Source organism: Oncorhynchus clarkii, chromosome 30 (assembly GCF_045791955.1).
Source record: "Oncorhynchus clarkii lewisi isolate Uvic-CL-2024 chromosome 30, UVic_Ocla_1.0, whole genome shotgun sequence".
Taxonomy (NCBI): Eukaryota; Metazoa; Chordata; class Actinopteri; order Salmoniformes; family Salmonidae; genus Oncorhynchus; species Oncorhynchus clarkii.
Window position 1 is genome coordinate 39,524,252 of NC_092176.1, and position 72,089 is coordinate 39,596,340.

The 72,089-nt window shown below is 42.7% G+C and overlaps 1 protein-coding gene across 1 annotated transcript; it reads right to left on the reverse strand.

Annotated features, from left to right (window-relative positions):
• Nucleotides 1-15,148: 15,148 nt before the first annotated feature.
• On the reverse strand, nt 15,149-34,693 carry LOC139389616 (myosin heavy chain, fast skeletal muscle-like). The gene is made up of 39 exons (XM_071136466.1): nt 34,466-34,693; nt 33,944-34,090; nt 33,529-33,685; nt 30,636-30,663; nt 30,327-30,435; nt 30,067-30,159; nt 29,835-29,895; nt 29,496-29,594; nt 29,059-29,162; nt 28,549-28,687; nt 27,542-27,660; nt 27,228-27,377; nt 26,960-27,130; nt 26,427-26,730; nt 26,127-26,191; nt 25,946-26,033; nt 25,713-25,830; nt 25,444-25,567; nt 25,048-25,184; nt 24,423-24,678; nt 22,003-22,245; nt 21,519-21,695; nt 21,276-21,421; nt 21,003-21,093; nt 20,320-20,709; nt 20,071-20,197; nt 19,752-19,870; nt 19,452-19,648; nt 19,117-19,300; nt 18,815-18,980; nt 18,375-18,499; nt 17,889-18,197; nt 17,467-17,670; nt 17,205-17,330; nt 16,647-16,817; nt 16,255-16,359; nt 16,064-16,159; nt 15,546-15,677; nt 15,149-15,270 (listed from the first exon to the last, which is right to left on the reverse strand). The coding sequence occupies exons 1-39, from the start codon at nt 34,679-34,681 to the stop codon at nt 15,250-15,252; spliced, it is 5,814 nt and encodes a 1,937-aa protein (XP_070992567.1). The 5' UTR covers nt 34,682-34,693; the 3' UTR covers nt 15,149-15,249.
• Nucleotides 34,694-72,089: the final 37,396 nt, after the last annotated feature.

A 72,089-nucleotide genomic window follows, 5' to 3' on the forward strand; every position in this document is an offset into this window, starting at 1 on the left:
GTTGTATGTAATTGAGAAAGAGAGTATTGTTTATTGCGTATGCCGTAAAGTGCTTGAGAAAGAACCACGGGAGAGCTGATATGCTGGACGTATTTAGCCATGACCATGCCTATGGTCCCTACATGATGTTTTATATACGCGACGGTGCGTCCAACCAGCCACTTTCCCTGGGTTTCAGTCCTGAGAGGTCTCAGGTTATCTGCTGGGAAATATTTTTGAGGATAGGAGGCATTTTAGAAGAAAGCCCAATGCATTTAGTGGATTCAGATGTTTCAAATGTTGCCTTAGGTTCAGATTGAGCTGTACTGGTAAACTAGGTTCAGATTGAGCTGTACAGGTAAACTAGGTTCAGATTGAGCTGTACTGGTAAACTAGGTTCAGATTGAGCTGTACAGGTAAACTGGGTTCAGATTGAGCTGTACAGGTAAACTAGGTTCAGATTGAGCTGTACTGGTAAACTAGGTTCAGATTGAGCTGTACAGGTAAACTAGGTTCAGATTGAGCTGTACAGGTAAACTAGGTTCAGATTGAGCTGTACTGGTAAACTAGGTTCAGATTGAGCTGTACAGGTAAACTAGGTTCAGATTGAGCTGTACTGGTAAACTAGGTTCAGATTGAGCTGTACTGGTAAACTAGGTTCAGATTGAGCTGTACAGGTAAACTGGGTTCAGATTGAGCTGTACAGGTAAACTAGGTTCAGATTGAGCTGTACTGGTAAACTGGGTTCAGATTGAGCTGTACTGGTAAACTAGGTTCAGATTGAGCTGTACAGGTAAACTAGGTTCAGATTGAGCTGTACAGGTAAACTAGGTTCAGATTGAGCTGTACTGGTAAACTAGGTTCAGATTGAGCTGTACTGGTAAACTAGGTTCAGATTGAGCTGTACAGGTAAACTGGGTTCAGATTGAGCTGTACTGGTAAACTAGGTTCAGATTGAGCTGTACAGGTAAACTAGGTTCAGATTGAGCTGTACAGGTAAACTAGGTTCAGATTGAGCTGTACTGGTAAACTAGGTTCAGATTGAGCTGTACTGGTAAACTAGGTTCAGATTGAGCTGTACTGGTAAACTAGGTTCAGATTGAGCTGTACTGGTAAACTAGGTTCAGATTGAGCTGTACTGGTAAACTAGGTTTTTATTTAGCTGTACAGGTAAACTAGGTTCAGATTGAGCTGTACTGGTAAACTGGGTTCAGATTGAGCTGTACTGGTAAACTAGGTTCAGATTGAGCTGTACTGGTAAACTAGGTTCAGATTGAGCTGTACAGGTAAACTAGGTTCAGATTGAGCTGTACAGGTAAACTGGGTTCAGATTGAGCTGTACAGGTAAACTAGGTTCAGATTGAGCTGTACAGGTAAACTCGTTTCAGATTGAGCTGTACTGGTAAACTAGGTTCAGATTGAGCTGTACTGGTAAACTAGGTTCAGATTGAGCTGTACAGGTAAACTAGGTTCAGATTGAGCTGTACAGGTAAACTAGGTTCAGATTGAGCTGTACTGGTAAACTAGGTTCAGATTGAGCTGTACAGGTAAACTAGGTTCAGATTGAGCTGTACTGGTAAACTAGGTTCAGATTGAGCTGTACAGGTAAACTAGGTTCAGATTGAGCTGTACTGGTAAACTAGGTTCAGATTGAGCTGTACAGGTAAACTAGGTTCAGATTGAGCTGTACTGGTAAACTAGGTTTTTATTTAGCTGTACAGGTAAACTAGGTTTTTATTTAGCTGTACAGGTAAACTAGGTTTTTATTTAGCTGTACAGGTAAACTAGGTTCAGATTGAGCTCTACTGGTAAACTAGGTTCAGATTGAGCTGTACAGGTAAACTAGGTTTTTATTTAGCTGTACAGGTAAACTAGAGCTGGTAAAAAAGGATTAAACCCTAATATGATGTCAAGACATTGTGGTTTAAGCCCCAGATTAGGGTTTGTAAAGCCTAAATAATTCACAATGAAATTATGTAAATTAACATAAAAAATGATAGGTAAGAAAAACATAACATTGCCAGGACGAATCCACGAGGACAAGAGTTATGTTCAATCAGATAAGAGTTAACCTAGCTTGTAGATAAAGGTGGATTATTACTCTTAAAAATGTATTTGTAAAAATGTATTTCGTTCTTTTATTTTGTTGTACAGTTATATTTTTTTATATTTTTTTTTTCTTATTTTTATTTTATTTTACATAAATGATTTAAATATTTTGTTATCTCTAAATTAAATATATTTAAAATCTTCAATAATTAATTTTGAAAGATAGGGGTTGAAATATGGATGTTAACAGCTGTACTTTAAGACATTATTGCGTTAATAACAAGCATTTTAAAATGTGAATTAGTATCATGTTATGGGCAAAGGACATAACATATCATATTATGTTAAATGCCAGTTATGGGGATAAATACCTGCCCAAATTATTATGACTATAACCATATATTTGTTCTTGTGTTTTGGCACATATCTATCTTCATAACTTGAGGAAAGATGTCAGTTGTGCAGAAAATGTGCAGGAAATGTGCAGAAAATGCAGGATATGCAGATGAGGATGAGGGTTTTGTTAGTCTTCCAGGTACAGTTTGCTCTTCATTGACATCCTCCTGCAGGGTCATACTACGGGACAGACAGTATTGTACTGTAGTAGAGGTCTTAGTGATGGATAGAGCAGGGGGAGAGAGAAAGAGAGAAAAGATACAGAGAAATTTGTAAAACGGTGCAGATGGATTTTTCCCCTCCTTCATAATTAGAAGTGTTTCATTTATTGTTATATTATTTAATCTTTATAATAGCTAGCGACCCCCTGTGGCCAAAATACGGTACTGGTTCTGGTCTCTCTACTTGGAAGTGATAGGCAGAATTAGAAAGAAGCTAATGTATTCTCTCTCTCTCTCTCCGTCTCTCCTGTTCCTCTCGTCCATGTTCCGATAGAAGTAAACTGTTCCTCATTCTGTATTCCGTATCACTGTGGCACCACTACTGTTCTCCGTGCCCATATGACGTGTGTAACACGTCCGTGTCCATGCTATATCAACGTGCTCTGGATGTTAATAACAAAGTGCTCATGTGATCATACTTCAAATGTCTCCCTTGTCTTTTGTTTCCGTCACAAAATGATCTGCATTTATACAAATGACTTGTGCCCCTCATACGTGTTTGCGTCTCTATATGGCCACTAGATGGGGCCATTGTTCCACATTCCTAATTTGGATACACCAGGTTCAAGGGCTTTACTGAGCTGTGGTTTCGGAAGTTCACATGCTGTCGGGCTGGAATCTTCTGTGGGACTTTAGGTTTACATGACTGTTGATGGATTTGAAAGCTGCAACACAAGGAACTGGAAGGGAAGTGGTTGAAAACAGTATCCGCACTGTTTACTTGGTTCCACTTCTCTTCTTTAAACTCTGTAAACTCTCTTTGACTTGTGTCGAATGTATTCGTTTTTCATTTAACCTTTATTTATCCAGGTAGTCTCATTAACGACGTTTTCATCCACAGTTTTTATGCAAGGAAAGTCATACCATAATCACGACATCTGTGATTGAAACAGGAAGTTTCGGTATAATTTAATCAGTGGCGTGCCGTGGGCCGTGGGCCTGGGGCCTTCAGTGAGGACCTACACAGTCCCACCAGAACGAATCCACCTCTTCTTACCATCATTATGATGCCATGGCTCTAGACACTATACATTTAGACAGAAACGCAGTATAACCAGGCGTTGCGTCACCTTGAAATTGACATTTTTATTCAGAGAATTGCAGGGGAAGAGTACAATACCTTTTCATTGTGCAGCTTCGTTGCCCTGCGCGCTTGTTCGTTGAGCTGTAGATCCACTCGGGTGTCCCCAAAAGTTTTCAAAAGCACCATTGCTTGTAAGTGCCCAGCCGTACTTTGGTGTCTCGTTGCTGCCTTGGTTAGACAACTCAAGTTTGCAAAGCCAGTGTGGCTCCAAACATCAAATCGATCACTTGCAAATAATATTCCCAGCAGTACAGTTTGCAGTGCTTCTCGGAGCCTGTGAGCCATTGATAACGCTCGTAGTTGGAACTTTGAAAGTGGCGAACGAACCCTTTTTTTCCTGTGTAACACTGGAGCCAGCCAGCAGGCGTACAATCGCCAACTCTAAAGCTGATTGGTTGACACAAAATGTTCATTTCCATTCACTTTAAGCTACAAGCGCCCGCACTGTTGATTCTGAAGGCCTGAGGGCAGATTTTAGACGCCTGGCAACACCTGATGGCTGAATATGATTGGATAAAAGATCTAACATAAAGACCAGCCCTCCAAATCTCAACCTGGGGCTGGAAGCAGTACAACCAAGAGGAAAGCTATGAAATGAAGAGTATAACTCTTACTCTGGGGAATAATTTAATACATATTTGTGGGAAAATATATATATTTTTAAATTATATTCTGATGATGTTTAGACCAGCAGAGAAGGCCTTGCTGGCCCTGACGGCCCACCACTGAATTTTATAAATGTTTGTTTGACCAAGTGTGAGCTTTTAGTGTCAGTAAAATTAATTATGTGAGAAATGAGGGTGGACACGCCTTTATGTGCAAATATTGATATAATAACCATCCTATCAAAGTAAACTTGGAGTCACTCGATGCTATGGTGTGTGGTCCTCCCACTACGACTAAGGAAACCATGCAGTTTATTAGGCTACAGATCTGGTGTGTGGTCCTCCCACTACGACTAAGGAAACCATGCAGTTTATTAGGCTACAGATCTGGTGTGTGGTCCTCCCACTACGACTCAGGAAACCATGCAGTTTATTAGGCTACAGATCTGTTGTGTGGTCCTCCCACTACGACTCAGGAAACCATGCAGTTTATTAGGCTACAGATCTGGTGTGTGGTCCTCCCACTACGACTAAGGAAACCATGCAGTTTATTAGGCTACAGATCTGGTGTGTGGTCCTCCCACTACGACTCAGGAAACCATGCAGTTTATTAGGCTACAGATCTGGTGTGTGGTCCTCCCACTACGACTAAGGAAACCATGCAGTTTATTAGGCTACAGATCTGGTGTGTGGTCCTCCCACTACGACTAAGGAAACCATGCAGTTTATTAGGCTACAGATCTGGTGTGTGGTCCTCCCACTACGACTCAGGAAACCATGCAGTTTATTAGGCTACAGATCTGGTGTGTGGTCCTCCCACTACGACTCAGGAAACCATGCAGTTTATTAGGCTACAGATCTGGTGTGTGGTCCTCCCACTACGACTCAGGAAACCATGCAGTTTATTAGGCTACAGATCTGGTGTGTGGTCCTCCCACTACGACTCAGGAAACCATGCAGTTTATTAGGCTACAGATCTGGTGTGTGGTCCTCCCACTACGACTAAGGAAACCATGCAGTTTATTAGGCTACAGATCTGGTGTGTGGTCCTCCCACTACGACTCAGGAAACCATGCAGTTTATTAGGCTACAGATCTGGTGTGTGGTCCTCCCACTACGACTCAGGAAACCATGCAGTTTATTAGGCTACAGATCTGGTGTGTGGTCCTCCCACTACGACTCAGGAAACCATGCAGTTGATTAGGCTAGAAATCTGGTGTGTGGTCCTCCCACTACGACTCATGAAGCCATACAGTTTATTAAGCTACAGATCTGTTGTGTGGTCCTCCCACTACGACTCAGGAAACCATGCAGTTTATTAGGCTACAGATCTGTTGTGTGGTCCTCCCACTACGACTCAGGAAACCATGCAGTTTATTAGGCTACAGATCTGGTGTGTGGTCCTCCCACTACGACTCAGGAAACCATACAGTTTATTAGGCTACAGATCTGGTGTGTGGTCCTCCCACTACGACTCAGGAAACCATACAGTTTATTAGGCTACAGATCTGTTGTGTGGTCCTCCCACTACGACTCAGGAAACCATACAGTTTATTAGGCTACAGATCTGGTGTGTGGTCCTCCCACTACGACTCAGGAAACCATGCAGTTTATTAGGCTACAGATCTGTTGTGTGGTCCTCCCACTACGACTCAGGAAACCATGCAGTTTATTAGGCATCAAATAAATTTGTTTTTGATGAACTTCACACGGAGGTGAAAGTGCACAGTATGATCTTGATGCTCCTTTCCAATAAATGTCGAGGGACTTATTATGGTGAAATGATGATCGATGCTTGACTGCCGTTGACAAATAAAAATCATATTTTGTCCATAATAATATCATAATGTAGGCTATACTGCTAGCTGTTGGCTAGAGTGCAACAAGTCCGTTGGATGGAAAGACATCTCTGGTGGGAAAATGTGCCTTTTGTTTGCATGTGGATTTTTGCATATTCGCATGACAATCTGTCGCCAATTGGATGGGCACCTAAATAGTGAGAAAAAAATCACATTTTCAAGAGAGACCTGGTCCAACCAAGACAGCAGCAAGGGGGAACAATGTTTTAGACAAATATCAGGCCTAACAACTTACAGACAGAGACACACCATAAACAAATTATAGACATAGACACACATACATTAAAATTACATACAGAAACATACAAACATCATAGACCAAATCAATCATGCACCACCGCATGAAATCGTAATGACAATCACGTTACTCAGTAACATGTAAGTCAACCAATCTTTTCAACATATCTAAACAAACAAGATGCTGGAGTTTTCAAATTGGTCTGTAGAGCATTCCAAGACTATGGAGCTGAGTAACTGAAACACTATGGAGCTGAGTAACTGAAACACTATGGAGCTGAGTAACTGAAACACTATGGAGCTGAGTAACTGAAACACTATGGAGCTGAGTAACTGAAACACTATGGAGCTGAGTAACTGAAACACTATGGAGCTGAGTAACTGAAACACTATGGAGCTGAGTAACTGAAACACTATGGAGCTGAGTAACTGAAACGCTATGGAGCTGAGTAACTGAAACACTATGGAGCTGAGTAACTGAAACGCTATGGAGCTGAGTAACTGAAACACTATGGAGCTGAGTAACTGAAACGCTATGGAGCTGAGTAACTGAAACACTTCCTGATACGGTCCGATTTGTCAGGAACTGTTAAAAGTACGTCCCGACCCGTATAGCTGTTTTTTTGTTTGTTTTGTTTTTCTGACCTTATCACAGAAGAAGTTAAAGCGGCAGTTTTCCCAGAGCCAATGAGGAACAACCAACAGTGATGTGTCAGACGCTTTTGGTCGGTAATAAACCTAAGGGCTACTTGATACACATAATCAACTGAATTCAGTGTAATGCTCGATGTCTGCTTGTAAATTACAGCACCGTAGTCCAAGACAGGCAAGAATGTACACAAGTACACTAACTGTGAAGTTTCCTGGGGGAATAGAAATTGTAGTGTAACTGTTTATTCAGGAATAAATTGCGCTTGTGGGATGCTTAGATTATCTGTTTGTGTCAAATCAAATCAAACATGTGTACTTACGGCCGCTTCCCAACTGGATGGCAGGGAGCTCGGCCCCAGTGATGTACTGGGTCATACACACTACATTCTGTAGCGCCTTGCCGTCAGATGCCTGGCAGTTGCAATACCAAGCGACAGTGATGGAAAAAGTGCCCAATTGTCATAATTTATTAAAAGTAAAGATAAATGAATAGAAAATGACTCAAGTAAAAGTGAAAGTCACCCATTAAAATACTACTTGAGTAAAAGTAAAAGCCTAAAAGTAGCCTCACTCTCACAGAAATACGTAGGCCTGCTAGGTTTCACACAATGAAAAGTAACAAATAACTATATCTTTTTGTGTAAAGAACTGTGCAAATTATATATTTCTGACATCATTATTTAAGACATAAAAAAAACATGACTCAATACAGTCACATGAGATCTTTATGTAAAACATTTTATTTATTTAGCATATGCTCTTATCCAGAGAAACTTACAACCACATATCTCAGTCAAATATGCTGTACACTATTAGAAAAAAAGATGCTATCTAGAACCTAAAAGGATTTCTTGGCTGTCCCCATCGGAGAACCCTTTGAAGAACCCTTGTTGGTTCCAGGTAAAACCCTTTTTGGTTCAAAGTAGACCCGTTTTGGGTTCCCTGTAGAACCCTTTCCACAGAGGGTTCTACATGGAACCCAAAATGGTTTTTACCTGGAACCAAAAAAGGGTTCTCCTATGGGGTTCTCCCATTTTAACACCACCTAAAATCAATGAATAAAAAAAATCTGAGAACAGTAGTATTTTACACACACATGAAATTACTCATAAGCAATCATTTGTGGTGAAAAATTGGTGGATATAGCATTGTGGAAAAACTCTTCACTTATTTATTCGAGGAATGAAGGCCTCATCTCTAGATCTCAAGCCTTTAGCCATATTATTGGTGTGGTTCACTGGTGTCTGAGAAATCCCCCGGACTTTTTGAGATCTGATCATATCTGCCCATCTGTGAAACCCACTTGAAATAACGACGGCCTGGAATGTGCCCAGAAATGTGTGTGGACAGTGATCTCACGCAACAGTGACAGTAGAGGTTGACACACGGGTGTGAAAATTCATTCCAGTCCAATCATGTTCATGTTTTTCCTCTACTGTCCTGATAGCCCAACAGTTCTCTAACCCTCGGGAACTCTCCTGTCTTGATAAAAATCACTCCCTTCCTACGCAAAAATCTGAAATAACTTTCTTCATTAGATGCTCGTCTGTCCCCTGCTCTGCATGTGAGTAGCCCAATGACTGTATAGAGTAGCTATTTGGCTGCTGCTCAGCACTTATTACACAGTTGCCTGCCCTGCACCCAGCTGATAACAGCCACATTAGCTCGTTTCAGGAAACTAGGCTTTTGTCCTGCGTCAATACTTCAGAGGAGAGACATTTGAACTTAAACTTTTTTTTTAATCAAAATGCATTTTTGGGGGGCAGAAATGCCTTCTGGAACATGTATACTTTCATGTGCCTTAAAAAACTTCTTGCTCCTACTTGAGACGCAGATGTCTCAAGTAGACACCTGGAAATGCAAATGCTCTACGCTAAATGCTAAATGTACTCGTTAAAACTCAAACGTTCATCAAAATGCACATGCAGGGTATTGAAATAAAGCTACACTCGTTGTGAACCTAGCCAACAAGTCAGATTTTTAAAATGCTTTTCGGCGAAAGCATGAGAAGCTATTATCTGATAGCATGCAACACCTCAAAATGCCTGAATGCGAAGTAAACAAAGATTTAGCTTATCCGGCGCTACACAAAACGCAGAAATAAAATATAAAACATTCATTACCTTTGACGAGCTTCTTTCTTGGCACTCCTATATGCCCCATAAACATCACTATTGGGTCTTTTTTTCGTTTAAATCGGTCCATATATACCCAAAATAGCTTTCTATGGAAGCTGTGTCATTCAGAAAAAAACATAGTTTTTAAACGCTGCGTCATTTTTTAAAATTAAAAAAGTCGACGATAAACTTTCACAAAACACTTCGAAATACTTTTGTAATCCAACTTTAGGTATTAGTAAACGTTTATAATCTATCAAAATGATTACAGGGCGATGTGTATTCAATAGCTCCTCGTCTTCAAATCAATGGCTGCCAATGTGCACATTCAAAACATCCTGGTGGAGACCGGAAGAAATTGAATCCAGTTAGTTGGATTTACCAAGAAAAAACTCCCTGGAAAGTGACGACAATGGCGACATCGTGTGGAATATGTAGGAATTGCATGCAGATCCATAATTAATTTTGTGCCCTTTTAACAACTTATGCAAGTGACGCATGGAAATTATTTTTAGCTTTCAGAGAGCAGTTTTTCTTGCGTTTTTCGATGAAACACACGATCTGTTATAGTCACAGCCGTGATTTAACCAGTTTTAGAAACTTCAGAGTGTTTTCTATCCACACATACTAATCATATGCATATACTATATTCCTGGCATGAGTAGCAGGACGCTGAAAAGTTGCGCGATTTTTAATAGAATGTTCGAAAAAGGAAGGGGTAGACTTAATTAATAACAAGCTTATATGCCATCTGTAAATACGAATACAATTGTTAAATTACGAGCCTAGTTGGTTTAGCCACAGAAAAAGTGAGCAATCTTCCCGCTAGCCATGATTGGCTGAGATCATGAGTGGGCTGGACATGCCGAGAGATGAGTTCCCATTGGTCTGCCATGTAGCATGCTTCTGTCTATTTGAGCTGGTCAGTATGTGTAGTAGGTAATCCTGTCTAACGCAGCTTTAAAATATATATATATATATATTATAAAAACACCAATATAAAAATATAATATATATTATATATTGCGTAGTAGAACTGCATAAGTGTTGCTCTCCACTTTCTGGAGGACCGAGTTTAGAAATCAGTGGAATTAGAGTATGATAGGGAAGGAGATGGAGAAAACACCTGACACCTGAAAACACCTTACATCTTCAAACCTAAGAGCAACCGTGGCATCCGTGACAGAGAGGGAGAAGCGTCCTTCCATGTATATGGGTAAGATAGTCTAGCTAGCTACATTTTCAGATAAAACACATTTCAAATTTTGTTGTGTTGGATCTGTGTAGTAATATTATTTCATATCTCAGAGCCATTTGCTTTGCTAGTTATAGTCTAACATTGGCTAGCTAACATTGAACCTGGTTGGTTAGCTAACTGCAGATTCGTGCAGGATAGTAACGTCATTGATTGAGATTATGGATAATTGTTTAGCTAGCTAGCTACATGTCTTAACAAAAGACTCCAATATGCAAGTATCCATTTCAATAATGTTCATGATGTCACTGCGACAGCTGTTGATCGATGTAGCTGGTATATCTGAGCGCAGAATAACGGAGGACTTTACTAACGCTCAACAACCCGTTGAATATGGCCGGTGTCACTAAACGCTGGCGAATAAAAAGCGTGAATAAGTTGTTGCCAGTAGCACAGTTGCAGTCACTAATGCTTTCAAATGATCACACAAAAGGTATTTTAAGGAATTGCCTAGTTTGGCTAGGAGCAAACCGAATTGTGTATGTCTCTACTGAGGTAAAGTAGTGACTGGCTGCAACTGGAGAGAGACGCGAGAGTGAGCCGACGTAAGAGGGAGGCGTGAAATTACCATTTATTAAAATGTTATTTTGATTATGTAAACTATATTAGCTCTACAAACATTTATTTTTTTAAACTGGAACTATTGTTTACATCATTAGTTACAGAATTAGAGGAAAACCTGCTAAAGACAGTCAGCTACATTTTGGAGTGATGCATTTTGATTTGATTTGATTCGTTTTAAAAGGGAAACGCAAAACTCATTTGTCAATTACTCATCGATATCATGTTGAAATCAATAGAATGAGAAGGGGGAGTCAGGTTGCATGTCTTGTTCAAAGTAATGTTATATAACTTGAAGACAGCCAGGATTGTTGCATTTTGTAAAAATAAAAACTTTCATTGTCACATACACAGGATTGGTGCTGTTTTTTTTAACCTTTATTTTACAAGGCAAGTCAGTTAATAACAAATTCTTATGTTCAATGACAGCTGAGGAACAGCCTGTTCAGAGGCATTCTGTTCAGAGGCAGAATGACAGAGTTGTGATGGACCTTGTCAGCTCAGGGATTTGAACTTGCAACCTTTCAGTTACTAGTCCAAAGCTCTAACCACTAGGCTACCCTGCCACCCCTGGTGAAATGTGTTGTTTTACAGGCTCAGCCATAGTACTACGATAGCAGTACAGCACCCCTGGAGCAAATTATGCTTAAGTGCCTTGTTCAAGGGCACACAAACAGATGTTTCTCCTTGTCAGCTCGGGTTTTCAAACAAGCAACCTTTCGATTACTGGCCCAATGCTCTAACCGCAAGGTTATGCCAAAGAATGGCATTCCAAGAGGTGTTGAGTGTTCCTGAGGGGTTTAGTCTCAGTCCTCACCAGTGGCGATTTTAGCATGTAAATCTTGGTGGGGCAAACTCAATTTTTTTTTTTTTTATGCATGCCAGCATAGCCACTACGCAACACAACACAACACAACACAACACTAAACAATACATGAATTGCACTATAAAGGTGACAAATGGTGCCCACAAACTGTTAGGCCCTACATAAAGCTGTCCCAACAGCAGAGCTTTCTTTTCAGCACCATAGAGTGTATCCTTAACACTGCTACACCGGCCTATCAGTGGAGCCTTGTCTTGCAGCGAAACAGTTCATTCAGCCTAATTTACTGCCTTTTTAAAAAACATAGCTGATATGGCTGACTTACTTAAACAAATGTGGTTTCTACTGACAATTGAGATGTACAAACTATGGCATAAGGGAACAATGAGCAGATAAAAGTCAATCCATAATTTAGATGAAGACATTAATGAGTGAGCTAAAATGGACGTAGTCAATATAACTATTTGTTCAGCACTTCTGAAATGTACAGCAACATAATTCAGAACATGGGCCGTTCTTACAGTATTCTCCCTGTACACCAAGTCAGAACCGTAGGACAAATAAAGTGGGCATATAAGCAGACAATGAAAGCTCTTACAATATTTGACGATGACATTTATCTGAAACAGGCTCTAGGCTACGTGTGCACCACCAAGTCAAAACAGTAGGCTAAGTTATGAGGGGGAAAGGCAGCAAATTATTAGGGTGAGGCACATGGGCTACTAGCAGCTTACTACAGTGTACATATCTCCCTGGTATATTACATCATTTGTGCAGCAGCATACAATACATTTTTGGACTCACCTTGTTGTGCTGTGCTCACTTGAATAGGAAGGTGGCGCGGCGGTCCTTCTTGTGGGCAAATTTTATCATCAAACTGGCATTCTCTGGCTTTATGGTGCTTTCAAGACAACTGGGAATTCGGAAAAAATGAAGTCAGTTATCTTCAGGTCAGAGCTCTAGAAAGAGGCCAGAGTGTTCCCGACTTGGAATTCCGTTCAAAAGTATTTTCCCAGTCGGGGTTCCCAGTTGTCTAGTACTCACGGAAGTCTGAGGTTTCTCAGTTAGGAGTTTCCAGTTGTCTAGTACTCACGGAAGTCTGAGGTTTCTCAGTTAGGAGTTTCCAGTTGTCTAGTACTCACGGAAGTCTGAGGTTTCTCAGTTAGGAGTTTCCAGTTGTTTTTGAACGCAGCAGAGGTCTGAGGTTTCTCAGTTCGGAGTTTCCAGTTGTTTTGAACGCGGCAGAAGTCTGAGGTTTCTCAGTTAGGAGTTTCCAGTTATTTTGAACGCAGCAGAAGTCTGAGGTTTCTCAGTTAGGAGTTTCCAGTTGTTTTGAACGCGGCAGAAGTCTGAGGTTTCTCAGTTAGGAGTTTCCAGTTGTTTTGAACGCGGAAGAAGTCTGAGGTTTCTCAGTTAGGAGTTTCCAGTTGTTTTGAACGCGGCAGAAGTCTGAGGTTTCTCAGTTAGGAGTTTCCAGTTGTTTTGAACGCGGAAGAAGTCTGAGGTTTCTCAGTTAGGAGTTTCCAGTTGTTTTGAACGCGGCAGAAGTCTGAGGTTTCTCAGTTAGGAGTTTCCAGTTGTTTTGAACGCGGAAGAAGTCTGAGGTTTCTCAGTTAGGAGTTTCCAGTTGTTTTGAACGCGGCAGAAGTCTGAGGTTTCTCAGTTAGGAGTTTCCAGTTGTTTTGAACGCGGCAGAAGTCTGAGGTTTCTCAGTTAGGAGTTTCCAGTTGTTTTGAACGCGGCAGAAGTCTGAGGTTTCTCAGTTAGGAGTTTCCAGTTGTTTTGAACGCAGCAGAAGTCTGAGGTTTCTCAGTTAGGAGTTTCCAGTTGTTTTGAACGCGGCATAAGTCTGAGGTTTCTCAGTTAGGAGTTTCCAGTTGTTTTGAACGCGGCAGAAGTCTGAGGTTTCTCAGTTAGGAGTTTCCAGTTGTTTTGAACGCAGCAGAAGTCTGAGGTTTCTCAGTTAGGAGTTTCCAGTTGTTTTGAACGCGGCAGAAGTCTTGGTAGATTAACAGCATGGCCGATGTATTCAACCTTTTCTGGCCCATGGTGTTGAATGTGAGTGTTTATCCTTTTAAGCTTGGAAAAGAGACCCTTAAATCCAGACTTGGACCACACACCCTCTCCACCGAATAGCAGGCTAGTGATTGCTTTGCAACACTTGCTGTTAGCCACTGATTCCTTCCAAACCACTCATTGTTGAATTTGCGATTTCCAACTTGTTGTGTAATGTTGATGTCCAATGGCCAATGAGCACCGAGCACTGAGCCAATCACGGCGCAACTAGAGAACGTTACCAACCTTTACCTTCTGTATTGTCCGCTGACTACCCCGCCACCACAGAAACCACTGAGTTGGGCTGAAACACCTGCATTTTGGAGCTGCCTTACTCAAGAAAAGTGGCTTTATTCACGGCTTTATTAACTCAGTTATTTTTCTTTACATTGTTTGCGAACTGAAGTGTTTTTTTGGGGGGTGTTCTTCAATTAAATACATTATGATTAATGAGCTAGCTAATTGTTTAGTTTTTGTGATTTTGTAAAGACTAATCAGACTCTGCTGTTTTCCTCATGAACGGATAATTTATCCATCTGAACCTTGCAAAAGCCTGTTGTGTGTTTATAATGTGTATTGTCATAACTTCATAACTTCACCAATAGGTGGCAGGAATTTAATGCTAATCATTATGGAATGTATATCAGCCGGAAATCAATTGGAAATGCTAATTGGCTAATGATAAATCAATATCACATTTGTAATTTCTTTTCTCATTACTGTGTGCATAATATTGGTTTACCCAGAACTAAAATCTCATGGAATTTGGTCAGATGCTCGATTACCATTTATGTTTACGTAGTCTGTCTATGGGGGATTAATGTGTGCATAATCTGTGACAAAATTCAAATGCATAAATCCATCCTGTTGTTTCCTGAGAACTTAATTCTTAGAATTTCCCCACAATCTCCAGTGTTCCTTTTTCAATTGTTACCATGGTATGTATAGGCTTCTCTTATTTATGTATTTTTCGTTTAGAAACATTTCAATTTGGGCCTGTCCAGATAGGCCAATTCTCCCAAGTGTAAATGTTTGAAACTATGATTTTGATGTTATGGATGGTCAGTCCATTCATCTGTAGCTCAGTATGAATTTGAGAGTGGTCACATTTCTCCAGCCTCATTCCTCAGACGTTTACCCCCTAAAAAGTGATTGCTTTGGTGGGGTGAACACTTCTTTGTTTTTGGAATCCTATAATATTTTTATGGTATGAAAAAGCTGTTTGCTGAGTAATAAATCCAGAGTCACAAAGGAAGTGTACTTACGCCAACATGTTTTTAATCAATGCTAAAACCATGAAAATCCTATTTTATGCAAGACAGGAAAATGTTAAGACTTTGATCTTCAATACTTTGGTTTATTCAGCAGCTTCCTTGCCCTGTAAGAGGAAAGAACATAATAGATTAGTATTTAATAATGAACAAAATGTATGAACAATTGGAATGAATATAATGGATCAAGAATTTAATGCTCAGTGCTCAGCTTAAATTCTAGACTTTGAAGTACCACATTTTTTGCCCTACCTGAAATGTGCCTCTTAGAGATCTTAAATACATTTAAGTGGTCAGTATTGACCTCTGTGAAGGCTAATTCATAGGTGGTGTTGATGTGGTCATATCTGAACATGAGTCAGGTTCAGCAGCAGTTCTGTACCTTTCCACCTTCGCGGGTCTTGGCTCTGAGCTTGTTGACCTGAGTCTCAGCAATGTCAGCACGCTCCTCAGCCTCCTCCAGCTCATGCTGAACCTTCCGGAGCTTAGACATGTGGCTATTGGCTGCTTCCTCCTGGGTGAGGAAAAGAGAGGAGAGCAGAACATCAGCATTCAAAGTTTGAAAATTCAGGTAGCAAATTAATATATATTTTTTTTAAGTATTTGAAAGCTGTTTTTATTGACAGATGCCAATGATACAGCAGATAAAGTGAGTTGCAGAACTGGGGATCAAACTGCAATATATTAATATTCATATGAATATTCTACCCCCTCTCCTTTAAGTTGGTAACATATAACATATCAATTATTGCACTATCAATTGAGTCATTGTTGACTGATGCGCAGTTGCACTTACTTCAACTAAACGGTATGGACATGAAGTTTTGTAATGTCTACTAGGGGAAAAATATGTTTTATGAGTATTTGCTTTCAGAGTATTTGACAAAGTATGTGACTCACCGCTTCCTCGGCCTGCCTCTTGTAGGCCTTCACTTTCATCTGCAGCTTGCCTACCAGGTCCTGAAGTCTGCCAACGTTCTTCTTATCCTCCTCAGTCTGTGGGAGAAGATCAAATAATCATTGCCCCATAGCTTTATACACAAACCTGTCTGTGTTAGTGTCAAGTGTGTGAAGAAGGTACTTTCTCTTACCTGGTAGGTGAGCTCCTTGACTCTGCGCTCATACTTGCGGACTCCCTTGACCACGTCTACACCTCTTCTCTGCTCAGCCTCCACCTCAGTCTCGAGCTCACGCACCTTTATGGAAGAAATGAATGTAGGCATTTATTTGAGGTGTTGAAATCATACGTCACAAATCTTTGTAAAACAGAGGTATCTTCTACTAGTCAAGGAAGCACAATGTTGTCTGTTCCTATGTACATGTACATGTTCAATTGAAGCGGTCTGTAGTCATAACAACAGCTTTTCATTATCTAGGTGGGTTATTGAGAGAAAAAGTCATTACCCAATGCTCCTGTGTATTTTTATATGATTAAATACATTTCCAGCAATCTGTTTTTCAATCCAACCTGCTGTTAACTCACCCTGGACTCCAGTTTCTGGAGCTGCTTCTTGCCTCCCTTCATGGCCAGATTCTCAGCCTCATCCAGACGGTGCTGCAGGTCCTTGACTGTGACCTCCAGGTTCTTCTTCATCCTCTCCAGGTGAGAGCTGGTGTCCTGCTCCTTCTTCAGCTCCTCAGCCATCATGGCCGCCTGGAATGGTAGTGTGTTAAATGTATGCACCGATTGGCACCAACCATAGTCTCTCTCTTGACAGATGGGTTGCCTCCCACAATGTACCAATGTTCCAGTATAAACGTCAGTATTAAAACCAACGTCAATTTGGCAGAGGAAGGGAAGAGTTGGGTACAGTAAAATCCATCCAGAGTCTTGCAGTAAAGCTCTGCCTACCCAAATTTGTGAATTGTTTGGAGAGTTGTCTGTCAGAAACCTCTACAAATTGGCCAAGAAAATCCAACATGATTCCCAGACCTAGTGCTGTTGCCAATAGGTCTGGGATTTCCGACACCACCAATTAAAACGTCCCTCTTATGGGCAAAATCAAGTTGATGTAATTCAATAGAGATCATAAGGACTCACGTCAGTGATGGCCTTCTTGGCCTTCTCCTCTGCGTTCCTGGCCTCCTGGACGATGTCGTCCACCTCTCCCTGCACCTGCACTAGGTCAGTCTCCAGCTTCTTCTTAGTGTTCAGAAGGCTGGTGTTCTGGAGGAAACAAGACATTTATTTGACTCTCGAGTCACAGGTCAGAATGATGAAAATGTAAAAGCAAGCACTGTCAAATTTCAGGTGTATGTAAACAGTATGCTAGGTTTTATTAGAAATGGCTTTTGACCCGTACCTGGGAGTGCAGAAGTCCAACACGCTCGCTGGCGTCTACCAGCTCAGTCTCAGCCACTTTGCGGCCTCTCTCTGTCTGCTCCAGAGCAACTCTCAGCTCCTCGATCTCAGCCACCATCAGACCGTTTCTGCGCTCCACCATGGCTGCCTGCTCCTTCATGTCCTCTGAGGCACGGACGGCGTCATCAAGGTGCAATTGGGCATCCTGAGATTCACAATCATATAGGTTCATTAAGCAGGGGCAATAGGATCAGTGATAGACATTTTAATTGATAATAATTTCCCAAATGTCCATACATTTCGACAGTATATTAGTCCACTCTATTCATTTCCCCTGTTCTATTCTTTTTTACATATTAAAACAAATTAAAAAAATTCTCCCCATGTTCAGATTTTTGTTGCCTGATGTCCCAGTCCCTTTACCTTGAGCTGTCCCTGGGCGTTCCTCAGCTGTTTCTGGGACTCAGCGGCCTGCCTGTTGGCGTGGCTCAGCTGGACTTCCATCTCGTTCAGGTCTCCCTCCATCTTCTTCTTCACCCTCAGGGCGTCATTCCTGCTCCTGACCTCCGAGTCCAGGGTGCTCTGCATGGAGTCAACCACCCTCTGGCTGTTCCTCTTGATCTGCTCCATCTCCTCGTCCTTCTCAGCGATCTTCCTGTCCACCTCGCCCTTGATCTGGTTCAGCTCCAGCTGCAAACGCAGAATCTTGGATTCCTCGTGCTCCAGTGTTCCCTGGACAAGGAGAAGCAGTCAGGCCAATTGTGTTCAATACATTTGTATTTGGATGTGTATAACATAAGATATTAAATATATATGACTACAATAAACACCAACAAGGAAAGCATTGGACTGTAGCTGGTGTTGGATAGTGTAACACTGCTTTTCCCATCAAACAGCTGTAGTTTGTACCTCAGCCTCCTCCAGAGCGGTCTGGATCTCAGACTTCTCTGTCTCCACGGTCTTCTTGGCCTTCTCCAGCTCATGGATGCTCTTGCCAGTCTCTCCAATCTGCTCAGTCAGGTCAGAGATCTCCTCTGCACTCACAAACACAGCAGCTGTTTAGACTCAGGAGATGTTCAGTGGATATCACTGATGCACTGAAGTTGACATTGAATCATAATAACAGCTCATTAACAAAAGCACTTCATATCGTTTTGCAAATCAAATTGCCTCCTACTTCTTTGGGTTGTCTGAAAGAATACCAAATGCAAGTTCAAACAAGAATATTTTAAACTATACATAAAACAATTCTGAAATGGTGTAATGGTCATTTTGTTAATTACAGTTCCCTCCATTTTCAAAAACACTAGTCAAACATGAGCCAAATAGAACTGCTGTCAAATGCTCACGTTGCAGGTTCTTGTTCTCTCTCTTCAGAGTCTCCAGATGATCCAGAGCCTCCTCGTAGGAGTTCTTCATCTTGAAGAGTTCAGTGCTCATAGAGCGAGCCTCCTTCTGAGCTCCTTCCAGCTCAGCCTGACCTTCCTCAAACTTCTGCTTACACTCTGCCAGAACCTAGGGAAATCCATGGGATTTTCATTCCAACTCATTGATGGAGAGCTTTGAATCTGAAATATGTTACAATTATACTACAATTGATCAAATAACACACATAAAATATCCCGCTAGGATTAGGTTTATGCATTTTCACCTTGTCAAAGTTCCTCTGCTTCTTGTCGAGGTTGGCGGCCATCGCGTTGGCTCTCTCAACGTCAATCATGAGGTCCTCCACCTCTCCCTGCAGTCTCTGCTTGGTCTTCTCCAGGGAGGCACACTTGGAGTTGGTCGCCTCAATGGTCTCCTCAGCCTCCTGCAGACGCTGGGCCAGCTTCTTCCTGTTGGATGAGTGAGGGTGGTTTTATGGTGAACAATTTGTTGTGAAAACAAATGTTACAATACATATTGATGTAACATTTCCTCAGAGCCCACTACCACCCTCACCATCCACACCCTATATTTGTGTTTTTGCTGTTGTGTGCAACTCACTTGGCCTCCTCCAGCTCCTCTGTGCGTTGGATAGCATCAGTTTCATACTTAGTCCTCCACTGAGCCACCTCACTGTTGGCCTTGGACATGCCGCGCTGCAGCTCTGCCTTGGCCTCCTGCTCCTCCTCAAACTGCTCTCTTAGAAGGTCACAGTCATGGCGGGCAGACTGGACACTGTGGGACAGTGCGTTTTTAGCCTGTGAGAGAGAAAGACAAACGAAGACAAAGAGAGGAAAACAGTCTCTTTATGGAGATATGGCTCTAAACTGTGGCAGATGGAGTCTGTTTTGGGTCCCTTACCTTTACCTCCTCCTCAATCAGCCTCTTCATCTCCTCAACCTGCTGGGTGAAGGCCTGTTTGCCTCTGGTCAGCTGAGAGACCAGGGCTTCCTTCTCCTCCAGCTGGCGGCCAAACTCACCTGCAGGGATAGAGGCACATCTTGTAAATAAGGTCTCTGTTCCCGAAGATTTGAAATGTATTTTGAGGTATTGAATAGCTATGTTACATTGTGAATAGTACAGTGAACACTATGTAGACTGGACTTACAGCCCCTAACACATGTTATTGTGTACTACTGAAGTGTACTACTATTAGTTTGTTGTTCGTTGTTAATGGTACCATTTTCTGTCAGGAGTCTGGCCCTCTGTCCGCTGATGTCGTTGACCTGGCGAACATTCTCATCATTCTTAGTCTTGAGCTCGCTCAGCTGGTCCTCAAGAGTACGACACATCTTCTCCAGATTGCCCTGTTAGTGAAAACATGTTCCATTATTACTTTATATATGAGACTCCTGTCAACTTCAGTTCACTTGAATGGTAATGAAGTTGACCTTCCTCAACACTGCTTGACTAAAACATCATTACTCACCTTAGCCTTGGCGACGGCCTCCATGTTGCTGGAGAGGTCATCAATCTCCATCTTATACTCGCTCTTCTCCTTCTCCAGCTTCTGCTTGATGCGCTGCAGGTTGTCTATCTGCTGCCCGAGCTCAGCCACACTGTCAGCCTGCTTCTTGCGCAGACCGGCGGCTGTGGCCTCATGCTGCAGGGTGGACTCTTCAAGATCACGACGCAGCTTCTGGAACTCAACCTCACGCTTCTTGTTCATCTCAATCTGAGCAGCAGTGGCGCCTCCGGCCTCCTCCAGCCTCTCACTGATCTCCTCAAGTTCCCTGGAGAGATCGGCCCTCTGCTTCTCAACCTTGGCCCTGGCAGCACGCTCAGCCTCAATTTCCTCCTCCAGCTCCTCAATACGGGCCTATAACAGGGGGCAGGAGCAGGTGGGATGAACACTACAATATAGTTGAAATAAATAACCTCTATAAATAATAATAGTATGTATATTTTGCATACATTTGTAAATACAAAGCCAGTTACACTAATATATTCAGTGGACAGTGTCCAATGTGGCAACCAAAACCACAACGGTTAGAAGCACCATCTTTACAACAGATTAAAGCACCATCTTCCAACTTACTGAGCCATTAGAAGACACCAGAAATGTTTCAGGTGTGTTCTTTCCTGTACTGGAGCTGAGATCCTGTACTGTACCTGCAGTTCCTTGATCTTCTTCTGCAGCTGAGCTCCCAGAGACTGTTCATCCTCTATCTTGCTGAGGAGCTGGCTGGTCTCAAACTCCTTCCTAAGAAACACAAACACGTTGATTTCAGAGTTGGTTTTGGTTTGATAGTGTAAAGGGATAATATAATAGCATTCACTTTGCTTTTAAGAATCACATACAAATCCTAATTACAAGATTGAGTGAAGAACAACCATTATGTTGATCAATATGGCAGGTAATACTGTAGTAATTTGTTTGTTTACTTCTTGATTTTCTCATCAGACTGCTGCTTGTCATTCTCCAGGTCCATTATGGACTCCTGGGCCAGTTTCAGATCTCCCTCCAGCTTTCTCTTGGCTCTCTCAAGGTCCATACGGAGCTTCTTCTCTTGCTCCAGAGAACCCTCAAGCTATAAGATAAAAACACACATGTAATGTTCAAATCTAAACAACTGAAGATAATATCATCATCTCTTAACCATGGACAAAATGTAAAACTCCACTCACGTCATCCACTTGCTGTTCCAGCTTGGTCTTGGCCTTGGTCAGAGTGTTGACTTTGTCCTCCTCTGCCTGCAGGTCGTCCAGTGTCTGCTGGTGGGCCTCTTGGAGGGCTTTCTTCTCCTTGGTCAGCTTGGCAACACTCTCATCCATAGACGCCATCTCCTCTGTCAGGTTTTTAACCTGAAAATGTCCACAACAAATGTAAGTCTTTTGCCACTTCACCATGAAGGGGAGATGTAGTTTGATATATATTGCATTCATTTAATTCAGATTATAATTGTGTCAACAAGTACTATACTGTTGATTCAACACTAAATTGCACTGTACTAAATGGAAGTCATAAACGAGGGGGAGCAGAACAAGCAACTAAAATTAAACTATTTTGTGTCTTCATTTTCCCTGCGCCCACAAAACAATTTGAATTAAATTTCTGTTGAGCTATGTTTTGAGTAGATTTTTATTTGAATGGTTAGACTGTCTACGAGACCTTGTTTTCACTGGCGTGCTTCTCCTTCTCCACTTTGGCCAGGGTGAGCTCCAGGTCATCAATGTCCTTCTTCAGCTCAGAGCACTCATCCTCCAGCTTCCTCTTCTTGGCAGTCAACTCAGCATTCATTTCCTCCTCATCCTCCAGCCTCTCAGTCGTCTCTTTGAGTTTGGCCTCCAGCTGGATCTTGCTCTTGATGAGCCCCTCGCACCTTTCCTCAGCATCAGTCAGATTCTCTGAATCCTGGTTTCAGAACAGGAGAAAAAAATCTACGGCCTCACGTTGTGTATCAAAATATAGACTTCATTTAGTCAAACAGGTCAGAGCAAATCAATGTAAATGCATGATATATATATATATATATCATGCATTTATATGTAAATAACATGGGTAACACAAGTAAATGTATGAGTTAGCCACATACAATACTGCAGTGTTTACCCGATGTTCATTTAGTTGTTGCCACTCACAAAAAGTTTATTTTATAGTTTCTTTAACTTTTAGGGATAGTAAAACATTCTTCAGTTTAAACTTAAATGACTAAAGTATCTAAAAAATATATAATAGAGCTATATCTTTTTTTATAAGATCATCTTATATAACAATCACCAAAATAAAAACTAGACAGTGGAATCTAAAATTCCAAAAACGTCAAACATTTTTGCTACAGTGATTGAATCACTCAGTAACAACACGACATAAGCCATGGCAAAAATGTGTCGAATTGCAGGACATTGTCTTTAAAACTGTGATTTCCTGGACTTCCTGACGGGCCGCCCACAGGTGGTGAGGGTAGGTAACAACATCTCCACCCTGCTGATCCTCAACACTGGGGTCCCACAAGGGTGCGTTCTCAGCCCTCTCCTGTACTCCCTGTTCACCCATGACTGCGTGGCCATGCACGCCTCCAGCTCAATCATCAACTTTGCAGACGACACAACAGTGGTAGGCTTGATTACCAGCAATGATGAGACGGCCTACAGGGAGGAGGTGAGGGCCCTCGGAGTGTGGTGTCAGGAAAATAACCTCACACTCAATGTCAACAAAACAAAGGAAATGATCGTGGACTTCAGGAAACAGCAGAGGGAGCTGTCCCCTATCCACATTGACGGGATAGTAGTGGAGAGGGTGGAAAGTTTTAAGTTCCTATGCGTACACATCACGGACAAACTGAAATGGTCCACCCACACAGACAGAGTGGTGAAGAAGGCGCAGCAGCGCCTCTTCAACCTCAGGAGGCTGAAGAAATTTGGCTTGTCACCAAAAACACTCATAAACTTTTACACATGCACAATCGAGAGCATCATGTCAGGCTGTATCACCGTCTGGTAAGGCAACTGCTCCGCCCACAACCGTAAGGCTCTCCAGAGGGTAGTGAGGTCTGCACAACGCATCACCGGGGGCAAACTACCTGCCCTCCAGGACACCTACACCACCCGATGTCACAGGAAGGCCAAAAAGATCATCAAGGACAACAACCACCCGAGCCACTGCCTGTTCACCCCGCGATCATCCAGAAGGTGAGGTCAGTACAGGTGCATCAAAGCTGGGACCGAGAGACTGAAAAACAGCTTCTATCTCAAGGCCATCAGACAGTTAAACAGCCATAACTAACTTTGAGTGGCTGCTGTCAACATACTGAGTCAACTCTTGTCACTTTAATAATGGAAAAATTGATGTAATAAATGTATCACTAGCTACTTTCAACAATGCCACACTATATAATATTTACATACCCTACATTACTCATCTCATATGTATATACTGTACTCTATACCATCTACTCCATCTTGCCATCTTAATGTGTATAAGGTAGTTGTTGTGAAATTGTTAGGTTAGATTACTTGTTAGATATTACTGCATGGTTGGAACTAGAAGCACAAGCATTTCGCTACACTCGCATTAACATCTGCTAACCATGTGTATGTGACAAATAAACTTTGATTTGATTTGATTTGGATTTTTTTCTCTCAGCCGTCATCCCCATGAGAAAACATGTAGAAGGGCAGGAAATGTGCACCCCTATCGAGACACTGTGTACGTGTCTGTGTGTGTGTGTGTGTGTGTGTGTGTGTGTGTGTGTGTGTGTCACTGTCTGTGTGATTGTGTGTGTGTGTGTGTGTCACTGTCTGTGTGATTGTGTGTGTGTCTGTGTTTGTGTTCATGTGTGTGTAAATGTGCCGGGTCGGCAGGTAACCTAGTGGTTAGAGCGTTGGGCCAGTAACCAAAAGGTTGCTGGATTGAATCCTCTGAGCTGACAAGGTAAAAATCTGTAGTTTTGCCTCTGAACAAGGCAGTTAACCCACTGTTCCCCGGTAGGCCGTCATTGTAAATAAGAATTTGTTCTTAACTAACTTGCCTAGTTAAATAAAGGTTACATTTAAAAAATAAAATAATCATCAGGGTCGTTGTTCACTCACAGATGCTACTTGGAGCGCCAGGTCTGCTCTCTCCTGCACCATGGAGATCATCTTCTCCTCCAACTGCTTCTTGGTGGCCAGAGCCTTGGCCAGGTCCGACGTCATCTTCTCATAGTTCTCCTTCATGTTGGCCAGCTCCTTCTCCGTCTCCGCGCTCTTCAGCAGGGGCTTGATCTTGAAGTACACCTTCATCCATGGCCAGGTTTTCACATTCATGAATGAACGGATGTTGTACTGGATGGTGAAGACGGAATCTCTGGTTGAACAGAAAGGATAGCTTGACATAAAGCTAAATTCTGGAATTCGAAGAACATCAAAATGGTGACCCCAAACCACATTGTTTACAGCTGAGGAATGGGGCTGTGGAGATGTAACCCCTAATAGACTGCGCTCTAGTTAGATTCCAATTCATGAGGCATTTTATATTCTTCAAGAATGAATGGGTAAATATTAGACATTTAAATGGTAATTGAACAGCTTGACAAATCCCAAACTACAGTTTTAATAGAGCATTTTAAGTTGTACTTTCTCACTCTGAACAACTCACAGCATACACAGTATGGAATAATGCATTAGATACAGGTGGTTGACAGAAAGCTTTGCCAAGATGTTTCCTGTTCCTCACCTCCTCTCCATCATCTTGGTGAACTCTCTCCTCATCAGGAATCCACGGCTGAGAGCCTGGACCATGCCGACCAGAGAGGCCAGCTTCTCATCTCTCATCTCCTCCAAGACGCCCAGCAGACCGGCTTTGAAGAACACCTGACGCAGGTTGACATGGTCAATTATGGATCCACAGTCAGATGGTGACATAACAGGAAACAACACAAACATTGCAATGCTCACGACAATCCATGGGATAGGTTGTTTATAAGTTGTAAGTTGTTGTAACAGTTGTAGATGAACAATGAGTTTAGTTTCTCTTCTAGACTTGTGATTATATGACATTGAAGAAAATGGTACGGGTTTAAATGATCATTGAGTTGTGTTTTGTTGTCAGCTTTTGCAAAGGGTGACTGACCTTGGTGTGTCCAAACTTGTAATCCTCGTGATTCACATCAATGGACCCAAGCAGCTTCTCAGAAGCCTTCTTGTTGTCCATGAACTGGCCCTCGGGGATGACGCTGGCATTCAGTACTTTGTACCTGAATGAGGAGACATTTTTAACATATGTCAAGTTGTAATAGGTTGGTTATATTACGTAAAAAGTAAGACTATTCTGATGCTGGGAAAACCCTTGTAGCAGATCTGTGTGTGTGTGTGTGCGTGCTTGTGTTTGTGTGTGTGTACCTCTGCTTGAAGTCAGCATAGATGATTCTGCTGGGGAAGCCCTTTCTGCAGATCCGAATTCCCTCGAGAACACCATTACACCTGAGCTGGTGAATAACCAGGAAGTTCTCCATCAGACCTGATATCACAAACCAAGTCTCTTTTAATAATCATAAACAGGTTAAAGATTGGTTCGTTAAGGTTACTGATTCTGTACTGATAAGATGACATATTTAAGTCAATATTTCTTGTACCTGGAGTCTTTGACTCGTTGGGGATCAGGCAGCGCACAAAGTGAGGATGAGTGCTCCTCAAGTTGGTCATCAGCTTATGTAAGTTCTCCTGTAAGAGGGTTACAAAGCATTTTCTGAGAAATAATTTATGATAATCAATGCACATTTAGAAGGAATGAATATAAACATTTCAGAAGCTCACCCTGAACTGGGACGACACAGTCTGCATGGAACCACCCTTCTTCTTACCTCCCTTCTTGGTTGTATCTGTTCAAACGAGCAAAGTAAAATATAACTAGACAAGGATACGTCTCAGAGTGCAATAGTAATATATAGAATATCTGGTTAACTTCATACTTATCTTAATGCAAATGCTACCAATGAGATTGTGTAAAATAACACCTATGAGTATATTAACCCAGTGAATAAGCCTGAGCATTTGTGGTACATTCAAAGACTTTTAAAAAATGTAGGTCTGAGTTATAACTGATGCTAGTCTTACCCTCCGGTGGGGCTGCAGGGTACAGAGCAGCCAAAAGTTTGACTGTGGACTTCCCGTACAGCTGAATAACTGAGTCGTTCAGGGGGTCCTTGTTCTTCTCCAGCCAGCCAGTGATGTTGTAGTCCACAGTGCCGGCATAGTGCACCAGGGAGAAGTGAGCCTCTGCCTTGCCTTTGGCAGGCTTGGGCTTCTCAAACGCCTTGGTTTTGCCAAGATGCTGGGCGTACAGCTTGTCCTTGAAGGTAGTGTCTGAAGACTTGGGGAACATGCACTCCTCTTCAAGGATGGAGAAGATGCCCAATGGCTTTACGAAAAAAGAGATGTATATGAAATTAGTGATATTTACATTTAGGATCACATTTATTCCTTTAGCAAACATGCTATTGTAGAATTATATTAATTTAGGGGCACATAATAGGAAAAATATTGAGTTTTCAACCATCGGAAGCGTTGTACCACTGTGATAATATTTCACACAGTGCTCATATGAGCTTTGCTGTTGTGGTCCATTATAATCCTAACAGACAGTGTACCTTCTCAATAAGCTCAATGCAGGCAGCCAAGTCCATGCCAAAGTCAATGAAAGCCCAGATGATTCCCTCCTTCTTGTACTCCTCTTGTTCCAGGACGAACATGGTGTGGTTGAAAAACTGTTGCAGTTTCTCATTGGTGAAGTTGATGCACAGCTGCTCCATGCTGTTGTACTGTTCATGGAATTTTGAAAAAAGGGGTCGGTACGTCATACAAGGCTGTAATCCCTCTCAATCACAACTCATTGTCTTGTTCTGGTCGCATACTCACATCAAAGATCTCAAACCCGGCAATATCCAGCACGCCGATATAGAACTGCCTTGGATTCTTGGTGTCCAACATCTCGTTGATACGGATGACCATCCACAAGAACATCCTCTCATAGATGGACTTGGCCAGAGCACTGACTGAGTTATTAACCTGCAATGACAATAGCTCAAATTAATACATGAGATATTGACCATGTCTAGTGACAAGGTGAAAAGAGCTTGGGAATAACAACCTCACAAGAAGAAAAAAATCTATGGTCCCCAAAAGATTTCCGGTGCTCAGAAAATGTTAGATGCTGTGTTTGGTCGCCTTACCTGAGGCACAGTCTGTCCCTTGGTCACGTACTCGTTGCCGACCTTCACTCTGGGGTAGCACAAAGCCTTCAACATCTCAGCTGAGTTCAGGCCCAGCAGGTAGCCGATTTTATCAGCCACTTGAGAGAGAACCAACAACAACAGACTCAGAAACACAAGATCTTTCTGATGCCACACTGACAAAATAGTCTTTTGTGGGTTAGGTTTTGATTTTCACCCACATCCATCATTTCAAATCATTTCTGGAGGTTGACATTTGGTCTCATGGCTGACTTTCATGTGACACTATCTGTCTTAGGTGTTCTATTTCATTGTTTGGGAATGGGACTAATGCTCTACATATTGTACATCTATGACTGGGACTGGGAATGGGACTAATGCTCTACATATTGTACATCTATGACTGGGACTGGGAATGGGACTAATGCTCTACATATTGTATAAATATGACTGGGACTGGGAATAGGACTAATGCTCTACATATTGTACATCTATGACTGGGAATAGGACTAATGCTCTACATATTGTATATATATGACTGGGAATAGGACTAATGCTCTACATATTGTACATCTATGACTGGGAATAGGACTAATGCTCTACATATTGTATATCTATGACTGGGACTGGGAATAGGACTAATGCTCTACATATTGTACATCTCTGACTGGGACTGGGAATAGGACTAATGCTCTACATATTGTACATCTCTGACTGGGACTGGGAATAGGACTAATGCTCGACATATTGTATATCTATGACTGGGACTGGGAATGGGACTAATGCTTTACATATTGTACATCTCTGACTGGGACTGGGAATAGGACTAATGCTCTACATATTGTATATCTATGACTGGGCCTGGGAATATGACTAATGCTCTACATATTGTATATCTATGACTGGGACTGGGAATAGGACTAATGCTCTACATATTGTATATCTATTACTGGGACTGGGAATGGGACTTATGCTCTACATATTGTACATCTATTACTGGGACTCACCCTCTGTGCCGTCTGGCTCGGCCTGCTCCTCACGCTGCTTCTGCTTGAATTTCAAGTTTCCATGGTGCAGCACAGCTCCAGTCAGCTTGTAGATGCCCATCTTCTCCTCATTAGTGAAGCCCAGGATTGTAATGGCATCCTGGCATTAGAGATGAAGTACAACAGTGGTGAACTGGACACTAGTTATAGTACATAACAGTTCTGTCGTCACTCCAGAACAAATGGGATGGATATATGTGTCTTCTCTGTTCCTCTTGAGTATGCTTGGCCAACACTAGTAGCCGGCAGAACAATGAGTTTTCTACAGTTCCACAGGGCACTTAGTAGCGCTGTCTTGTGGATGTCTTACAAGCATGTGCCTCAAGGCCAAGTGTGAAGGCATGAAGAGTGCCTAACCAACACAAGCTATCAAACAAACAAAAAATACTAATTTGGAATTGCACAGTGCATTCAGTGTGTAATGGGGGTCCTACCCATTCCAGAGTTTGGTTAACCCTTGGTTTGACTCACGTCTGTGGCATCCAGCTCTTCCTTGTCGTTGATGCTGGCCACCGTGATCTGACCCTGACTGCACATGGGGAAGTCGTAGGGGTTGGTGGTGATGAGCGACATTTCTGTGGACAATGGAGAATGGCTTGTCAGTTAAATCTCTTAGAATTGTGCTGTCCTACCTTTACGGTATCTCTCCTTCCTTTACTCAATAGATGGACTCAATGGTACATGTAGTATAAACAGCATCAAAGGAGGGGGCTGAGACTCCTGGACTAGTGCATCATAGTGCATTACATGATAGATATTTCCCAACGACCTGATCTGTGTCTAGATACCTTGTTACCTTGGATGTACTCATTTTAATAGTATTAATAGTGTGGACTAGGAATATTTTTTCAATAAATTCCACAAATTTGGGTGGGAATAATTTCCCCTGAATCTCTACTTTGCCGTACCAACTATCTCAGGTTTGTGATTGGTCATCATCTGGAAGAAGATGTGGTAGCCTCTTTCATCGGGCAGCTGGAAGGACACTCGGGACTTCTCCAGAAGGTCTGAGAGTCAAAGAGAGAGAGAGAGAGGAGAAAGAGAGGAGAGAGAGAGGAGAGAGAGAGGAGAAAGAGAGGAGAGAGAGAGGAGAAAGAGAGGAGAAAGAGAGGAGAGAGAGAGGAGAAAGAGAGGAGAGAGAGAGGAGAAAGAGAACATGAGATAAAATGTAATTTGATGACATGATCTCCAAAAAATAATATGTGTGAATTTAGGAAAGAATTGATAAATAATCAAAACCAACTCACAGGTCTCAATGTCAGCTTTAGCCAGTTTTCCTCCTTGGAAGTGAATCCTGATGAATTTACCCTGTAGTAGAGCATGGAGGTTGGAATTAGGTCAACAAAATAAATCTAACATTTTACTTTGATATACCACTTTAAATGTTACAGTTTGTTGGACATCTATTGATATAACAATAGGAATCTACTGAAATAAAAGTTTTCAATTGAAGGTAACTTATATGCCTTTCATACTTACGAAGCGAGACGAGTTGTCGTTCCTCACTGTCTTGGCATTACCGTAAGCCTCCAGCAGAGGGTTAGCTGCAATGATCTGATCCTCAAGAGACCCCTGATTGACACCAACACAAGTGGCTCAGAAACTGGTAATGTGGTAAAGTTAGGTTTTCTTTAATTACTTGATTACTTTTCTTGAAACAGGATTCACCAATGAAAAAAAAGTTTACAGAGCCAACCAAATGGGAATGTGGTTAAAAGGTAACCATAAGCACAACCTACCTGCATTTTGTTGGGGTCTACTTCCTTCTTGGCACCAGACACTGCAATGGTGGCAAAGTACTGGATCACACGCTTGGTGTTGACAGTCTTTCCTGCACCGGATTCTCCACTGGTTTATATGACAGAGAAAGATGAGCATTGAAAAAAAACCCACTGTTGACCTGTTTTCTTACATAAATAATTAACCAGAATTCCCACTCATCAACTCATTATTACACATAGCCTAATCCATTCGTAATGTCATGTATTTCGTCACATCACATCAATAGAAACACTTTTTCTCAAGGGAAACTTTGGCAAACAACTTACGTGATCAGGACAGACTGGTTCTCGTTATCTGTAACCAAAAAAAAACAACTTGTTTATCATACTCAAGCAACATTAGGGGTTCATTAGTGAATTCATAGGGTTCATTCAAAGGGTTCTTCCCTCTTTTTTAGCGATAATTTAAAAAACGTCAACGCGACAGCTAATTAGAATATTTTCAGGTGTGGTTTGCTTACAGCTCTTTTCGTGTGACCGTGAGTGAGAGTGTCAATTCCAGTTGATCTAATCTGTTGTGTAATGCCATTACATGTTACATATGAGTATGCTTGTCTTGTGAAAGACTCATGTATGTTGTGGCCTTATGTCAGTGACGACTGTTGTCCAAGTCAGTGGTTTTCAGTTCTCACCACCAGCTGTTCCAGAGGTAGCACACCTGATTCAACTTGTCAACTAATAAAAACAATGGAATTTGAACAATAAAATACGACTAACCAGAGAAAATAACCCTTTATGGTTCTTCAAGAGGTTATTTGTAGAACCATTCTCCATAAAGGTTCTACACAGCACCAAAAAGGGTTATATACAGCACCAAAAAAGGGTTCTATACAGCACCAAAAGGGGTTCTATACAGCACCAAAAAAGGGTTCTATACAGCACCAAAAAAGGGTTCTATACAGCACCAAAAAGGGTTCTATACAACACCAAAAAAGGGTTCTATACAGCACCAAAAAGGGTTCTATACAACACCAAAAAAGGGTTCTATACAGCACCAAAAAAGGGTTCTATACAGCACCAAAAAGGGTTCTATACAGCACCAAAAGGGGTTCTATACAGCACCAAAAAAGGGTTGTATACAGCACCAAAAAAGGTTCTATACAACACCAAAAAAGGGTTCTATACAGCACCAAAAAGGGTTCTATACAGCACCAAAAGGGGTTCTATACAGCACCAAAAAATGGTTCTACACAGCACCAAAAAGGGTTGTATACAGCACCAAAAAAGGGTTCTATACAGCACCAAAAAGGGTTCTATACAGCACCAAAAGGGGTTCTATACAGCACCAAAAAAGGGTTCTATACAGCACCAAAAAAGGGTTCTATACAGCACCAAAAAGGGTTGTATACAGCACCAAAAAAGGGTTCTATACAGCACCAAAAAGGGTTCTATACAGCACCAAAAGGGGTTCTATACAGCACCAAAAAAGGGTTCTATACAGCACCAAAAAAGGGTTCTATACAGCACCAAAAGGGGTTCTATACAGCACCAAAAAAGGGTTGTATACAGCACCAAAAAAGGTTCTATACAACACCAAAAAAGGGTTCTATACAGCACCAAAAAGGGTTCTATACAGCACCAAAAGGGGTTCTATACAGCACCAAAAAATGGTTCTACACAGCACCAAAAAGGGTTGTATACAGCACCAAAAAAAGGGTTCTATACAGCACCAAAAAGGGTTCTATACAGCACCAAAAAAGGGTTCTATACAGCACCAAAAAAGGGTTCTATACAGCACCAACAAGGGTTCTATACAGCACCAAAAAGGGTTCTATACAGCACCAAAAAGGGTTCTATACAGCACCAAAAAGGGTTCTATACAGCACCAAAAAGGGTTCTATACAGCACCAAAAGGCATGTGCACAGATAAAGGTCCAGGGATGCCTGAGCACCTCCCCTTTTGCCATCCTATGAGAAAAATCCCTTTCAGATTGGTGGTGAGTTTTAGATAGATTTAGATTTGTATTTAATTTAAATACATTTTCCAATATATATTTCTTTTTTTATCTTGGAAAATTCCCCTGCTCCCCACGTGAGCGTGCACTGCAGAAACTACCGGCACTGAACGGTAGTGTAGTATTGGCTCTCTTTTTGAGTTGCATGTGTCATCTCACGATCAGAAACAGGGAAGGCCTCAATTCAACTGTTTGTTACTAGGCCTAAGAGGCAGATGTCAGCAGCAACTCCAATCAAAGGCCAAAGACGAGTCAGACTGTTTCAACAGCATAGTATAGTTAACTAGATAGCTTGCTTACTACGTAACTTACAGTATGATGCGTGGGATGTTACAGGAAACAAAGGTCTATACTAAAGTAATAAGGCCTGAGGGGGTTTATGGTATATGGAGAATATACCACCGCTAAGGGCTGTTCTTATGCACAATGGAACGTGCCTAGGTACAGCCCTTAGCCGTGATATATTGGCCATATACCATAAACCCCCGAGGTGCCTTATTGCTATTATAAACTGGTTACCAATGTAATTAGAGCAGTAAAAACCAATGTTTTGTCATACCCATGGTATAGGGTCTCATATACCACAGCTGTCAGCCAATCAGCATTCTGGGCTGGAATCACACAATTTATAATGAAAAGATATGTTGACATTTGGCTACAGGAGGCGAGCATTAGATAACTAGCTATGAATGTAAGACATGTAAGCTCACTGGTTATCCTGCTTATTTGGCATTGAACCATTTGTCTCTAAAGAATATTTTATTTTACTTCCATCCATCCATCCCTCCATCCATCCATCCATCCATCCATCCATCCATCCATCCATCCCTCCATCCATCCATCCATCCATCCCTCCATCCATCCATCCATCCATCCATCCATCCATCCATCCCTCCATCCCTCCATCCATCCGTCCATCCCTCCATCCATCCATCCATCCATCCATCCATCCGTCCATCCCTCCATCCATCCATCCATCCATCCATCCATCCATCCATCCATCCATCCATCCATCCATACATCCATACATCCATAAACAGTTATGGCCTTTGAGATCCATATGCATTTATGGATGAACATCCATCCCCCCCCCCCCCCCCTCCCTCCCTCCCTCCCTCCCTCCCTCCCTCCCTCCCTCCATCCCTCCATCCATCCATCCATCCATCCATCCATCCATCCATCCATACATGAATGAGAGCTCGTACCAATCTGCATGAACTGAAAGGCGTTGTCAGAGACAGAGAAGATATGGGGTGGAGCCTCCATCCTCTTCTTCCCTCTGTAGGCGTTGACAACCTCCATGTCGTACACAGGAAGCCACTTGTAGGGGTTCACCGTGGCACAGAAGAGCCCAGAGTAGGTCTGGATGAAAGATAATAAATTAAATTAGGGGATTAGCAAAATCAGATGGACTTTTACCTGGATTTATGTGAGGATGTGGGTGTGCATGGGTATAGTAGTGTAGGTCTACTGTATTGGTATGTTTTGGTTTCCACCATGACTTTATGTGTAGTACTGTATGTGTGTATTTCTCGTGTGTGTGTGTGTGTGTGTGTGTGTGTGTGTGTGTGTGTGTGTGTGTGTGTGTGTGGTGTGTGTGTGTGTGTGCAGGTTTCTTACATAGATCATCCATGCTGCATAACGCTCTTTGAGGTTATACAACACAGAGGCTTCATTCAGGTAGGTCATCATGGCCATGTCCTCAATCTTGTTGTACTTAGGGGGGTTCATCTGGTAGACGTCTGCCTCTTTGAACTCTTTTCCTTCCTGAAACAGTCACAACTCTAGATTACACACAGAACGAACTGGACAAGACTGAATGCTTTTTGATAATTCAATAATTGACGTTAAATCTTTTTAAAAACATGCGTACTCCCCCATTTAATTAATCAACTTTGTTATCACCCACTGATACAGACATGGGGATTCACTAGTCTATATGAAAAATGCCATGCCGTTATTAAATAGCAGTGATACGTGTTTGAAGGTTATATTTTGCTTACAAAATAAACAAAAAAAATGCTTCTTAATATATCTGTTGTTACTGATTTCATTTAACATATTGGCATGTTTAAAAAAAAATAAAAAAATATTGAGTAATTGCATAAACTTGAAATGTAATACTTTTCAAATCAGGCTTACCTCCTTGGTGCCGTTAGGATTGGTGACTGTCACGGTACACTTTCCGTCGGCCCTGGCAGTGACCAAACCTTTAAGGTACAGCTCTTTGGTGTCTGACACATAGCAAGCATTCTTTGAATCAAAGGGTGCGGCTTGCGCCTCCATCCTCTCTTTCTCCGGCTTACGGAGGTATATGGCAGCCTTGCCGTAGATTTGCATCTCCGCGTCCGTACTCATGGTGACGGATCACTATAGGAAAGAGAAACGCGATTGACTCTGTGGTGCTTCCTCCTCAGTCAACAGTGTAAGGTGAATGGTATCTCTCTCACAGAACATTTTTATAACTTTTTATGACTCACCTTATTTTTTCCCCTTCTACAGACAAATTTGTACTTCTTGGAGGACCCTGTGAAACATCAGGGTGTTGTGAATACACACAAGTCTAAAGCCCTGTCATTTAGTCCCCCAAAGCGCTAGAAAACATTTTGAATGGCGTCATTCAACTCAATCATTACGGTCATGTCCAATTCAACTACAGTTGCAACTGGTAACTTTAATTTTCCTCACGTTACTACACATTCTGACAAGAATTCAAATAAAACCCAATTACATTCTAGACCACCGCCTCAATTTACAGCTAAATGCAGGAGCACCGCTTTTGACAATAAATTAAAGTTACAGATTTAATGTAAAGATATAATGTAAAACACTATAAAATATATAGATATATTACATTAATCCCGCCTAATTGCATATTGTAAAATCTTACAAGAGACAAATGTATTTTTTGTTGTTGTTGCAGAAATCAATTCAAAAAATAAAATTCCCAAAATAAATTCCAACAGTGCAGTTATCTTCTGCCTCAGGTGCTGAGCGCAAAGATGAGACCAATTTAATATCTAAGGAGGTGGAGAGAGTCTTACCAGAGGAAGAAGGTTTCTGACTGATGGATACTGGGTCCACAGCTTGCTTATATCTGGTTGAAAGTGCCAACCAAGCAAAAGTTAATTGTGGACCACTCTGTTTAAGGAAATGAATTGCATGAGAGACCTCTGTATGTCTGTTTCATTAGCACCTTCCACTTCCAGGAGCGCCACACTCCCATTACATCACTTTTTTTTTAAATGCAATATTTGACTTCTGTATCGAATTTAACTGAATTTGTGTAAATTAGAGATGTCTTCACTAATAATAATGATGACAATATAAACTGTTTGATTTATCAAATTGATTCCAATGTTACTAGTACTGCACCTCAGCTACTGTAATGGAGTGAGTCCATGTTCCCCACTACCAATAAATCTTATATGACCTTATTATGTCCTTATTTAGGTACATTTTTGTGGCAATAATCGTTATCAACTATTTTATATTTTTGACTTTTAAAAAAGATATATATATATATTTTGCTTGTAAAAACATCTGAACTGTCTCCTCACCTCATGCTTGTGACGGAGTTGTCCGTTATCTCGTGCTACGCTACGTATGATTTACCACCCTGGTGAAACCATAATAAATATTTAAGAGCTATAACAGAGACCTTTAGGCATTCAACAGCTCATTAAACTGTTCCATCAAATGTGTAGTTATTTATCAGTAGGATCTAATGAAGATGTGTAGTTATTTATCAGTAGGATCTAATGAACATGCTGGAGATGCTTTGATTTGTCTCACATTTCAGTTGGCTAAAACGGTCCAGCAGGATTGTTACGATTCATATGACACCAGTACAGTATTTCAGTAATCTTCTCCACTTAAATTGCTGACAGCGATATAGCTGTCTTAAACTTTTACTACACTCTGAAGTGAACCGCTTATACAAGTTGGGCAGGAAGCTATGCTGACCATCTGGAAGGACCCCATCAACACCTTTTAATTCATTGGACTGTGCTCTCTTCTTCACTACAGCCAAGGTTTATTGTTTGGTATATCTGCCAGCATTTCCACACAGCCTTATTCTGGCACCGATGCCACTGTTACTAGTCAGACGATATCTACTTGGCGTGATTGTGGCTGGAGAGAACATTCACACCATGCAGACTGAGTTGATGACCTTTAAGTTATTTTAATGTGCCAAGATCTTGCGTGATATATGACCTGTGTTTTTGTATTTGAGGGACATGTTTCTCTAAGCTTCAAACTTGCTCTGGGCAGAAGTTATCCTCAGGCAAATAGTAACAACCATTACAGCTGTCACGTTCTGACCTTAGTTCCTTTGTTATGTCTTTGTTTTAGTATGGTCAGGGTGTGAGTTGGGTGGGTTGTCTATGTTCTTTTTTCTATAATTTGGGATTTTCTGTGTTCGGCCTGGTATGGTTCTCAATCAGAGGCAGCTGTCAATCGTTGTCCCTGATTGAGAACCATACTTAGGTAGCCTGGTTTCACTTTTGAGTTGTGGGTGTTTATTTTCTGTTCTGTGTTTTGTTGCACCGTTCAGGACTGTTCGTTTGTCGTGTATTGTTTGTACTTATTGTACTTACCACGCTGCACCTTGGTCCTCTCTTTCTCCCGACGACAACCATTACAACAGCCATTGTAATACTTAATATCAATACGCAGTTGAGAAAACTGTAATTCTAAAACATCATTGTACATATGACATATTTTGGCTGGGCCTTGTGAGGATCAGACAGTACATTTGATCCAATACATAAGGGTGCTTTAGACGGCTCAATCTGTGCTCGCAAAGTAGACGTTATGTTTGTGTAGTAGACCTTACAGTGAAATGCTGAATACAACAGGTGTAGTAGACCTTACAGTGAAATGCTGAATACAACAGGTGTAGTAGACCTTACAGTGAAATGCTGAATACAACAGGTGTAGTAGACCTTACAGTGAAATGCTGAATACAACAGGTGTAGTAGACCTTACAGTGAAATGCTGAATGCAACAGGTGTAGTAGACCTTACAGTGAAATGCCGAATACAACAGGTGTAGTAGACCTTACAGTGAAATGCTGAATACAACAGGTGTAGTAGACCTTACAGTGAAATGCTGAATACAACAGGTGTAGTAGACCTTACAGTGAAATGCCGAATACAACAGGTGTAGTAGACCTTACAGTGAAATGCCGAATACAACAGGACCTTACAGTGAAATGCCGAATACAACAGGACCTTACAGTGAAATGCCGAATACAACAGGACCTTACAGTGAAATGCCGAATACAACAGTGAAATGAAACCTTACAGTGAAATGCCGAATACAACAGTGAAATGAAACCTTACAGTGAAATGCCGAATACAACAGTGAAATTAAACCTTACAGTGAAATGCTTACTTACAGGCTGTCACAATATTCCAGGCTGATTTAAGACAAAAGAAAAGTCAACCCCGACTACGATCAACCCTGTTACTTTAACGACACTTACTTTCTGTAGTATTTTTAAACCCTTGAGATGAGAGATGTTTTAAAGAAGTCGAACGTCTTCATAACGGGATGTTAAAATGGAGGTGAAACTAATCGTTTTTTTATGACCAAGTCACGTACCAAAAACGTACTCTGTTTGTGGAATGACCTTTTTATCACTACAGACAGGAGTTTGCCTGAGACACCCCAAGGTCTTGGCTGACATCAGGACATGTAACATGATTCAATTCACCAAAATGTCACAGACAGTAGAAATCTAAATCTGGAAGTGAAATGTCACATGCTGTGGCATGGATGAACAAATTTACAGCGCTGTAAATCTATTACGGTGGCCAATGTCTACAATGTGGGGACCTTGGTGGGCTACCATTAAGGTTAAAATAATGTGCCTCCCTGTTACTGGATCTCTCTATGGTTATGAGGTCTTCACTTTTTTTTCACCAGCACGCAGTGTGAAGTCAACGGAAGGCTACATGTAATATTAATGTCATGCATTAACAAGGATAAACACTTGGATCAATCTGGGGATGTGTTTTTCAAATGGCAGAGTTTACGAGAAGTAGTCACGCGTCTTTACTCCCGTCTGCGACCTTCTCCATGGCCAACGGCCGTGTTCAGAAACTGGGTGTCAGAAATGCATGCAACCTAACATTGTTCGGGATTGTTTTATTGATCCTCCCTGGTAGAAAGGTCAAAGTATAAAACTACACGTGCTGTGAGCTGTTCTCAAAACTCGCGTTTGATGATGACAGAGTTACAAGATGCATACCAAAACAACTGATGATTTACAAGGCCAATATGTCTGTGTTCTGAAAGATGTGTGTCAGAAATACACCCAGCTGCACATAGGATTGATTTATTGCAGATCTGCTGATGTAGGAGCCAGAGAACGTGACCGTATACGAGACAGACTGATATGGCCCTTAAACGAACCAATGAAGTACCTGCTTCTTTTTGGACAGCTTTATTTCTAGACATTATACTGTTATAGACTACACATTATACTGTTATAGACTACACGTTATACTGTTATAGACTAAACGTTATACTGTTATAGACTAAACGTTATACTGTTATAGACTACACATTATACTGTTATAGACTACACATTATACTGTTATAGACTACACGTTATACTGTTATAGACTACACATTATACTGTTATAGACTACACATTATACTGTTATAGACTAAACATTATACTGTTATAGACTACACATTATACTGTTATAGACTACACATTATACTGTTATAGACTAAACATTATACTGTTATAGACTACACATTATACTGTTATAGACTAAACATTATACTGTTATAGACTAAACATTATACTGTTATAGACTAAACATTATACTGTTATAGACTAAACATTATACTGTTATAGACTACACATTATACTGCTATAGACTACACATTATACTGTTATAGACTACACATTATACTGTTATAGACTAAACATTGTACTGTTATAGACTACACATTATACTGTTATAGACTAAACATTATACTGTTATAGACTACACATTATACTGTTATAGACTAAACATTGTACTGTTATAGACTACACATTATACTGTTATAGACTACACATTATACTGTTATAGACTAAACGTTATACTGTTATAGACTAAACATTATACTGTTATAGACTAAACATTATACTGTTATAGACTAAACATTATACTGTTATAGACTAAACATTGTACTGTTATAGACTAAACGTTATACTGTTATAGACTAAACATTGTACTGTTATAGACTAAACGTTATACTGTTATAGACTACACATTATACTGTTATAGACTAAACATTGTACTGTTATAGACTACACATTATACTGTTATAGACTACACATTATACTGTTATAGACTAAACGTTATACTGTTATAGACTAAACATTATACTGTTATAGACTAAACATTATACTGTTATAGACTAAACATTATACTGTTATAGACTAAACATTGTACTGTTATAGACTAAACGTTATACTGTTATAGACTAAACATTGTACTGTTATAGACTACACATTATACTGTTATAGACTACACATTATACTGTTATAGACTAAACGTTATACTGTTATAGACTACACATTATACTGTTATAGACTACACATTATACTGTTATAGACTACACATTATACTGTTATAGACTACACATTATACTGTTATAGACTAAACATTATACTGTTATAGACTAAACGTTATACTGTTATAGACTACACATTATACTGTTATAGACTAAACATTATACTGTTATAGACTACACATTATACTGTTATAGACTAAACGTTATACTGTTATAGACTAAACGTTATACTGTTATAGACTAAACATTATACTGTTATAGACTACACATTATACTGTTATAGACTAAACATTGTACTGTTATAGACTAAACGTTATACTGTTATAGACTAAACATTGTACTGTTATAGACTACACATTATACTGTTATAGACTACACATTATACTGTTATAGACTAAACGTTATACTGTTATAGACTACACATTATACTGTTATAGACTACACATTATACTGTTATAGACTACACATTATACTGTTATAGACTACACATTATACTGTTATAGACTAAACATTATACTGTTATAGACTAAACATTATACTGTTATAGACTAAACATTATACTGTTATAGACTAAACATTATACTGTTATAGACTACACATTATACTGTTATAGACTAAACGTTATACTGTTATAGACTAAACATTATACTGTTATAGACTAAACATTATACTGTTATAGACTACACTGAGCAACTCTCAAGCGCTCACGATCTAAGACAAAGAATCCCCCCAAAAGATAACACAGATTGTAGGAAGACACAGTCACACACCCTCCCTTCAGTTGCAGCTGTTGGAACACAAGCGTCTCGGGGAGCAGGAGAGTCGTTCTAGCCAAGCCTTTGGAAGAGTCAGGACAAGTGGCAGCCCAATCCGCTAGATTGGGCCTGACGCCAATAATCAATGTTTAAAAGTGAAACACACACCCAGTCTCACAATTGGAAGATGGATTAAAATCATGGGAGTAATGGAAACCCACTAGGCACAAACTGGTTGAATCAATGTTGTTTCAACGTAATTTGCCAAGGTATCGTGACATGGAATCTAGATGGAAAATGCATTGTATTTGAAAAAGTAATTAACTTGTTTTGAGGGTGAAATTTCAACCACAGAATTATGTCATCATGGTAACCAAATTTAACATAGACAAACCTTGTTATAAAATAGGTTGAATTTGTATCATTAAAAACAACCTCAGATCTTCAATGTTAGCACCTTTTACTAAAGAAGTGATTTATTTACAGCTAGCCTTTGGTCTCCCATGCAGCACCTCTGACTAGAGAAGTGATTTATTTACAGCTAGCCTTTGGTCTCCCATCCAGGGTTTTAACCAAGCCCAGCTTAGCTATGATATGTGTTTGTGATTATTGCCAATGTGCTATCGTGGGAAATATTGTTGAGAGATCTCCACTTAAAAACAAAATAGATTCACTGATGCTATTAATGTCATTCCAATGGGTAGGTTTAACAGAGCAAATTAAATGTGACCATACATTATCACTTATATATTGTATCATCAATGATGCTATTTAGGCTTATATAGAATTTGCTGTGTCATCAACAGCTATTGTTTCAATTCAACCCAGAATTCACCTAAAAATAGACAGTACAATAGGCCCTAGAGTTTCAAGCTCTGGTTGATTTCAAATTTAATGATATAGTGATATTGAATTATGTTTGGTTGTCAACACAACCAAAAATCTAAATTTGAAGGATTTACATCTCCTGATTGGATAGTTCTCTCTGTGTCACAAACTTAATATATCTTTAATTCCAGTTTGTCTACAAATTAATAGTGTTTTTATTGCTTTGGTACTATTTTCAGAAGATTGTGGTGAATTTTCAAAACTCTAAACTGGTAACTCGTGTAACACAGCCAGTGTAACATTCAAAACTCTAAACTGATAACTTGTGTAACACAGCCAGTCTAACATTCAAAACTCTAAACTGGTAACTCGTGTAACACAGCCAGTCTAACATTCAAAACTCTAAACTGGTAACTCGTGTAACACAGCCAGTCTAACATTCAAAACTCTAAACTGGTAACTCGTGTAACACAGCCAGTCTAACATTCAAAACTCTAAACTGGTAACTCGTGTAACACAGCCAGTCTAACATTCAAAACTCTAAACTGGTAACTCGTGTAACACAGCCAGTCTAACATTCTAAACTGGTAACTCGTGTAGCACAGCCAGTCTAACATTCAAAACTCTAAACTGGTAACTCGTGTAACACAGCCAGTCTAACATTCAAAACTCTAAACTGGTAACTCGTGTAACATAGCCAGTCTAACATTCTAAACTGGTAACTCGTGTAACACAGCCAGTCTAACATTCAAAACTCTAAACTGGTAACTCGTGTAACACAGCCAGTCTAACATTCAAAACTCTAAACTGGTAACTCGTGTAACATAGCCAGTCTAACATTCTAAACTGGTAACTCGTGTAACACAGCCAGTCTAACATTCAAAACTCTAAACTGGTAACTCGTGTAACACAGCCAGTCTAACATTCAAAACTCTAAACTGGTAACTCGTGTAACATAGCCAGTCTAACATTCAAAACTCTAAACTGGTAACTCGTGTAACACAGCCAGTCTAACATTCAAAACTCTAAACTGGTAACTCGTGTAACACAGCCAGTCTAACATTCAAACTCTAAACTGGTAACTCGTGTAACACAGCCAGTCTAACATTCTAAACTGGTAACTCGTGTAACACAGCCAGTCTAACATTCAAAACTCTAAACTGGTAACTCTAGTAACACAGCCAGTCTAACATTAAAAACTCTAAACTGGTAACTCATGTAACACAGCCAGTCTAACATTCAAAACTCTAAACTGGTAACTCGTGTAACACAGCCAGTCTAACATTCAAAACTCTAAACTGGTAACTCGTGTAACACAGCCAGTCTAACATTCAAAACGTTTCATTGTGCTTTCATTTTGTTTGTAGACATCTTTCGCCACACAACCATTGATCCAAAATATATGTTTACTGTGAAATATAATGAGTACATTGGTTTAATCACCAAAACACAACATGATGATACAGTATCTTCTCAATGTAAATATTTTAACAAGCAGTTAATCCAAAATTGCCCATTGAATGTAGTATGCTACAGTACTGGAAATGACTGTTTTCACATTAGGCAATACACTAGCACAACCTTTAAAAAATGACTGAACATTGCATTTCCATATTTTCTATGTGTGATATAGATGTGTGATCAAAGGTGTGATAATTGAAGACATGTAATCAAATGAAGTAAATAAAAGATACTGTCTTGAGCATTTGGCCAGAGGTTCTCATCAACATCACAGTAAATATCCACATTGTCAATTCGCCAAAACATCCTACCATGGTGAATCCAAGAATGACGTAGGCGTGGATCTAAATCATTGCTTGTGTCACGACTTCGGCCGAAGTTGGTCCCTCTCCTTGTTCGGCCGGTGTTAATTTTTTGTTTTGTTTTGTCTTAATCATACACACCTGGTTTCCATTCCATTAATTAAGGGATAGGGGGCAGCGTTTTTCGCTTTTGGATAAATAGCGTGCCCAATTTCAACTTCCTGCTACTCATGCCAAGAATATGAGATATGCATGTTCTTAGTAGATTTGGATGGAAAACACTCTGAAGTTTCTAGAACTGTTTGAATCATGTCTGTGAGTAAAACAGAACTTATGTAGCAGGCAAAACCCAGAGGACTAACCGTTCAGAATTGTTTTTTTTTTAGGTCTCTGTCCAGTGAGGTCTCGTTGGCAAACGATATTTCTTAGGAACTGGTTTTCAGTTCCTACAGCTTCCACTGGATGTCACCAGTCTTTGGAATGTGGTTGAGGTTATTCATTTGTTCAATGAAGAAGTAGGCCAACTAGGACCTGGGTAACACTGTTGAGAGTTACGCAAGATGTGAAAAGTAGCGTTGGTTTGTTGTCTTCCTGTATTGAACACAGATCGACCCGTCTACAATTTGATCGATTATTAACGTTTAAAAATACCTAAAGTTGTATTTCAAAAGTAGTATTTTGGCAAAGTTTATAGGCAACTTTTGAAATATTTTGTAGTGACGTTGCGTTTTTTGAAAGCTGTTTTTTTCTGGATCCAACGCGCTTTATAAATTGACATTTGGATATATATGGATGGAATTAATCGAACAAAAGGACCAATTGTGATGTTTATGGGATATATTGGAGTGCCAACAAAAGATGCTCGTCAAAGGTAATGCATGTTTTATATTTTATTTATGCGTTTTGTGTAGCGCCTGCAGGGTTAAAATACAGTATGTTATCCTCTTTGTTTACTGGTTGTGCTATCATCAGATAATAGCTTCTTATGCTTTCGCCGAAAATCCTTTTTAAAATCTGACATGTTGGCTGGATTCACAACGAGTGTAGCTTTAATTGAGTATCTTACATGTGTGATTCACAACGAGTGTAGCTTTAATTGAGTATCTTACATGTGTGATTCACAACGAGTGTAGCTTTAATTGAGTATCTTACATGTGCGATTCACAACGAGTGTAGCTTTAATTGAGTATCTTACATGTGTGATTTAATGAAAGTTTGATATTTTTTATTTGTTTTTGCCACGCTGCATTTTCCCTGTTTTTTGCCCAAGTGGGACGTGACTGTCCCGCCTATACCATATTAATGTTCCTTATTTAATCCTCTGGCTTCCCTCTCTGTTTTGTGAGTTATTGTTTGTCGATGTGGGTTCGTGTTTTGTGCTCTGGGATATTACGTTTTTCCTTATTGGAACATTACTTATATTTCTGAGTAAATTTTCGGGTTATTACTCATATCTGTGTCCTGCGCCTGACTCCACATTTTTCCATTCATTGACACCCTCACATCGTGGCCATAAGGAGAGCGTTAAAGTTGTTGGGATCATCTTCCAACTGTATTGTAACCGCGTATTGTATTTTACAGTATTATATTGTACTTCTTTATTTTAGTGGTCCTATATACAGCACATTCGGAAAGTATTCAGACCCCTTGACCTTTTCCACATTTTGTTACATTTCAGCCTTATTCTAAAATGGATTCAATAGTTTTTTTCCCCACATCAATCTACACACAATACCCAATAATGACAAAGTAAAAACGTTGGTTCAACCATAGGTTAACTACCTTATCTGCTTACTTAATCCACAACCCATTAGTTTCTGCCTAGTTGGAATGGTGTTCATTAACTTTAATTACTCCTTGTCCGTGTCACACAATCCCTTCTTATGAACTCATATAGTTAATCAGATATAATAAAACAGAGTATAAGTTTACTTAGTTACAGTTCCATTTAAAATGATTTGTTCAGTCATTTAATCATAATTTTCCCAACAAGTGGCTTCCGTCTAGCCACTCTACCATAAAGGCCTGATTGATGGAGTGCTGCAGAGATGGGTGTCATTGGGATCACGCACCAAAATGTGTGGACTGTTGTCACTTTGGGTCAAAGCGTATGTTAGGTAAATGTGGTATATTACAGATTTACAGTACTGTATTTGCCAATGTAATTTAATTAAAGCCACATTTTATAAAATGGTATTTGTCACACGCGCCGAATACAACAGGTGTAGATTACCGGGAAATGCTTGCTTAAAAGCCCTTCCCATTGATGCAAAGTAACCTTTTACTGCAGTGGGCTAAATCAGAGTCACACAGAGTGTTTCTTGGAAGTCAACTAAATCTACTTTGAAGGTACACATCTCACACACATGGTTATCGGATTCAGAAAACAAGACACCTGTACGTTGTCAGAGAGTTCAAATGTAAAATATTGAGTTTGGATCCGAATAATACACTTCATATACATCACAGAAGACTGAAATTGTAACAACATCAAAACATGTTGACTATTTATGAAATAAGGAAAAATGTAAATAACATTCCACCCGTGAGGACACTTGACTGCAGGATTAAAAAGTAAAAAGAGTAACAAAAAGGGACTAAAAAATATATACAAGAACAGAGCGTATATACAGGAAGTACCAGATCAATGTGGAGCTGTATACAGGAAGTACCAGATCAATGTGGAGCTATATACAGGAAGTACCAGATCAATGTGGAGCTGTATACAGGAAGTACCAGATCAATGTGGAGCTATATACAGGAAGTACCAGATCAATGTGGAGCTGTATACAGGAAGTACCAGATCAATGTGGAGCTATATACAGGAAGTACCAGATCAATGTGGAGCTGTATACAGGAAGTACCAGATCAATGTGGAGCTATATACAGGAAGTACCAGATCAATGTGGAGCTGTATACAGGAAGTACCAGATCAATGTGGAGCTATATACAGGAAGTACCAGATCAATGTGGAGCTATATACAGGAAGTACCAGATCAATGTGGAGCTATATACAGGAAGTACCAGATCAATGTGGAGCTGTATACAGGGAGTACCAGTACCAGATCAATGTGGGGCTATATACAGGGAGTACCAGATCAATGTGGAGCTGTATACAGGGAGTACCAGTACCAGATCAATGTGAAGCTATATACAGGGAGTACCAGATCAATGTGGAGCTATATACAGGGAATACCAGTACCAGATCAATGTGGAGCTACAGTGCCTTGCGAAAGTATTCGGCCCCCTTGAACTTTGCGACCTTTTGCCAAATTTCAGGCTTCAAACATAAAGATATAAAACTGTATTTTTTTGTGAAGAATCAACAACAAGTGGGACACAATCATGAAGTGGAACGACATTTATTGGATATTTCAAACTTTTTTAACAAATCAACAACTGAAAAATTGGGCATGCAAAATTATTCAGCCCCTTCACTTTCAGTGTAGCAAACTCTCTCCCAGAAGTTCAGTGAGGATCTCTGAATGATCCAATGTTGACCTAAATAACTAATGATGATAAATACAATCCACCTGTGTGTAATCAAGTCTCCGTATAAATGCACCTGCACTGTGATAGTCTCAGAGGTCCGTTAAAAGCGCAGAGAGCATCATGAAGAACAAGGAACACACCAGGCAGGTCCGAGATACTGTTGTGAAGAAGTTTAAAGCCGGATTTGGATACAAAAAGATTTCCCAAGCTTTAAACATCCGAAGGAGCACTGTGCAAGCGATAATATTGAAATGGAAGGAGTATCAGACCACTGCAAATCTACCAAGACCTGGCCGTCCCTCTAAACTTTCAGCTCATACAAGGAGAAGACTGATCAGAGATGCAGCCAAGAGGCCCATGATCACTCTGGATGAACTGCAGAGATCTACAGCTGAGGTGGGAGACTCTGTCCATAGGACAACAATCAGTCGTATATTGCACAAATCTAGCCTTTATGGAAGAGTGGCAAGAAGAAAGCCATTTCTTAAAGATATCCATAAAAAGTGTTGTTTAAAGTTTGCCACAAGCCACCTGGGAGACAGACACACCAAACATGTGGAAGAAGGTGCTCTGGTCAGATGAAACCAAAATTGAACTTTTTGGCAACAATGCAAAACGTTATGTTTGGCGTAAAAGCAACACAGCTGAACACACCATCCCCACTGTCAAACATGGTGGTGGCAGCATCATGGTTTGGGCCTGCTTTTCTTCAGCAGGGACAGGGAAGATGGTTAAAATTGATGGGAAGATGGATGGAGCCAAATACAGGACCATTCTGGAAGAAAACCTGATGGTGTCTGCAAAAGACCTGAGACTGGGACGGAGATTTGTCTTCCAACAAGACAATGATCCAAAACATAAAGCAAAATCTACAATGGAATGGTTCAAAAATAAACATATCCAGGTGTTAGAATGGCCAAGTCAAAGTCCAGACCTGAATCCAATCGAGAATCTGTGGAAAGAACTGAAAACTGCTGTTCACAAATGCTCTCCATCCAACCTCACTGAGCTCGAGCTGTTTTGCAAGGAGGAATGGGAAAAAATGTCAGTCTCTCGATGTGCAAAACTGATAGAGACATACCCCAAGCGACTTACAGCTGTAATCGCAGCAAAAGGTGGCGCTACAAAGTATTAACTTAAGGGGGCTGAATAATTTTGCACGCCCAATTTTTCAGTTTTTGATTTGTTAAAAAAGTTTGAAATATCCAATAAATGTCGTTCCACTTCATGATTGTGTCCCACTTGTTGTTGATTCTTCACAAAAAAATACAGTTTTATATCTTTATGTTTGAAGCCTGAAATGTGGCAAAAGGTCACAAAGTTCAAGGGGGCCGAATACTTTCGCAAGGCACTGTATATACAGGGAGTACCAGATCAATGTGAAGCTATATACAGGGAGTACCAGATCAATGTGGAGCTGTATACAGGGAGTACTAGATCAATGTGAAGCTATATACAGGGAGTACCAGATCAATGTGGAGCTATATACAGGGAATACCAGTACCAGATCAATGTGGAGCTATATACAGGGAGTACCAGATCAATGTGGAGCTGTATACAGGGAGTACCAGATCAATGTGGAGCTGTATACAGGGAGTACCAGATCAATGTGGAGCTATATACAGGGAATACCAGTACCAGATCAATGTGGAGCTATATACAGGGAGTACCAGATCAATGTGAAGCTATATACAGGGAGTACCAGATCAATGTGGAGCTGTATAAAGGGAGTACCAGATCAATGTGAAGCTATATACAGGGAGTACCAGATCAATGTGGAGCTATATACAGGGAATACCAGTACCAGATCAATGTGGAGCTATATACAGGGAGTACCAGATCAATGTGGAGCTGTATACAGGGAGTACCAGATCAATGTGGAGCTGTATACAGGGAGTACCAGGAACAGATCAATGTGGAGCTATAGTGGGGAGAACGTATTTGATACACTGACGATTTTGCAGGTTTTCTGTTTTCTGATATAATTGCAACATGTGTACTGTCTGTAATCAAATTTAAGAAATTAAATTAAACAAATTAAATGAATGAAAATAAAACATTTAGCATGCATTAATTTGCATCAAGCCTGTACTGAACATTTGGCCATAAATTCTCATTCACAGTGAATGTCCTCGTTATTCAACCACCGCAGGAAAAACATTTGGCGAATCCTGCTCTGTCTACCCTAACTGCACTCACCTGCTCTGTCTACCCTACCTGCACTCACCTGCACTGTCTATCCTACCTGCCCTCACCTGCTCTGTCTATCCTACCTGCCCTCACCTGCTCTGTCTACCCTACCTGCCCTCACCTGCTCTGTCTACCCTACCTGCCCTCACCTGCTCTGTCTATCCTACCTGCCCTCACCTGCTCTGTCTACCCTACCTGCCCTCACCTGCTCTGTCTATCCTACCTGCCCTCACCTGCTCTGTCTACCCTACCTGCCCTCACCTGCTCTGTCTACCCTACCTGCCCTCACCTGCTCTGTCTACCCTACCTGCCCTCACCTGCTCTGTCTATCCTAACTGCCCTCACCTGCTCTGTCTATCCTACCTGCCCTCACCTGCTCTGTCTATCCTACCTGCCCTCACCTGCTCTGTCTATCCTACCTGCCCTCACCTGCTCTGTCTACCCTACCTGCCCTCACCTGCTCTGTCTATCCTACCTGCCCTCACCTGCTCTGTCTATCCTACCTGCCCTTACCTGCTCTGTCTGTCCTACCTGCCCTCACCTGCTCTGTCTATCCTACCTGCCCTCACCTGCTCTGTCTATCCTACCTGCCCTCACCTGCTCTGTCTATCCTACCTGCCCTCACCTGCTCTGTCTATCCTACCTGCCCTCACCTGCTCTGTCTACCCTACCTGCCCTCACCTGCTCTGTCTACCCTACCTGCCCTCACCTGCTCTGTCTACCCTACCTGCCCCCACCTGCTCTGTCTATCCTACCTGCCCTCACCTGCTCTGTCTATCCTACCTGCCCTCACCTGCTCTGTCTATCCTACCTGCCCTCACCTGCTCTGTCTACCCTACCTGCCCTCACCTGCTCTGTCTACCCTACCTGCCCTCACCTGCTCTGTCTATCCTACCTGCCCTCACCTGCTCTGTCTATCCTACCTGCCCTCACCTGCTCTGTATATCCTACCTGCCCTCACCTGCTCTGTCTAACCTACCTGCCCTCACCTGCTCTGTCTACCCTACCTGCCCTCACCTGCTCTGTCTAACCTACCTGCCCTCACCTGCTCTGTCTACCCTACCTGCCCTCACCTGCTCTGTCTATCCTACCTGCCCTCACCTGCTCTGTCTATCCTACCTGCCCTCACCTGCTCTGTCTACCCTACCTGCCCTCACCTGCTCTGTCTATCCTACCTGCCCTCACCTGCTCTGTCTATCCTACCTGCCCTCACCTGCTCTGTCTAACCTACCTGCCCTCACCTGCTCTGTCTACCCTACCTGCCCTCACCTGCTCTGTCTAACCTAACTGCCCTCACCTGCTCTGTCTACCCTACCTGCCCTCACCTGCTCTGTCTAACCTACCTGCCCTCACCTGCTCTGTCTTCCCTACCTGCCCTCACCTGCTCTGTCTAACCTACCTGCCCTCACCTGCTCTGTCTATCCTACCTGCACTCACCTGCTCTGTCTATCCTACCTCCCCTGACTACCCTACCTGCCCTCACCTGCTCTGTCTACCCTACCTGCCCTCACCTGCTCTGTCTAACCTACCTGCCCTCACCTGCTCTGTCTAACCTACCTGCGCTCACCTGCTCTGTCTACCCTACCTGCCCTCACCTGCTCTGTCTATCCTACCTGCCCTCACCTGCTCTGTCTATCCTACCTGCCCTCACCTGCTCTGTATATCCTACCTGCCATCACCTGCTCTGTCTATCCTACCTGCCCTCACCTGCTCTGTCTATCCTACCTGCCCTCACCTGCTCTGTCTATCCTACCTGCCCTCACCTGCTCTGTCTATCCTACCTGCCCTCACCTGCTCTGTCTATCCTACCTGCCCTCACCTGCTCTGTCTATCCTACCTGCCCTCACCTGCTCTGTCTATCCTACCTGCCCTCACCTGCTCTGTCTATCCTACCTGCCCTCACCTGCTCTGTCTATCCTACCTGCCCTCACCTGCTCTGTCTACCCTACCTGCCCTCACCTGCTCTGTCTACCCTACCTGCCCTCACCTGCTCTGTCTACCCTACCTGCCCCCACCTGCTCTGTCTATCCTACCTGCCCTCACCTGCTCTGTCTACCCTACCTGCCCTCACCTGCTCTGTCTACCCTACCTGCCCCCACCTGCTCTGTCTACCCTACCTGCACTCACCTGCTCTGTCTATCCTACCTGCCCTCACCTGCTCTGTCTATCCTACCTGCCATCACCTGCTCTGTCTACCCTACCTGCCCTCACCTGCTCTGTCTATCCTACCTGCACTCACCTGCTCTGTCTACCCTACCTGCACTCACCTGCTCTGTCTATCCTACCTGCACTCACCTGCTCTGTCTACCCTACCTGCCCTCACCTGCTCTGTCTACCCTACCTGCCCTCACCTGCTCTGTGTGTCCTACCTGCACTCACCTGCTCTGTCTACCCTACCTGCACTCACCTGCTCTGTCTATCCTACCTGCACTCACCTGCTCTGTCTACCCTACCTGCCCTCACCTGCTCTGTCTACCCTACCTGCCCTCACCTGCTCTGTCTATCCTACCTGCACTCACCTGCTCTGTCTATCCTACCTGCACTCACCTGCTCTGTCTATCCTACCTGCACTCACCTGCTCTGTCTACCCTACCTGCCCTCACCTGCTCTGTCTACCCTACCTGCCCTCACCTGCTCTGTCTATCCTACCTGCACTCACCTGCTCTGTCTATCCTACCTGCACTCACCTGCTCTACATAGGACCGAATCGAGCCGGTCGGTCACACATAATCTAACCTGACCTTATCAGGAGGTAACTCTTGTTTCAAAGCTCAACAAGACAGAGAGGGTATTCTCAGTCTTGCCATCACTACCAGGTCTACATCTTACCAAATTGCAGGCATCACAAACACTAGGAATATTCCTTTTCATTTGATCCACCTGTAGCAGTCATATGTGTAGCTGGTGTAGGGAGTCAGGCGCAGGACAGCAGATATGAGTAATAAAGTCCTTACTCAGAAAATACAAATTAACAAGGCAACAATGATAGCCCACGAACACAGACCGAATTACAATAAACAATCACTCACAAACACAGCATGGGGAACAGAGGGTTAAATAATAAACAGGTAATTGGTTGAGTGAAGCCAGGTTTGTGATAAGACAAAGACAGAACAAATGGGAAATGAAACATGGATTGGCGGTGGCTAGAAGGCCGGTGACGTCGACCGCCGAACGCCACCCGAACAAGGAGAGGGACAGACTGACACCACCTCTACAACTCTACCCGGCTGATCACCCCTTTCAGCAGCACCCTGCTCCGGCGAGCAAAGCAGGTTGAGCCCGGGAACCGCATGACACAAAGCACACCACAGGTTGAGCCCGGGAACCGCATGACACAAAGCACACCACAGTTGAGCCCGGGAACCGCATGACACAAAGCACACCACAGGTTGAGCCCGGGAACCACATGACACAAAGCACACCACAGGTTGAGCCCGGGAACCACATGACACAAAGCACACCACAGGTTGAGCCCGGGAACCGCATGACTCAAAGCACACACTTCGTCTGGGAGGCAGAAAGACACATTTTTTTAAACAATTCCACTTCAAAAAAAATTCACAGACGTAACCAGTCATGTATGTGTCGGCCAAAAAAGCAGGAATTCACTATTTCCTAACATCTCACTCCTACCATCTCTGGTAGGATTCTCAAGGCAAACGTTGGAAGTCTCCACTACACCTGTCACCGCAAGTAGGCCTACTTTACCCTGGACTGGCTCAACCTCGTTCACCACTGTCCTCGGACATTTTAAGATCATCAAGGTTCTCAAGAGAAGAAGAGCTATAAGTCATATTACTTGGTTTGTCAACAGGAAACGTAGGTATGTACACCTCGAACGAAGGTGTGTACTGAGGAGACAAATCTTTGATCTTAACAGGGTTATTGAGTTGCACCCCCCGATTGACATCAGAACAGCCTCAATTCGTCGGGGTTTGGACTTTACAAGGTGTCCAAAACAGGGATGTTGACTTCAACTTGACGCAGTTGTGTTGGCTGGATGTCCTTCCGGTGGTGGGCCATTCTGGATACACACAGGAACTTGTTGAGCATGAAAAACTCAGCAGCTTTACAGTTCTTGACACACTCAAACCGGTGCCCCTGGAACCTACTACCATACCCCATTCAAAGGCACTTAAATCTTTTGTCTTGCCTATTCACCCTCTGAATCGCACACATACATATTCCCTGTCTGAAATGTCTCAAGGCTTAAAACACTGATTGGAGTGGATTTAACAGGTGACATCAATAAGAGATCATAGCTTTCACCTGGATTCACCTGGATTCACCTCGATTCACCTGCTCAGTCTATGTCATGGAAAGAAGACGTGTTCCGAATGTTTTGAACACTCAGTGTATATTTATATTCCGAACTCTGACATTCCCTTTTCTGATATTTATTAATTTATTTATTTTTACTTTATGGATAATATGTGTATTGTTTTGAATTGCTAGGTATTACTGCACCGTTGGCGCTAGAGTCACAAACATTTTTCTACACCTGCGATAACATCAGCAAATCTGTTTATGCGACCCAAAAACTTTGATTTGATTAGATTTTTGATTTTGCATTGACCCGAGGCTGGTAACCCTTAACGACATCGCTGAGGAATGATCTCTTTTTGACAAACAAAACAAGTAAACACCCAGACAAAGAGAAACAAAATATTGTTTCAAAGGTTGTTATGGAGAGAGAAAGAGACTTTTTGAGAAAAAGAAAGAAAGAAAAATTGGGGGATGATGCAGCATTTGATTGAAGACAGAAAAGAGAGGGGAGAGAGAGAGAATTATTGAGGGAAAGAAAGAAAGATTTGGATATAAGACAGCATTTTATTGACAACAGAATAGAGAGGAGGAGAGAGAGAGAGAGAGAGAGAGAGAGAGATCATTATTGAGGGAAAGAAAGAAAGATTTGGACATAAGACAACATTTTATTGAAAACAGAAAGAGAGGGAAGGGAACAAAAGACAAGCTATGCGTATTATTATTGCTGAGAAATGTATTGCCTCTTTGAGAGCATTAATGTTTTATGTATCTGAACCTCTATGGTATTGTATATTGTATATTGATATAAAGAAGGTCAAGGCACCTAATGTAATTGTCAAATCTTGCCACTAGATGGAGCCATTATTGCACTCGATGGAAATCAATACACTCCAACAACACTGCTGCCAAGGAAAAGAAAGTCAGGTCCAACATTTTTGGCACCCTTGATAAAGATGAGCACAAAAGACTGAATCAAATAAATAATAAAAATACTGAGAGATATTGTTTTGCAACTTTTTATATTGTTATAGTATTTTATACTTATACAATTGTTCAAACAACAATATATATATTTTGTTCAGCAAGTATTTCTTGAACTGCACTGTTGGTTAAGGGCTTGTAAAGTAGGCATTTCACAGTAAGGTCTTAAACCTGTTGTATTCGGCGCATGTGACTGATAAAGTTTGATTTGATTTAATATATACAGTATATCACAAAAGTGAGTACACCCCTCACATTATTGTAAATATTTGAGTATATCTTTTCATGTGACAACACTGAAGAAATGACACTTGGGTACAATGTAAAGTAGTGAGTGTACAGCTTGTATAACAGTGTCAATTTGCTGTCCCCTCAAAATAACTCAACACACAGCCATTAATGTCTAAACCGCTGGCAACAAAAGTGTCGTTTCTTCAGTATTGTCATATGAAAAGATATACTCAAATATTTACAAAAATGTGAGGGGTGTACTCACATTTGTGATATAATGTAAATAATATTCTCCCCAAAAATTGCATACGATATAGCTCAGTATTTTTATTATTTATTTTATACAGTATTTGTTGCTCGTCTTTATCAGGGTGACCAATAATTATGGACATGACTGTACATCCAGCCAGGCTGTGTAGGTAAATATCAGAATGAGAAGAGAGCCGAGAGGCACTGCTGATTTGACAGATGCAGCATAATGAACTGGAAGGGAAGTGGTAGAAAAAAACACTTTCCACACCGTTTACTTGGTTCCACTTCTCTCTTTTTGACACAAGTTTTCTGTTAAAATAATCTGCTTATTCAGGATTAATTGGATGTGGGGTGCTCGGATTCTGAGTGTTTGTGTGTGTGTGTGTGTGTGTGTGTTTCAATGAGTGCACTTCAGAATTTGATGGACCGTGTAAAAATAAATGTGATTTCCTCTTTATGCTACAACTCATTTTCCTCAGAATCCACACATTCTAGAAGGAAAAAGGGAAGCCATTAAATTAAATTAACTTGAACGTTACAGACCTGCTGTATCCCTGTAAACCCAGAGTGTTGAACAGCTTCTATCACCATCAGACTGTTGAACAGCTTCTATCACCATCAGACTGTTGAACAGCTTTTATTATTAGACTGTTGAACAGCTTCTATTACCATCAGACTGTTGAACAGCTTCTATTACCAGACCATCAGACTGTTGAACAGCTTCTATCACCATCAGACTGTTGAACAGCTTCTATCACCATCAGACTGTTGAACAGCTTCTATCACCATCAGACTGTTGAAAAGCTTCTATAACCAGACCATCAGACTGTTGAACAGCTTCTATTACCATGAGACTGTTGAACAGCTTCTATTACCAGACCATCAGACTGTTGAACAGCTTCTATTACCATCAGACTGTTGAACAGCTTCTATTACCAGACCATCAGACTGTTGAACAGCTTCTATCACCATGAGACTGTTGAACAGCTTCTATTACCAGACCATCAGACTGTTGAACAGCTTCTATTACCATCAGACTGTTGAACAGCTTCTATCACCATCAGACTGTTGAACAGCTTCTATCACCATCAGACTGTTGAACAGCTTCTATTACCAGACCATCAGACTGTTGAACAGCTTCTATTACCATCAGACTGTTGAACAGCTTCTATCACCAGACCATCAGACTGTTGAACAGCTTCTATTACCATCAGACTGTTGAACAGCTTCTATCACCAGACCATCAGACTGTTGAACATCTTCTATCACCAGACCATCAGACTGTTGAACAGCTTCTATCACCAGACCATCAGACTGTTGAACAGCTTCTATTACCATCAGACTGTTGAACAGCTTCTATTACCAGACCATCAGACTGTTGAACAGCTTCTATTACCATCAGACTGTTGAACAGCTTCTATTACCATCAGACTGTTGAACAGCTTCTATTACCACCAGACTGTTGAACAGCTTCTATCACCATCAGACTGTTGAACAGCTTCTATTACCATCAGACTGTTGAACAGCTTCTATTACCATCAGACTGTTGAACAGCTTCTATTACCAGACCATCAGACTGTTGAACAGCTTCTATTACCAGACCATCAGACTGTTGAACAGCTTCTATCACCATCAGACTGTTGAACAGCTTCTATCACCATCAGACTGTTGAACAGCTTCTATTACCATCAGACTGTTAAACAGCTTCTATCACCATCAGACTGTTGAACAGCTTCTATTACCAGACAATCAGACTGTTGAACAGCTTCTATCACCATCAGACTGTTGAACAGCTTCTACCACCTTCAGACTGTTGAACAGCTTCTATCACCATCAGACTGTTGAACAGCTTCTATCACCCTCAGACTGTTGAACAGCTTCTATCACCATCAGACTGTTGAACAGCTTCTATCACCATCAGACTGTTGAACAGCTTCTATTACCATCAGACTGTTGAACAGCTTATATCACCATCAGACTGTTGAACAGCTTCTATCACCATCAGACTGTTGAACAGCTTCTATTACCAGACCATCAGACTGTTGAACAGCTTCTATCACCATCAGACTGTTGAACAGCTTCTATCACCAGACTATCAGACTGTTGAACATCTTCTATTACCATCAGACTGTTGAACAGCTTCTATCACCATCAGACTGTTGAACAGCTTCTATCACCATCAGACTGTTGAACAGCTTCTGTTACCATCAGACTGTTGAACAGCTTCTATTATTAGACTGTTGAACAGCTTCTATCACCATCAGACTGTTGAACAGCTTCTATCACCATCAGACTGTTGAACAGCTTCTATCACCATCAGACTGTTGAACAGCTTCTATTACCATCAGACTTTTGAACAGCTTCTATCACCATCAGACTGTTGAACAGCTTCTATCACCATCAGACTGTTGAACAGCTTCTATTACCAGACCATCAGACTGTTGAACAGCTTCTATTACCATCAGACTGTTGAACAGCTTCTATCACCATCAGACTGTTGAACAGCTTCTATCACCATCAGACTGTTGAACAGCTTCTATTATTAGACTGTTGAACATCTTCTATTACCAGACCATCAGACTGTTGAACAGCTTCTATTACCAGACCATCAGAATGTTGAACAGCTTCTATCACCATCAGACTGTTGAACAGCTTCTATCACCATCAGACTGTTGAACAGCTTCTATTACCATCAGACTGTTGAACAGCTTCTATTATTAGACTGTTGAACAGCTTCTATTACCATCAGACTGTTGAACAGCTTCTATTACCATCAGACTGTTGAACAGCTTCTATTACCAGACCATCAGACTGTTGAACAGCTTCTATTACCATCAGACTGTTGAACAGCTTCTATCAACATCAGACTGTTGAACAGCTTCTATCACCATCAGACTGTTGAAAAGCTTCTATAACCAGGCCATCAGACTGTTGAACAGCTTCTATCACCATCAGACTGTTGAACAGCTTCTATCACCATCAGACTGTTGAACAGCTTCTATCACCATCAGACTGTTGAAAAGCTTCTATAACCAGGCCATCAGACTGTTGAAAAGCTTCTATAACCAGGCCATCAGACTGTTGAACAGCTTCTATCACCATCAGACTGTTGAACAGCTTCTATCACCATCAGACTGTTGAAAAGCTTCTATAACCAGGCCATCAGACTGTTGAAAAGCTTCTATAACCAGGCCATCAGACTGTTGAACAGCTTCTATCACCATCAGACTGTTGAACAGCTTCTATCACCATCAGACTGTTGAAAAGCTTCTATAACCAGGCCATCAGACTGTTGAACAGCTTCTATAACCAGACCATCAGACTGTTGAAAAGCTTCTATAACCAGGCCATCAGACTGTTGAACAGCTTCTATCACCATCAGACTGTTGAACATATTCTATCACCATCAGACTGTTGAACAGCTTCTATAACCAGGCCATCAGACTGTTGAACAGCTTCTATAACCAGGCCATCAGACTGTTGAACAGCTTCTATAACCAGGCCATCAGACTGTTGAACAGCTTCTATAACCAGACCATCAGACTGTTGAAAAGCTTCTATAACCAGGCCATCAGACTGTTGAACATATTCTATCACCATCAGACTGTTGAACAGCTTCTATAACCAGGCCATCAGACTGTTGAACAGCTTCTATAACCAGGCCATCAGACTGTTGAACAGCTTCTATAACCAGGCCATCAGACTGTTGAACAGCTTCTATAACCAGGCCATCAGACTGTTGAACAGCTTCTATAACCAGGCCATCAGACTGTTGAACATATTCTATCACCATCAGACTGTTTTTTATTTTTTTTATCTTTTTTACCCCTTTTTCTCCCCAATTTCGTAGTGTCCAATTGTTGTAGTAGCTTCTATCTTGTCTCATTGCTACAACTCCCATACGGGCTCGGAGAGACGAAGGTTGAAAGTCATGCGTCCTCAGATACACAACCCAACCAAGCCGCACTGCTTCTTAACACAGCGCGCATCCAACCCGGAAGCCAGCCGTACCAATGTGTCGGAGGAAACACCGTGCAACTGGCAACCTCATTTAGCGCGCACTGCGCCCGGCCCGCCACAGGAGTCGCTGGTGTGCGATGAGACAAGGACATCCCTACTGACCAAGCCCTCCCTAACCCGGACGACGCTAGGCCAATTGTGCGTCGCCCAACGGACCTCCCGGTCGCGGCCAGTTACGACAGAGCCTGGGCGCAAACCCAGGGTCTCTGATGGCACAGCTGGCGCTGCAGTACAGCTCCCTTAACCACTGCGCCACCCGGGAGGCCTACCATCAGACTGTTGAACAGCTTCTATTACCATCAGACTGTTGAACAGCTTCTATCACCATCAGACTGTTGAACAGCTTCTATCACCATCAGACTGTTGAACAGCTTCTATTACCATCAGACTGTTGAACAGCTTCTATCACCAGACCATCAGACTGTTGAACATCTTCTATCACCAGACCATCAGACTGTTGAACAGCTTCTATCACCAGACCATCAGACTGTTGAACAGCTTCCATTACCATCAGACTGTTGAACAGCTTCTATTACCATCAGACTGTTGAACAGCTTCTATTACCAGACCATCAGACTGTTGAACAGCTTCTATCACCATCAGACTGTTGAACAGCTTCTATTACCATCAGACTGTTGAACAGCTTCTATTACCATCAGACTGTTGAACAGCTTCTATTACCACCAGACTGTTGAACAGCTTCTATTACCAGACCATCAGACTGTTGAACAGCTTCTATTACCATCAGACTGTTGAACAGCTTCTATTACCATCAGACTGTTGAACAGCTTCTATTACCAGACCATCAGACTGTTGAACAGCTTCTATTACCAGACCATCAGACTGTTGAACAGCTTCTATCACCATCAGACTGTTGAACAGCTTCTATCAACATCAGACTGTTGAACAGCTTCTATTACCATCAGACTGTTAAACAGCTTCTATCACCATCAGACTGTTGAACAGCTTCTATTACCAGACAATCAGACTGTTGAACAGCTTCTATCACCATCAGACTGTTGAACAGCTTCTACCACCATCAGACTGTTGAACAGCTTCTATCACCATCAGACTGTTGAACAGCTTCTATCACCCTCAGACTGTTGAACAGCTTCTATCACCATCAGACTGTTGAACAGCTTCTATCACCACCAGACTGTTGAACAGCTTCTATCACCATCAGACTGTTGAACAGCTTCTATTACCATCAGACTGTTGAACAGCTTATATCACCATCAGACTGTTGAACAGCTTCTATCACCATCAGACTGTTGAACAGCTTCTATTACCAGACCATCAGACTGTTGAACAGCTTCTATCACCATCAGACTGTTGAACAGCTTCTATCACCAGACTATCAGACTGTTGAACATCTTCTATTACCATCAGACTGTTGAACAGCTTCTATCACCATCAGACTGTTGAACAGCTTCTGTCACCATCAGACTGTTGAACAGCTTCTGTTACCATCAGACTGTTGAACAGCTTCTATTATTAGACTGTTGAACAGCTTCTAACACCATCAGACTGTTGAACAGCTTCTATCACCATCAGACTGTTGAACAGCTTCTATCACCATCAGACTGTTGAACAGCTTATATTACCAGACCATCAGACTTTTGAACAGCTTCTATCACCATCAGACTGTTGAACAGCTTCTATCACCATCAGACTGTTGAACAGCTTCTATTACCAGACCATCAGACTGTTGAACAGCTTCTATTACCATCAGACTGTTGAACAGCTTCTATCACCATCAGACTGTTGAACAGCTTCTATCACCATCAGACTGTTGAACAGCTTCTATTATTAGACTGTTGAACATCTTCTATTACCAGACCATCAGACTGTTGAACAGCTTCTATTACCAGACCATCAGACTGTTGAACAGCTTCTATCACCATCAGACTGTTGAACAGCTTCTATCACCATCAGACTGTTGAACAGCTTCTATTACCATCAGACTGTTGAACAGCTTCTATTATTAGACTGTTGAACAGCTTCTATTACCATCAGACTGTTGAACAGCTTCTATTACCATCAGACTGTTGAACAGCTTCTATTACCAGACCATCAGACTGTTGAACAGCTTCTATTACCATCAGACTGTTGAACAGCTTCTATCACCATCAGACTGTTGAACAGCTTCTATCACCATCAGACTGTTGAAAAGCTTCTATAACCAGGCCATCAGACTGTTGAACAGCTTCTATCACCATCAGACTGTTGAACAGCTTCTATCACCATCAGACTGTTGAACAGCTTCTATCACCATCAGACTGTTGAAAAGCTTCTATAACCAGGCCATCAGACTGTTGAACAGCTTCTATAACCAGGCCATCAGACTGTTGAACAGCTTCTATAACCAGGCCATCAGACTGTTGAACAGCTTCTATAACCAGGCCATCAGACTGTTGAACAGCTTCTATAACCAGGCCATCAGACTGTTGAACAGCTTCTATAACCAGACCATCAGACTGTTGAACAGCTTCTATAACCAGGCCATCAGACTGTTGAACAGCTTCTATAACCAGGCCATCAGACTGTTGAACAGCTTCTATCACCATCAGACTGTTGAACAGCTTCTATCACCATCAGACTGTTGAACAGCTTCTATAACCAGGCCATCAGACTGTTGAACAGCTTCTATAACCAGGCCATCAGACTGTTGAACAGCTTCTATAACCAGGCCATCAGACTGTTGAACAGCTTCTATAACCAGGCCATCAGACTGTTGAACAGCTTCTATAACCAGGCCATCAGACTGTTGAACATATTCTATCACCATCAGACTGTTTTTTATTTTTTTTATCTTTTTTACCCCTTTTTCTCCCCAATTTCGTAGTGTCCAATTGTTGTAGTAGCTTCTATCTTGTCTCATTGCTACAACTCCCATACGGGCTCGGAGAGACGAAGGTTGAAAGTCATGCGTCCTCAGATACACAACCCAACCAAGCCGCACTGCTTCTTAACACAGCGCGCATCCAACCCGGAAGCCAGCCGCACCAATGTGTCGGAGGAAACACCGTGCAACTGGCAACCTCATTTAGCGCGCACTGCGCCCGGCCCGCCACAGGAGTCGCTGGTGTGCGATGAGACAAGGACATCCCTACTGACCAAGCCCTCCCTAACCCGGACGACGCTAGGCCAATTGTGCGTCGCCCAACGGACCTCCCGGTCGCGGCCGGTTACGACAGAGCCTGGGCGCAAACCCAGGGTCTCTGATGGCACAGCTTGCGCTGCAGTACAGCTCCCTTAACCACTGCGCCACCCGGGAGGCCTACCATCAGACTGTTGAAAAGCTTCTATTACCATCAGACTGTTGAACAGCTTCTATCACCATCAGACTGTTGAACAGCTTCTATTACCATCAGACTGTTGAACATCTTCTATTACGATCAGACTGTTGAACAGCTTCAGATTGTTGAACAGCTTCTATTACCAGACCATCAGACTGTTGAACAGCTTCTATCACCATCAGACTGTTGAACAGCTTCTATCACCATCAGACTGTTGAACAGCTGAAACCCAGGCTACCTAAGTATGATTCTCAATCAGAGACAACTAATGACACCTGCCTCTGATTGAGAACCATACTAGGCCGAAACATACAAATCCCAAAATCATAGAAAAACAAACATAGACTGCCCACCCCAACTCATGCCCTGAACATACTAAATAAAGACAAAACAACGGAAATAAAGGTCAGAACGTGAAAGGAGTGGACGGTTTATGGATCCTGCCTTGTGTTAGGGTCTGGCCACATCACCTCATCCACGTCACAAGCAACGTCATCCCTGGATAAAATGTTGCATTGCGTGCCGTATCCAACCCTGGACTGTGCCAGGCAATGTCTCTGCATGCCTCTTCCATTGTTTACAGAATAGGCAGGCGGGCATGTGGTTGGCGGTCAAACACTTTCCAACCCCAAGCCGAAATAATTCCTCAATCAGATTGAGAAATAGGGAGTGAGGGGGGCAAGTATACAAATGTGAAGTTATTGTGGTTGGTGAACCAGTCCCTGACCAGAGCAGCCCGGTGGAAACTAACATTATCCCAGATGATAACAAACCTGGGCTGCTCTGGCCCGTCCTGTACAGCTGTATTATGTAGTGCATCCAGAAATATGATTATGTGTTGCAGTATTGTAGGGGCCGAGGGTGGCATGGTGATGCATCCAGAAATATGATTATGTGTTGCAGTATTGTAGGGACCGAGGGTGGCATGGTGATGCATCCAGAAATATGATTATGTGTTGCAGTATTGTAGGGACCGAGGGTGGCATGGTGATGGAGAATTCCTTGCAGACGGTGGCACACAAGGTGATATTTCCCCCCCCCCCCCATGCTGCCCAGGGACATTCACAACGGATGTAACATTTTGGCCCCGACGCCTGGATTGAACCCAGCTTCAACGGAAAATAAACTCATGAGGCGGCTGCATCTCTAACAGAAGATGCTGTACAGTGAAACACAGAGTCTGGGTTGGGTCAGACATTCAGTCAAAACCCTCACCCATAATGCTGCCTAGGTCACATAATGCTGTCTGAATGTGTCCTGAGAAACAATCTCCTGCCATTACTGTATCACAGTGACACTTATTTCCACATATTTATTTTACTAGGCAAGTCAGTTAAGAACAAATTCTTATTTTCAATGACGGCCTAGGAACAGTGGGTTAACTGCCTGTTCAGGGGCAGAATGACAGATTTGTACCTTGTCAGCTTGGGGATTTGAACTTGCAACCTTCGGGTTACTAGTACAACGCTCTAACCACTAACCACCCTGCCGCCCCACATAATCATAGCAAAGGTCTGACTAACACTGTTCCTCTCAGATTAGCCCTGTACAGCTGCTTCATTGTAAGTTGTTGTTGACGCGAGATGCGGCAGAGTGTCGACATACTGACGCGGTTGATATTATGGAATGCTGTGGGTTCTGTGATGATTTGCTCTTGTGGTTTATGTAGGCAGATGGTTTGCCAACACTAGATTGACAACGGCCAGTTCCTGTTCCTGTTCATGAAGAACAGACGTCATCTTCCACCCAGTTCTGTAGAAAATGCAAGAATGTCATTGGCTAGTTTATTTTTTTTACGTACTGTACTGTAATACTGTACACAGTAATGTCAAAACTGTATTACATGTACTTCACAGCACTATACCTATTTTTTTGTTCACTGAGTATAGACCTAATATTGTAGGACTACATTGGACTGTACTGTGATATAGATTGATGTGCAACAATTCCATAGGTACAGTCTAGTGTAGAAAGTTGAAGACATACCTGTTCTCCAGTCTAAATGTCCGTATTCTGGATGCTACCGTGTAGCGACTCAGGTTGGGCTGGACTCTCCGCCTCCCTCATCGTAAAGGCCATGATTTATGACACGGTCCACCAAAGTAGCCCTTAATGTTGTCGGAAATATGTCTCCGTCTATTGGTGCCCTTTGGCCTCTGCCTTTGCCTCTCACTGCCTCCATGTTTGCAAAGTTCTCACCAAAGAGGTGATCTTACCTGAGGTCTATTTGTAGTGGTAAGGTTCAGACTAATTGGTGTTCAATTACTGTATAAGTGTTTTCGTGTGTGTGTGTGTGTGTGTGTGTGTGTGTGTGTGTGTGTGTGTGTGTGTGTGTGTGTGTGTGTGTGTGTGTGTGTGTGCGTGCGTGCGTGCGTGCGTGCGTGCGTGTGTGTGTTGCCAGTTTCAGGTATGTTTTGCATTTTCAATAGAAATGTTTTCCCAGAGATTTCATTCTTGAACAAAGTGTCTAATTTAAGAAACCGGGAGTGAGGAGGGGGGGGGGGGGGCAAGGGAGTGTGTGTGGGGTGGGCAAGTATACAAATATGAAGTTATTGTGGTTGGTGAACCAGTCCCTGACCAGAGCAGCCCGGTGGAAACTAACATTATCCCAGATGATAACAAACCTGGGCTGCTCTGGCCCGTCCTGTACAGCTGTATTATGTAGTGCATCCAGAAATATGATTATGTGTTGCAGTATTGTAGGGACCGAGGGTGGCATGGTGATACATCCAGAAATATGATTATGTGTTGCAGTATTGTAGGGACCGAGGGTGGCATGGTGATACATCCAGAAATATGATTATGTGTTGCAGTATTGTAGGGACCGAGGGTGGCATGGTGATGCATCCAGAAATATGGTTATGTGTTGCAGTATTGTAGGGACCGAGGGTGGCATGGTGATACATCCAGAAATATGATTATGTGTTGCAGTATTGTAGGGACCGAGGGTGGCATGGTGATACATCCAGAAATATGGTTATGTGTTGCAGTATTGTAGGGACCGAGGGTGGCATGGTGATACATCCAGAAATATGATTATGTGTTGCAGTATTGTAGGGACCGAGGGTGGCATGGTGATACATCCAGAAATATGGTTATGTGTTGCAGTATTGTAGGGGCCGAGGGTGGCATGGTGATACATCCAGAAATATGATTATGTGTTGCAGTATTGTAGGGACTGAGGGTGGCATGGTGATGGAGAATTCCTTGCAGACTAACGGCGGCACATAAGGTGATATTTCCCCCCCCCCCCCCCGTGCTGCCCAGGGACATTCACAACGGCTCTTTGGCCTGTAACATTTTGGCCCCGACGCCTGGTTTTAGCTAGATTGAACCCAGCTTCAACAGAAAATAAACTCATGAGGCGGCTGCATCGAAGCCCAGGTCTCTAACAGAAGATGCTGTACCGTGAATACGGTGTAACTCAAAACACAGGACTACAAAGTCTACATTTTCACACAAGGATGGGGGGTGTGGGGTGGGTTGGGTCAGACACATTCAGTCAAAACTACAACAGGCAAGGCAAGGCAGGTGCGCCCCCCACACCCCCCATCCTTGTGTGAAAATGTAGACTTTGTGCCTAGGTCACATAATGCTGTCTGAATGTGTCCTATTGGCACTGCATTGAAACAATCTCCTGCCATTACTGTATCACAGTATAGTACAGTGACACTTACTTCCACATAATCATAGCAAAGGTCTGACTAACACTGTTCCTCTCAGATTAGCCCTGTACAGCTGCTTCATCGTAAGTTGTTGTTGACGCGAGATGCGGCAGAGTGTCGACATACTGACGCGGTTGATATTATGGAATGCTGTGGGTTCTGTGATGATTTGCTCTTGTGGTTTATGTAGGCAGATGGTTTGCCAACACTAGATTGACAACGGCCAGTTCCTGTTCCTGTTCATGAAGAACAGACGTCATCTTCCACCCAGTTCTGTATAAAATGCAAGAATGTCATTGGCTAGTTTATTTTTTTTACGTACTGTACTGTAATACTGTACACAGTAATGTCAAAACTGTATTACATGTACTTCACAGCACTATACCTATTTTTTTGTTCACTGAGTATAGACCTAATATTGTAGGACTACATTGGACTGTACTGTGATATAGATTGATGTGCAACAATTCCATAGGTACAGTCTAGTGTAGAAAGTTGAAGACATACCTGTTCTCCAGTCTAAATGTCCGTATTCTGGATGCTACCGTGTAGCGACTCAGGTTGGGCTGGACTCTCCGCCTCCCTCATCGTAAAGGCCATGATTTATGACACGGTCCACCAAAGTTGCCCTTAATGTTGTCGGAAATATGTCTCCGTCTATTGGTGCCCTTTGGCCTCTGCCTTTGCCTCTCACTGCCTCCATGTTTGTAAAGTTATCACCAAAGAGGTGATCTTACCTGAGGTCTATTTGTAGTGGTAAGGTTCAGACTAATTGGTGTTCAATTACTGTGTGTGTGCGTGCGTGCGTGCGTGCGTGCGTGCGTGCGTGTGTGCGTGTGTGTGTGTGTGTGTGTGTGTGTGTGTGTGTGTGTGTGTGTGTGTGTGTGTGTTTCCAGTTTCAGGTATGTTTTGCATTTTCAATAGAAGTGTTTTCCCAGAGATTTCATTCTTGAACAAAGTGTCTAATTTAAGAAACCGTGTGTAGTGTTTTGAAAGTGGTTTGCATAATTGCAAACAAATTGCTAAGTGGAAAATGTGTTTGTACTTGTTGTGCCTTTGTTTAAGGCATAGATACAAAAGTTAAGTGTTGATGCTTTTGTCTAAGCATTCACTTTCAGTGTGTAAGCAATCGACAAAAAGCTGTAATACAATTGTTCGCTCTGCTAGTAAGGTGCTAGGGGGGTCAAGCAGACAGATGAGGAGGTTATTTATGTCATAAGATCCTTCCCAAAAGCCCACAAGGTACTGATGGAGCCCAGACATTCTCTTTACCAGAGGTTTGAGCTACTCCCCTCAGGGAGAAATGAGGCCAAGCGATCCTTTATCCCGGCGGCAGTAAGGCTCCTGAATGTTACCACCAGTAGGACCAGATGATCATTACAGTTTTTCACACACACACACACACACACACACACACACACACACACACACACACACACACACACACACACACACACACACACACACACACACACTACTAGATCCCCTGTGTTAACCTCTACCACTAGTTCTATAAATCACCGAAACCTGAAACTCATGTACCAAATCCCTAAACCGAGTCTGCAAAATTGCAAGCACAATTCCTGCTTTACACTCAGTTTTCAATTCTATATCACACTTTTTGCAAAACATTACACACAGTTCTCTACATTAGGCACAACATTCAAAATGAAGATCTCTTTAGTCCCTTTGGAAAGCAACACCGATCCCAATGCCAAGCTCTATATACTAGTTGGCAACACCGACTCCTCACAGGTGTAAACACTAGCTGCTAAGTTGTTCTGTCACGTTCTGACCTCTATTTCCTTTGTTTTGCATTTATTTAGTATGGTCAGGGCGTGAGTTGGGTGGGCAGTCTATGTTTGTTTTTCTATGTTTTGGGGCAGTTCTATGTTTTCGGCCTAGTATGGTTCTCAATCAGAGGCAGGTGTCATTAGTTGTCTCTGATTGAGAATCATACTTAGGTAGCCTGGGTTTCACTGTTTGTTTGTGGGTGATTGTTCCTGTTTTTGTGTTTGCACCAGACAGGGCTGTTTTGAGTTCTCACGTTTCTTGTTTTTTTCGTTAATTTGTTCATGTATAGTGTCGTCAATAAAATACAATGAACAACCACCACGCTGCGCTTTGGTCCGCCTCTACTTCACAAGAAGAGAATCGTTACAGAATCACCCACCACAACAGGACCAAGCGGTGTGGTAATGGGCAACGGAAAAAGCAGCAGCAGGAGCAGCGCGAGGAGGTATGGACATGGGAGGACGAATTAGACGGAAGAGGACCCTGGGCTCAGCCAGGAGAATATCGCCGTCCCAAAGAAGAACTGGAGGCGGCGAAAGCGGAGAGGCGCTGGTATGAGGAGGCAGCGCGGCGTCGTGGATGGAAGCCCGGGAGTCAGCCCCAAAAATTTCTTGGGGGGGGGCTAACAGGGAGTATGGCTACGCCAGGTAGGAGACCTGAGCCAACTTCCTGTGGTTACCGGGGGGCTAGAGAGACCGGGCAGGCACCGTGTTATGCTGTGGAGCGCACGGTGTCCCCAGTGCGGGTGCACAGCCCGGTGCGGTACATTCCAGCTCCGCGTATCGGCCGGGCTAGAGTGGGCATCGAGCCAAGTGCCATGAAGCCGACTCTACGCATCTGGTCTCCAGTGCGTCTCCTTGGGCCGGCTTACATGGCACCAGCCTTGCGCACGGTGTCCCCGGTTCGCCTGCATAGCCCAGTGCGGGCTATTCCACCTCGCCGCACTGGCAGGGCGACCGGGACCATTCAACCGGGTAAGGTTGGGCAGGCTCGGTGCTCAAGAGCTCCAGTGCGCCTGCACGGCCCGGTCTATCCGTCACCACCTCCACACCCCAGCCCTCCGGTGGCAGCTCCCCGTACCAGGCTGTCTCTCCGGCCCATCCGTCCAGAGCCTTCCTCCTCTCCAGCGCTGCCGGAGTCTCCCGCCTCTCCGGCGCTACCAGAGCCTTCCTCTCCAGCGCTGCCGGGGTCTCCCGTCTGTCCGGCGCCTCTGCCGGAGCCTCCCGCCTGTCCGGAGCCTCCCGCCTGTCCGGCGCCTCTGCCGGAGCCTCCCGCCTCTCAGCGCTACCAGAGCCTTCCTCCTCTCCAGCGCTGCTGGAGTCTCCCGCCTGTTCGGCGCTAGGAGAGCTAATCAGCCCAGCGTTGCCGGAGCTTCCCGTCTGCCCAGCGCCATCTGAGCTTCCCGTCTGCCCAGCGCCGCCAGTGCCGCCCGTCTGCCCAACGCCGCCAGCGCCGCCCGTCTGCCCAGCGCCGCCAGTGCCGCCCGTCTGCCCAGCGCCGCCAGTGCCGCCCGTCTGCCAGGAGCCGCCAATGCCGCCCGTCAGCCAGGAGCCGCCAGTGCCGCCCGTCAGCCAGGGGCCGCCAGTGCCGCCCGTCAGCCAGGGGCCGCCAGTGCCGCCAGTCAGCCAGGGGCCGCCAGTGCCGCCAGTCAGCCAGGGGCCGCCAGTGCCGCCCGTCAGCCAGGGGTCGCCAGTGCCGCCAGTCAGCCAGGGGCCGCCAGTGCCGCCAGTCAGCCAGGGGCCGCCAGTGCCGCCAGTCAGCCAGGGGCCGCCAGTGCCGCCAGTCAGCCAGGGGCCGCTAGAGCCCCTCCGCCCGGAGCAGCTGCCCCTCTGTCCCGAGCAGCTGCCCCTCTGTCCCGAGCTGCTGCCGCCCCTCGGTCCCGAGCAGCTGCCGCCCCTCTGTCCCGAGCTGCTGCCGCCCCTCTGTCCCGAGCAGCTGCTTCACCTCTGTCCCGAGCTGCCCCTCTGTCCCAAGCAGCCCCTCTGTCCAGTGGGGTCATTGAGAGGGGTGGGCATGGTGAGTAAGCCACGGAGGCGGACAATAAGGCGGACTAAGACAATGGCGAAGTGGGGTCCGCGTCCCGCGCCAGAGCCGCCACCGCGGACATACGCCCACCCAGACCCTCCCCTAGAGGTCAAGGTTTTGCGGCCGGAGTCCGCACCTTTGGGGGGGGGGTACTGTCACGTTCTGACCTCTATTTCCTTTGTTTTGCATTTATTTAGTATGGTCAGGGCGTGAGTTGGGTGGGCAGTCTATGTTTGTTTTTCTATGTTTTGGGGCAGTTCTATGTTTTCGGCCTAGTATGGTTCTCAATCAGAGGCAGGTGTCATTAGTTGTCTCTGATTGAGAATCATACTTAGGTAGCCTGGGTTTCACTGTTTGTTTGTGGGTGATTGTTCCTGTTTTTGTGTTTGCACCAGACAGGGCTGTTTTGAGTTCTCACGTTTCTTGTTTTTTTCGTTAGTTTGTTCATGTATAGTGTCGTCAATAAAATACAATGAACAACCACCACGCTGCGCTTTGGTCCGCCTCTACTTCACAAGAAGAGAATCGTTACATGTTCACTTAGAAATCAGAGCTTTAGCACTATAAAAGGCCACAGATGAGCTCTGCTGTTCTGGAGGAAAATGGAAGTCAATGGTGAAGAAAGAGCTGGAGGTGAAGGGAGTGAGACGAGGAGGAGGAGGATGAGGAAGGACAGTTGTCTCAGATGAGATCAGGGCCTCATTGGTTGACCATGTGCTCATCCATGGATTGAGTATGAGGGAGGCTGGGCAGAGAGTTCAGCCCTACCTGAGCCGCTACACGGTTGCATCTATCATCTGTACATTTAGAAATGAGATCCGGTAAGTTGCCTACTATATACTCTATGGTCTTTATGTATTTATACTGTAGTCCAACATATCAGTAGGCCTATGTTACCCAGTGGTTGTTGGCCAATGTTACGGTAATGTCATTTCATATTGAAAGAAAATAGATTATTTTAGCTTACTGTAACCAATCATGTTTGGGTCTTGTTCAGAACTGAGAGATGGCCAGGCCATGATGGAAGACACCGTTCACACCAGAACAGGAGACCGGCTAGTGTGAACATGGTGGTGGCAAACAATACCATTAGACTACGAGAAATCCAGAACCACATCATTGCAGACAAAACAATATTCAATAACATTCACTTGGTGGGATTGTCTACATTGGACTGTGTATTACAATTCAACCGAATTCGGCTGAAACCGGTCTACAGGGTGCCATTTGAGCAAAACTCAGAGGGTTAAAGAACAGCTATGACTATGTGCAAGTAAGTACTATACTGTGAATTTACTATCATATCAGCACTGTATAGACACATCACAGTACTGTAATCCAGTGTATTGTGCTCCACCATATTGACTGCTCTGGGTCTATGTCACATATTTTCTTGTCTGTTTCAGAGAGTCTTGGAGCTGGATGCCGCTGATATTCAGCACGTTTATATTTACATTGAGGCTGGCTTCAAACTAGCCAAAAGAAAAGGACGAGGAATGAACATTATTGGCCACCGTGCCATTTTGAATGTCCCTGGACAGCGTGGAGGCAATATCACCATGTGCGCAGCCGTTAGCCAGCAAGGCGTCCTCCAACACCATGCCAACCTTGGTCCCTACAACACCGCCCTTCTCGTCACATTCCTGCACTACACTACAGCAGAGGGTTGGACCAGAGCAGACCAGGGATGTTGTCGTCTGGGACAATGTGAGTTTCCACCGGGCTGCTCTGGTCCGCAACTGGTTCATCGACCACTCACAATGTATTGTTCTATACCTCCCACCATATTCCCCATTCCTACACACAATTGAAGAGTTTTTTTTCGGCATGGTGATGGAAGGTGTGTGACCGCCATCCCCTCGCACGCCTGCCTCTTCTCCAGGCAATGGAGGATGGATGTGGTGACGTTGATGTGGGGGCTTTGGGCGGCTGGATCCGTCACTCCAGAAGAGTCTTTCTCTGCTGTTTAGCCAGGGAGAACATGGCTTGTGATGTAGATGAGGTGCTGTTGAGCCAGGGAGAACATGGCTTGTGATGTAGATGAGGTGCTGTTGAGCCAGGGAGAACATGGCTTGTGATGTAGATGAGGTGCTGTTGAGCCAGGGAGAACATGGCTTGTGATGTAGATGAGGTGCTGTTGAGCCAGGGAGAACATGGCTTGTGATGTAGATGAGGTGCTGTTTAGCCAGGGAGAACATGGCTTGTGATGTAGATGAGGTGCTGTTGAGCCAGGGAGAACATGGCTTGTGATGTAGATGAGGTGCTGTTGAGCCAGGGAGAACATGGCTTGTGATGTAGATGAGGTGCTGTTGAGCCAGGGAGAACATGGCTTGTGATGTAGATGAGGTACTGTGGTCAGACCAAAATAGGAGGCAGGATGCAGCCTAATGTCTTCTATTCTTACATTTTGCATGCATTTTTGTCTTTGTTTTTAGATTTTTTTGAAAGAATGAGCTACTTTCATCTTTTGTTTTTGTACAGAAAACCCTTTATCTTACTGAATTGTTTTCCTGGTTTTCTCCTCTTGGGTAAGTGATATATAGGGTGCCAAACACAAGTGTTCAAAAATACTATATTTTGGAAATAAATGACAATGTTTTTGTTACTGTAGTGCATTT

Excerpts from the sequence above, each read along its gene's own strand:
- LOC139389616 (XM_071136466.1), bottom strand. The coding sequence starts at position 34,681 with ATGAGTACGGACGCGGAGATGCAAATCTACGGCAAGGCTGCCATATAC. Across the intron at positions 21,422-21,518 it reads TGGAACAGCAAGTGGATGAC|CTTGAGGGTTCTCTGGAGCA; the intron begins GTGAGTGGAGTT and ends TTTATCTTATAG. Across the intron at positions 18,198-18,374 it reads CCGCTCTGGAGGAGGCTGAG|GGAACACTGGAGCACGAGGA; the intron begins GTACAAACTACA and ends CTCCTTGTCCAG.